The sequence below is a fragment of the Symphalangus syndactylus genome, chromosome 1 (genome assembly GCF_028878055.3).
Source record: "Symphalangus syndactylus isolate Jambi chromosome 1, NHGRI_mSymSyn1-v2.1_pri, whole genome shotgun sequence".
Lineage (NCBI taxonomy): Eukaryota > Metazoa > Chordata > Mammalia > Primates > Hylobatidae > Symphalangus > Symphalangus syndactylus.
Window position 1 is genome coordinate 93,775,565 of NC_072423.2, and position 66,964 is coordinate 93,842,528.

Below are 66,964 nucleotides of genomic sequence, written 5' to 3' on the forward strand. Positions count from 1 at the left end.
ATAAATGTTCCTGTGCAGTGCCAGAATGTCTGTGGTGCAGGCTCCTAGAAGCAGGATGGCAGGCTCCTACCTGTAGACATTTCTTTTTTTTTTTTTTTTTGAGACGGAGTCTTACTCTGTCGCCCAGGCTGGAGTGCAGTGGCACAATCTCGGCTCACTGCAACCTCCGCCTCCTCGGTTCAAGCAATTCTCTGCCTCAGCCTCCCGAGTAGCTGGGATTACAGGTGCTGCCACCACGCCCAGCTAATTTTTTGTATTCTTAGTAGAGACGGGGTTTCACCATGTTGGCCAGGCTGGTCTTGAACTCCTGACCTCGTGATCCACCCGCCTCGGCCTCCCAAAGTGCTGAGATTACAGGCGTGAGCCATGGCGCCCGGCCAGCATTTCCCATTTTGATCTTAGCTGTGTTTCAAAGCCTCTGGGTAGGCGCTATGCTCACTTTCTTCCTTTGTGTGTGTCTGATGGAGGGTAAATGGTGCTGACCGAAGGGTCCCACTCAGGCAGCCTATCTGTTCAGCCCTCCTCTGACCACAAGCCCCTTTCTGCAAGATGGGAAGCTCCAGCTTCTTCCAGACCTCTCTCTAGGCAAACTTCATGGAGACATGAAGACATTGTGCTTTACCATTTACTAGACCTGAGTTTGAATCGCACTCATGCTTCTGAAACACTCGAGATTCCATTATCATAGCTACGAAAAGAATAAAAACCTCTCAGGGTTGCAGGGAAGATGAAGCTGAACACATGGAGTGCGTTGCAAACAGTTACACAGGAGTTAGCCATTGTCTTCAGCTGGTGCTGACAGCTCTTTCCCAAGCATGAAAGAGGCTCTTCCGTGCTATCTATTCACACTTACTCTGCAGCCGGCTGGGGCCCGAATTAAGACAATAAGGCTCTCTCCTGAGTTTACAAAAGGTCTTGGTCCTTGACCTATTTCCTCACTTCCTCTGGACTTCTCGAGCGCTAAGGTAAAGAATGAAACTCTTGGACAAAGCCATTCATTAAACAACAAATATTTATTGAGCACCTACTACATGCCAGCCACCGTGCTAAGCACCATCTGGGCCTCAGTTTTTCCATCCGCAAAAGTAGGAACTGTGCTTCTCAACAGGGAAACGCTGGGCCTCTGGGTGGGGGCAGCCTTTGGGGCGGGACTACAATTCCGTCATTGGAACCCAGGGACGCCCCGCATGTTTCCGAACGGCCTCCAGGGGGCACCGCCGCCCTGAATTGAGAGCCGCCGGAGCTGGGTAGGGGGAGGCCCAACTTTCTGCTCTGTCAGAGGACGATGCCGAGGGCCCAGATGAGCAGGATTTGGACCGTGTTGCTGGGAACAGGGGCCTACACTGGCCCCAGGATGAGTTCGTCCGTACCTGGGGGCCCTGGGTTCTGACTCTCAGGTCAGACGCAGCAAGATGCAACTCAGGAACTTCAAGGTTTCCGCTCCAGCCGAGAGCCCCGGTCCGGCAGGGGAAAGGGTGAGGGAGTCGCCCTTGCTCCCCCAGCCTCAGCCCTCGGGAGGCGCAGCGTCAGGGCGGGCGGCAGCACAGAAACCCCCTGCGCCGCTAGAGGGACCCTCGCAGTAGCGGCGCGGGCGACCTCGCGGTCACGTGTGGTGAGGGCGGGACCAAACGAGCGTCCGGCCAATCGGCTGTGCCGTCGGCGAGCGTGATAGCCAATAGGAACCGGGAGCGGGGTCCCGGGACTGGGAAGAAACGGCGGCCGGGAGGGGGCTCCGGGGACCATGGGGCTCCTGACCATTCTGAAGAAGATGAAGCAGAAAGAGCGGGAGCTGCGACTGCTCATGCTGTATCCTCCCGGACGCCGGAGCCACGGGGGTAGCGGGGCCCCGCCGGGCGGGCGGTGCCGGGCGCCCCCTGTCGGGAGCGGAACACGGCGGCCGGGGCATCCCAACTGCCCCTGGCGTCACCACGCGGGCCCCACCAATCGCCCCGGCTGGTTGGGAGGAGCCGCACCCCTGGCCTGGGGCAGGGGCCAGCTCCGAAGGCCGCAGAAGCGGGCCTGCAGGCGCACTGGCGGGGTCGGACGGCCCGAGTGTCAGGGGCGGTGGGTCCCGGAGATGACTCGGACGCCACCACCTGGCGGCCTGGCCCAAGCGTGGGGCCGCTGCCCTCCCGGCTCTGATCTCCCCCGGGCCCGAGGGTTCCAGGCCCCGGCCCCGCCCTCGAGCTCCGAATCCCGGGGGCGTGCGGGGTGGCGGGTGGCGGGTGGCGGATGTGGGCTCCGCGGATCCTTTCGAGCGTGGATCCAACAGTCCGTCTCTTTGGTGGTACGCGGCCCGTGGTTGTCCCTGCGACTGAGGATGTGTGTGTGGGCCCTAGTGCCCCGTGCACCCTGTGCGCTGAGTCCAGTTAGGCGCCCGCACCTGTTCCCCCTGCTCTGTGCTAGGCCCCGCGGGGGAATGGCAGGGCAGATAAGACGCTTACGTGCACATATAACTTAATAATCACATCATGACTTTTATTTTTTGAGACAGGGTTTTGCTCTGTTGCCCTGGCTGGAGTGCAGTGGCGCAATCAAGGCTCACTGCAGCCTCCAGCTTCTAGGCTCCATTGATCCTCCCGCCTCAGCCTCCCAAAACTCTGGGAATATAGGCATGAGCCACGGAGTCCAGCCCATGTCTGTTTTATTTTATTTTATTTTATTTTATTTGAGACGGAGTTTCGTTCTTGTTGCCCAGGCTGGAGTGCAGTGGCGCAATCTCAGCTCACTGCAACCTCCGCCTCCCAGGTTCAAGCTATTCCCCTGCCTCAGCCTTCCAAGTAGCTGGGATTACAGGTGCCCGCCACCACACCCGGCTATTTTTTTTTTTTTATATTTTTAGTAGAGACGGGGTTTCACCTGTTGGTCAGGCTGGTCTCGAATTCCTGACCTCAAGTGATCCACCGGCCTTGGCCTCCCAAAGTGTTGGGATTACAGGCGTGAGCCACCGTGCCCGGCCCCATGTCTGTTTTAAAGAGCTCTGAGAAAAGCATACAGTTCACTCATTTGATAAATATTGAGTGCCTAATATGTGCTAGACATTGTCCTAGGGGCCAGGATAATAAAACAAAAAAATCTTACCTTCATGGAAATTCTGTAATGCGGGGGGGTAGAAAGATGGTAGCACAGGAAGTAAGTAAAATATGTAATAGAGGCTGGGTGCAGTGGCACACACATGCAAGCCTAGCACTTTGGGAGGCTGAGGTGGGAGGCTCGCTTGAGCCCAGGTGTTTGAGACCAGCCTGGGCAACATAGTGAGACCCCGTCTCTATTTATACATATATATATTCTCCATACATCTGTATATATATGGGTCATGCTTTGGACCATGCTTCTGGGGAACAGGGCCTTATACTGCTCCAGGATGAACTCCCACTACATATATATGTATGGAGAATAATGCAATTTAGGATGGTCAAAGAAGGCCACTGTATGATGGCAGGGCGCAGCGGCTCATGCCTGTAATCCCAGCACTTTGAAAGGCTGAGGCGGATGGATCACCTGAAGTCAGGAGTTTGAGACCAGCCTGGCCAACATGGTAAAATCCCGTCTCTACTGAAAATACAAAAATTAGCTGTGTGTGGTGGTGGACACCTTTAATCCCAGCTATCCGGGAGGCTGAGGCAAGAGAATTGCTAGAACCTGGGAGGCGGAGATTGCAGTGAGCTGAGATCGTGCCATTGCACTCCAGCCTGGGTGACAAGAGTGAAACTCTGTCTCAAAAAAAAAAAAAAAAGTGACAATTGAGTACATGAGGGAGGTGAGGGTTGAATCATACAGCAATTGGGGGGGAAACTTTAAAGCAATGGGAACAGCAAGTCAGAGGCCCTGGGAGGACTAACTGGCGTGTTCAGAGGACTGGCGAGGAAGGCAGTATGGCTGGAGTGGGGAGGAGCATTGACTGGGAACCACTTCACCTAGGGCCTTTTGGTTTTTAGTTTTCCCTTTCAGTGAGAAGTGCAGTGGAGAGAAGGAACTGGAGACCAGTTAGGCCACTGCAGTGATGCAGGCGAGATAAGATGGTGGCTTGGACCAGGATGGAAGTAGTGAGGTCATGGAAGTTTCTGGCCTGAGCAATTAGAAGGGTGAGGAACCATTTGCTGAGATGGAGAGGACTGGGGGCGGAGCAGGTTCAGGGTGGAGATGAGAACCCTGTGTGTGCCTGTGTGTCCCATTGACATGCCTCTGAGACAGCCCGGAAGTGTCAGGTAGGCAGCTGGATGCAGGCACTGAGGTCCAGTGTGTGGGAGGTACACATTTGGGTGTTATCAGGATAGAGATGGTATTTGAAGCTGTGATCCTGAATGAGGTCACCCAGGGATGAGCGTGGCCAGAGAAGAGAACCCGGTTGTACCAGGATGGAGTCAGGTGAGGAGGAGAACCAGGTGAAGGTGTGTCCCAGTACAAGGGCAGCACATGTGCTGGGGAGGAGGGTGAGCCACTCCATCAGATGCTGAGTGGGGAACAGAAGATGACTGAGCACTGTCCCAGCACTAGAGGGCCACAGGGAGGTCTTTGGGGACTGACCTTGGTAAGAGCAGTTCTGGCCACAGCAGCAGCAAAAGCCTGATGGGAGTGTGTACTTGAAAGAGCAAGAAGGCAGAAATGGGGGTGAGCACAAACAACTATTTTGAGATTTCCTGTAAAAGGAAAGATATAAATGAATAACTAGATGGGGCAGAGAGATCAAGGGCTTTGTTTGCTCTTTTTTTTTTTTTTTTTATGAGACGGGGTCTCGCTGAGTCGCCCAGGCTGGAGTACAGTGGTGTGATCTCGGCTCATTGCAACCTCTGCCTCCCGGGTTCAAGCAATTCTCCTGTCTCAGCCTCCCGAGTAGCTGGGACTATAGGCGCCTGCCACCACGCCTGGCTAATTTTTGTAGTTTTAGTAGAGGTGGGGTTTCACCTTGTTGGTCAGGCTGGTCTCGAACTCCTGACCTCAGGTGATCCACCCACCTCGGCCTCCCAAAGTGCTGGGATTACAGGTGTGAGCCACCGCGCCTGGCCTATTTGCTCTTTTTAAGGTGGGAGAAAGAACGGCACGCTCATCAGCCAGTGGGGATGATTGAGAGGGGAAGGAAACATGGATGATGGCTTGGGGGCAGGGGGTCATCAGTGGCCAGGTTCCAGGGGCTAAGGCTGGGCCTCAGGGGAAGTGCCCTCTTCACCCCTTTCCTGGGCCTGGGTCATTTGCCCCAGCTCCGATGAGCAGGGAAAGGTGGTCGAGTCCAGGACCTGCCCACCCCACCATGCCCAACTGAGCTTCAGTGTTGGGAGGATAGAGGAGGGTGGTTCCCTCCACAGGTAAGCACACCCATTAATTTGCACTGTGCAGTAGCAGGTCTGGAATATTCCAGAAACAAATGAGGGTGGCTGCCTCCAGATATTTGTTCTTACCTTAGTTCTTCAAAAAGCTTGCTCCTTGTATTTTGGGTCTCAGCTCCAGACACCTCAGAGAGGCCTTCCCCAGCACCCGAGCTGAAAGAGCCTCCTCTGATGGCCCTCTTGGAAAGCCTCTCTGTTGTATTGATGGTGCTAGCCAGGATCTGGCAAGGCCTTCTTTTCTCCTTTGTTTGTACTTTATTGACTGTCTTCCCACCAGAGTGTAAGCTTCCTAAGGGCAGGGGCTTTGTCCTCTAGCACCCAGAAGAGGGTCTGGCACATAGTAGGTGTTCAACAAATTAAGGAGCTTTTGGTCAGTAGAGATGATATTTATAATTTGATATTTTCATATTAATTGTGGGCCGATTATGGTCAGGCATGTGCTCAACTCAGTTTGATACATGGTGGGAAATAATGAGTCCCCTAAGGGGCTCTGCGACGATATCACCACCTGGCAGAGAACAGGGACTTCTCCTTAACCTGCTGTGCCCCAGTGGCCTGGACAATGCTGGAAAGACAACCATCCTGAAGAAGTTCAATGGGGAGGACATCGACACCATCTCCCCAACGCTGGGCTTCAACATTAAGACCCTGGAGCACCGAGGGTGAGCAGGGGCCCTATGGGTAGGCCAGCCCAGAGCAGGGCAGGGAAGGTGGGAGAGGGGCCCAGCTGACCCTCCTGTCATCCGCTCCTTGCCCAGATTCAAGCTGAACATCTGGGATGTGGGTGGCCAGAAGTCCCTGCGGTCCTACTGGCGGAACTACTTTGAGAGCACCGATGGCCTCATCTGGGTAGTGGACAGCGCGGACCGCCAGCGCATGCAGGACTGCCAGCGGGAGCTCCAGAGCCTGCTGGTGGAGGAGGTGGGCAGTTCCTACCCTTTGTGTACATGTATGGATGTGTGGCCGCCTTCTCAGCAGATGCCCAGAGGGGCCCGTGGCCCCAGAGAGAAACTAGAGGCAGGATCCCTTCCTTCACTGGGCCCCCACCATGGGAGGCCCATGGTGCCAGAGGCAGGACACATGCTGTGGACTGAGATTGAGTTAACGTCCCTGTGGTGTTACTACATCACTACCCTGAGCATCGGTTTCTGTGCCTTGAAATGGTGATGATGACACCCACATCACTGGGCTTTAGGGAGGATGACCCAAGGCCAGTATGAAGCTTTGAGAGGCCATGGAGCCTGTCTCAAGAGTCTGACTCTTCGCTGTGTGACCTCAGCCGGGGCTCGTGGCACGCACCTGTAATCATAGCTACTCTGGAGGCTCAGACAGGAGGATCAGTTGAGCCTAGGAGGTCGAGGCTGCAGTGAGCTGTGATCGTGCCACTGCACTCCAGCCTCCTGGGCAACAGAGCGAGACCCTGTCTCAAAAAAAAAAAAAAAAAGGAAGGGGCCGTGCGCGGTGGCTCACGCCTGTAATCCCAGCACTTTGGGAGGCCGAGGCGGGCGGATCACAAGGTCAGGAGATCAAGACCATCCTGGCTAACACGGTGAAACCCTGTGTCTACTAAAAATACAAAAAATTAGCCAGGCATGGTGGCGGGTGCCTGTAGTCCCAGCTACTCAGGAGGCTGAGGCAGGAGAATGGCGTGAACCTTGGGGGCAGAGCTTGCAGTGAGCCGAGATTGTGCCACTGCACTCCAGCCTGGGCAACAGAGTGAGACTCCGTCTCAAAAAAAAAAAAAAAAAAAAAAAAGGACACTTGCAACACTTGCAAAGATAGTACAGAAGTCAGAAGTCCCCCTATACCCTTTACCTTGCTTCCCCATCTTACCTAACCATGGCCTGTCCAAACTAATAAATCAACACTGGTGAATTACTATTATCTTAATTACAGATTTTATTTGAATTTCACCAGTTTTTCCACTGATATACTTTTTGTGTTCCAATGTTTGATTCAGGCTACAACATTGTATTTAGTTGAAAATGAGGACACTTGCGAGAGTGAAAGGGGGGATTCTGCAGGCGGAGTGGGGACTGTCCTGGGCACACCGCACACATCTCCTGTGTGGGTGGAGCAGGTCAAACCAGATCAGGGCCGTCAGATGCTGGTCAAGGCAGGTCAAGGCCCAAGGGTTAGACCTGTCCACCCACATCTCTCCCAATCACAGACACATATGTGGAAACAACTAGAATCAGAGGTGGACAGTGAGGCCTGTCGGGAGTGGAACGGTTAAAGGGCTGTGTGAACCCAGAAGAGGGAGAGGTCACATCCTCTGTGCATGTCTGGTCATCAGATTGGAGCAGTCTAGAACCACAGAGAGCTCAGGGATCATCTTATCCAACACTCCTCCCTGTTTATGGAAGAGGAAGCTGGAGCATGGGTACAGTGGTGTCCCCTGGGTGGTGGTTGGCTGGAACCAGAACCCTGGCCCAGGGCTGCTCCGCCCATGTGGGCCAGCCTTGATGGCTATGTCCACAAACTCACTCCTGGGCCTCTCCCACCACCACGGGGCCTCACCTTGATCTTCCAGGTCGATCCTTCACCCCAGATGCTCTGGGCCATTAGAGGAGGGGTCAGGCTGTCCTCTGAGTCCCCACCCCATCCCTCTATCTTCTCTCCCCCAGCGCCTGGCTGGAGCAACCCTCCTCATCTTTGCTAACAAGCAGGACCTGCCTGGAGCACTGTCCTCTAACGCCATCCGCGAGGTGAGTCCAGGCCCCGCGACAGGCTCACTGAGGGAAAGGGGCACACATTTATTTATTTTAAAAGCATTTATTAAAAATAACCAAAAAGGCTGGGTGCAGTGGCTCATGCCTGTAATGCCAGCACTTTGGGAGGCCAAGGCGAGTGGATCACCTGAGGTCAGGAGTTCGAGACCAGCCTGACCAACATGATGAAACCCCGTCTGTACTAAAAATACAAAAATTAGCCGGTGCAGTGGCGTGCGCCTGTAATCCCAGCTACTCAGGAGAGCTGAGACAGGAGAATCACTTGAACCCAGGAGGTGGAGGTTGCAGTGAGCCAAGATCGCGCCATTGTACTCCAGCCTGTGGGAAAAGAGTGAGACTTCGTCTCAAAAAAAAAAAAAGTAAAATAATAATAAGAAAAGCATTTATTAGCCCCTGCTAGGTGGCAGGACCTATGCAGGGCACTGGGGATCCAGTGATTAATAAGGCATGGGGTGGCCCACAGCCTGGGGAAGGCAGAGCTGCGCATGTGTTGTTCACAGGCTAACATAGCCAGCACATAGTCAGTGCTTTCAGTATGCTCTGCTCCTTGCATGGATTAACTCATTTCATTCTCACAACAACCTCATGAGGTGAGAACTATTATTTTACAGATGGTGAAGCAGGCTCACAGAGGTTAGGTAACTTGTCCCAGGTCACACAGCCACTAAATAGACAGGAAGCCTGTCTGACCCCAGAGCCCACATTTTAACCATGATTCTAGTGCTTAAGCACCACAGTGAGAAAGAGCAGGGTTAAAATCTTGGCTCTGCCGCTTATGAGCTATATTCCCCTAGGCAGGTTGCTTAACCTTTCTGAACTTTGGTTTCCTCCTTGGTGAAATGGTCAACACAGTCCCTGGCTCATGAGGGCTTGAGGAGAATGAGTGAGAGAGGATGTGTGGGGCTCCTAGCATGATGCCCGGATCCTGGCGGCTGCTCAGGAGCCCATGCTGCATTTACATCACTAAGGGGCAGCACTGGCGTGGTACTGGACAGAGCCCAGGTGCCCCTGGGGGCTGACAAACTCTCCCTGGGACCGGTGGGGCTTCCTGGATGGGATGACCTGGAGCAGGGCCTTGAGGGAGGCGTGGAGTTCCTCTGGGCTGGGGAGGGAAGGGGCTGACGGCAGGCAGGGTCTGCAGTCACTGGCCACCACCATCAGCACCTTTGTCCTCCCAGGCCCTGGAGCTGGACTCCATCCGCAGCCACCACTGGTGCATCCAGGGCTGCAGCGCCGTCACTGGGGAGAACCTGCTGCCGGGCATCGACTGGCTCCTGGATGACATTTCCAGCCGCATCTTCACAGCTGACTGAACCACTCCAGATGCCCCCCACTTAGCAGTCCAGGTCCCCCAACCTTCACTAAATAAACACTACCCATGGGGGGATGGGAGTCAGCCAGCCAAACTAACACTCCCCCTCCTCCACCCCAACCTGCTGCTGCTACTGCTGCCCGCTGCTGCTCTGCGGCCACCTGGCTCCCGTGGCGGGAGGGCTGTGCCCTGGCTGTCTCTCTGGCTCCTGACCTGGCCTTTGGCTACCATACCAAGAAGAGAGGGCTAGGCGGGGAGGAGCTGCTACTGCTGCTACCGAGGCTGTGGGCCTCATCCTTCACTCAGCTGTGAAATAAACCGCTCCTTGCCCTGATTCCTGGCTGAGTCATTTGTTGATTCAACAGCGTTAGAGACCACCTGGGACCCACAATCCAGCAGGGGACAGAAAGGAACAGATCATTGCAGTCGATGGTGAACTGTGGCTATGTCAAAGGGATGCAGAAAAAGTTAGAAGCATGGGACATGGTGCAACTGACTCCATCGGGAGGAGTCAAGGCAGGCTTCCTAAAGGAGGTCACATTAAAGCTGGGAGTAAAGCGTGAGTAGTTTTTTAGGTAGAAGAAGGGGAAGACAGTTCACCAGGGGAACTCCAACTCTCATAGGTATGAATTAGAAAAACGGACACAGCTCCAGACCAGGGCTCCAACTTTTTGCATGGAACATGGGCTGAAATTCAGCTCCCAATTCTCTGTTGCAGCCGGGAACCCATGTGCAGTGGACAACGTGAACAGCTATACAAGGCCAGCACAAGTTCAGGCAGAGGGGATCACAGGACAGGCATGAAGAGCAAGGGCTCCAGCCGGGCGTGGTGGCTCACGCCTGTAATCCCAGCACTTTGGGAGGCCGAGGTGGGCAGATCACGAGGTCAGGAGATCTAGACCATCCTGGTTAACACGGTGTAACCCCGTCTCTACTAAAAATACAAAAAGTTAGCCGGGTGTGGTTGTGGGCGCCTGTAGTCCCAGCTACTCGGGAGGCTGAGGCAGGAGAATGGCGTGAACCCCCGAAGGCGGAGCTGGCAGTGAGCTGAGATTGCGCCACTGCACTCTAGCCTGGGCAACAGAGCGACTCTGTCTCAGAAAAAAAAAAAGAGCAAACGCTCTTGGGAAATGGGGAGGTGCATAGAGTCATGTGTAGGAGGGAGTGCAGCCAGAGGGCGGGAGGGGGGCCACATCAGGCAGGGGTAGCTGAGGCTTTCCCTGAAGGCTACAGGAACTCGGAAGCAGTGCCAGGCTGGGAAAGGATAGGAAATGAGGCCACCCCAGGGGTCCAATCCAAGTGGCAAGACTGGCAGATGTTTTCATGGCACAGGGTCCTAACAGCTGCTTACTCTGCAGGATTCTGTGTGAAGGGGTGGCCTGTCCCTCCACACCTGTGGGTATATCTCGTCAGGTGGGACGAGAGACTGAGAAAAGAAATAGGACACAAAGTATAGAGAAAGAAAAGTGGGCCCAGGGGACCGGCACTCAGCATACCAAGGACCTGCACCGGGACCAGTCTCAGTTTCTTCAGTTTTTATTGATTATTATTTTCACTATCTCAGCAAGAAGAATGCGGTAGGAGAGCAGGGTGATAATAGGGAGAAGGTCAGCAAAAAGACATGTGAGCAAAAGAATTTGTGTCATAATTAAGTTCAAGGGGAGGTGCTATGCCTGGATGTGCACGTAGGCTAGATTTATGTTTCTCTTCGCCAAAACATCTCAGTGGAATAAAGAATAACAAGGCAGCATTGCTGCCAACATGTCTCGCCTCCCGCCATAGGGCAGTTTTTCTCCTATCTCAGAATTCAACAAATGTACAATCTGGTTTTATACCGAGACATTCAGTTCCCAGGGGCAGGCAGGAGACAGTGGCCTTCCTCTATCTCAACTGCAAGAGGCTTTCCTCTTTTACTAACCCACGTCAGCACAGACTTTTTACGGGTGTCGGGCTGGGGGACGGTCAGGTCTTTCTCATCCCACGAGGCCATATTTCAGACTATCACGTGGGGAGAAACCTTGGACAATATCCGGCTTTCCAGGGCAGAGGTCCCTGCAGCTTTCCGCAGTGCATTGTGCCCCTGGTTTATTGAGACTAGAGAATGGCGATGACTTTTACCAAGCATACTGCTTGTAAACATTTTGTTAACAAGGCACATCCTGCACAGCCCTAGATCCCTTAAACCTTGATTCCAAGGCCGGGCGCGGTGGCTCACGCCTGTAATCTCAGCACTTTGGGAGGCCGAGGCAGGCGGATCATGAGGTCAGGAGATGGAGACCATCCTGGCTAACACAGTGAAACCCCGTCTGTACTAAAAATACAAAAAATTAGCCAGGCGTGGTGGCGGGCGCCTGTAGTCCCAGCTACTCGGGAGGCTGAGGCAGGAGAATGGCGTGAACCCGGGAGGCGGAGCTTGCAGAGAGTCGAGATGGTGCCATTGCACTCCAGACTGGGCGACAGAGTGAGACTCCATCTCAAAAAAAAAAAAAAACAAAACAAAACACCTTCATTCCATACAACACATGTTTTTTTATTTTTTATTTATTTATTTTTTTTTGAGACGGAGTCTCGCTCTGTCACCCAGGCTGGAGCGCAGTGGCGCGACCTCAGCTCACTGCAAGCTCCGCCTCCCGGGTTCACGCCATTCTCCTGCCTCAGCCTCTCCGAGTAGCTGGGACTACAGGCGCCGCCACCACGCCCGGCTAATTTTTTTGTATTTTTAGTAGAGACGGGGTTTCACCGTGGTCTCGATCTCCTGATCTCGTGATCCGCCCGCCTCGGCCTCCCAAAGTGCTGGGATTACAAGCGTGAGCCACCGCACCCGGCCACAACACATGTTTTTGTGAGCTCAAGGTTGGGGCAAAGAGGTTGGGGCAAAGTGGCTGGGGCAAAGTTACAAATTAACAGCATCTCAGGAAAAAGCAATTGTTCAGGGTACAGGTCAAAATGAAATTTCTTATATCTTCCCTTTCTATATAGACACAGTAACAATCTGATCCCTCTTTCTCTTCCCTACACTGTTCTAAGTACTACCTATTTCATTCAGCAATGCAGTTAGAGACAGCCCTAAGCAGTGCTGCCTAGCAGGATCCTCTTTTATATGGGACACTAATGGGTGGCACTGGCGTGGCACTGTACAGAGAGCTCAGGTGCCCCGGGGAACAGATAAGCTCTCCCAGGGGCAAGGGGAGCCTTCCTGGATGGGCTGACCCTTGAGCAGGGAGGGAAGGGGCTGAGGGGAGGCAGGGTCTGTGGTCACTGGCCACCACCAGCACCTTTGTTCTCCCAGGCCCTGGAGCTGGACTGTCCGCAGCCATCACTTGTACATCAAGGGCTGCAACCCCATTGCTGGGGAGAACCCACTGCCTGGCATCGACTGGCTCCTGGATGACATTTCCTCCAGGAGGTTAAGTGCAATCTCTGCCTCCCGGGTTCAAACGACTCTCCTGCCCCATTTTCCCGAGTAGCTGGGATTATAGGTGCCCGTCACCACACCTGGCTAATTTTTGTATTTTTAGTAGAGATGGGGTTTCACCATGTTGGCCAGGCTGGTCTTGAACTCCTGACATCAAGTAATCCGCCCGACTTGGCCTCCCAAAGGGCTGGGATTACAGGCATGAGCCACTGCACCCGGCCCCCAACTAATTTTTAAATTTCTCATGAAATTAGGGGCGGCCTGTTGCCCAGGCTGGTCTCGAACTCCTGGCCTCAAGTGATCCTCCCACCTTGGCCTCCCAAAGTGCTGAGATTACAGGCATGAGCCCCATGCCATGCTTTGCTTCTTTCTGAAGACCAAGGCACCGCACCTGTACACCTGAATTCCAGAAACAAGAGTGGCTATTCACAATGCTTCCTCTGCACTAAATACTATGTATTGTATTTAAGCCTACCAACTTCATGCTGCATTTCAACAGATTTTTGCTTCAATTCTAACACTGACTGGAGCAAAGGTCTCGAAATCCATGCTGGGTTTGGGAACACCAGTCTCCACCTGGCCCACACTGACAGTACCAATACCACCAATTTTGTGGACGTCTGGAGGGGCAGAACCAAGAGCTTTTGAGTTGGTGGTAGGATGCAATCTAGAGCTTCTGAGCAGCATGGTTCCACAGCATCGCCATCTTTACAGGTGACTTTCCATCCCTTGAGCCAAGGCATGTGAGCTCTTGGCTCCCCCCATGTTGTCACCACTCCAACCAGATATTGGCACAAATACTACTATGTCAGGCTTGTAGCCAATTTCTTTCTTTTTTTTTTTTTTTTTTGAGACGGAGTCTCGCTCTGTCGTCCAGGCTGGAGTGCAGTGGCACGATCTCGGCTCACTGCAAGCTCTGCCTCCTGGGTTCACGCCATTCTCCTGCCTCAGCCTCCCAAGTAGCTGGGACTACAGGCGCCCACCACCACGCCCGGCTAATTTTTTGTATTTTTAGTAGAGACGGGGTTTCACCGTGTTTGCCAGGATGGTCTCAATCTCCTGACCTTGTGATCCACCCGCCTCGGCCTCCCAAAGTGTTGGGATTACAGGCGTGAGCCACTATGCCCGGCCTCCAATTTCTTTTTTTTTTTTTTTTTTTTTATTAATTTTTGCATACAAAAACAATAAACATTTTCTAAAAAATACAAACAAACAAAAAGATGCGTATCAAACATATTAGGAAGGTTGCACATGGGAAGTTGGGGAATAGAAATGGGGGGTGGGAGTTAAAATAAATGAGAGAGGGACTTTATATGGATCAGTGATAATAACTCAATCCTCTATTTGACAAAGAAGAGGGACAAGGAGGAGGAAGAAAAAGAAAGTGGGATAAAGGATCAGAAAGGGAAGAAAATAGAAAAAATTAGAGTATGACTCCAGGGTAGACCTGTTTTGTTGTCACTGAGTTGGTTGGTTGGTTTGTCTGTTGTATTCTTCATGTTTCGCCAAGTTGGCCAGACTGGTCTCGAACTCCTAGCCCGAAGTGATCAACCCGCCTCGCCCCCCAGAGTGCCGGGACCACAGGCGTGAGCCACCACGTCCAGCCCCCACATTGCTTCTGGCCTCCGTGGTAGACCTCCCAGACGGAGCGGCCAGGCAGAGGAGCTCCTCACTTCCCAGACGGAGCGGCCAGGCAGAGACGCTCCTCACTTCTTCCCAGACGATAGGTGGCCGGGCAGAGGCGCTCCTCACTTCCCAGATGGGGCAGCCGGGCAGAGGCGCTCCTCACTTCCCAGACGATGGGTGGCCGGGCAGAGGCGCTCCTCACCTCCCAGACGATGGGTGGCCGGGCAGAGGCGCTCCTCACCTCCCAGACGATGGGTGGCCGGGCAGAGGCGCTCCTCACTTCTTCCCGGACGGGGCGGCCGGGCAGAGGCGCTCCTCACTTCTTCCCGGACGGGGCGGCCGGGCAGAGGCGCTCCTCACTTCTTCCCGGACGGGGCGGCCGGGCAGAGGCGCTCCTCACTTCTTCCCGGACGGGGCGGCCGGGCAGAGGCGCTCCTCACTTCTTCCCGGACGGGGCCCGGCCTCCAATTTCTTAATGTAAGCGCTGATTTCGTTAATGATTTCCCCCATCTCTCCTCTTTTTTTTTTTTTTTTTTGAGACGGAGTCTCACTCTGTCCTCTGTCGCCCAGGCTGGAGTGCAGTGGCACGATCTCAGCTCACTGCAACCTCTGCCTCCCGGTTTCAAGCAATTCTCTGCCTCAGCCTCCCAAGTAGCTGGGATTACAGGTGCCCACCACCATGCCCAGCTAATTTTTGTATTTTTAGTAGAGATGGGGTTTCACCATCTTGGTCAGGCTGGTCTTGAACTCCTGACTTCGTAATCCACCCACCTCTGCCTCCCAAACTGCTGGGATTACAGGCGTGAGCCACCACGCCCGGCCCCCATCTCTCCTCTTTAGGGTGGCTCACTGGGATCCATTTTGTTAACACCAACAATTAATTTCACACCCAGCGTGTAAGCCAGAAGGGTGTGCTCACGCGTCTGCCCATTCTTGGAATTACCAGCTTCAAATTCACCAACACCAGCAGCAACAATCAGGACAGCACAATTAGCCTGATATGTGCCTGTAATCAGGTTTTTTATAAAGTCTCTGCGTCCTAGGCCATTGATGATGGTCACATAGTACTTGCTGGTCTCAATTGCCAGCAGGGAGGTATCAGTGGTGATACCACTCTCATGTTCAACTTTCAGCTTACCCAAGACCCAGGTATGCTTGAAGGCGCCCTTTCCCATCTCAGCAGCTTCCTCAAAATTGTCGATGGTTCTTTTGTGGATCCCACCACACTTGTAGATCAGATGGCCAGTAGTGCTGGACTTGCCCAAATCAGATGACGATGTTGAGCTGAGTCTTTTCCTTCCCCTGCTCCCTTTCTTTTGATATGGAGTCTCACTCTGTTGCCCAGGCTGGAGTGCAGTGGTGTGATTGCAGCTCACTGCAGCCTCAACCTCCTGGGCTGAAGCCATCAGCCAGCTCAGCCTCTGGAGTAGCTGGAATTACAGGCATGCGCCACCACGCCCAGCTAATTTCTGTATTTTTAGTAGAAACGGGGTTTCACCATGTTGGCCAGGCTGGTCTTGAACTCCTGACCTCAAGTGATCCGCCTGCCTCCACTGCCCAAAATGCTGAGATTACAGGCTGAACCACCGCGCCAAACCCCCATTTTGGCTTTGATTTAACGGTGGTTTTCACGACACCTGTGTTCTGGCAGCAAACCCATTGCAAAAAAGCTCCACTGCCCTACACAGATTCTATTATAAACGTCTCCATTCTACAAATGAGAAACTGAGGCTGAGTAGTTAAGGGAAACTCCTACAGCTAGTAAGAGTCGTGACTCAGAGCCCATGACACCATCCTGCTTCTCCAGCGTTCTTTGCTTCCTCTACGTTCCAGAAAACATGAATTAGGGAATCCTGTGGAGGGAGACAGGGAAATAATTTGACGTTGTCCTGCACATACTGGACACAATAAGAGTTGGGTGGATGAATGAAAGGAGGGATTTGGGAAGCAGGGGAGAAGTCGTTTGGAGGTCTGTGACAAGGGTTTACGCTTGGATAGGGTGGGCTTGATCACCCAGCAGAAATGAGACGAGTGATCTCAGCCTCCCCAACCTATCTTTCGAATGACCTGGGTTTACGCTTCACCACAGAGAAGGAACTTTTCAGACGCTCCCTTGGCCGCGCACCCGGGATCGGAACAGCGCTGTCACTTGCGAGAAAATCCCTAGGCCAGAGGAAGAAGAGCGCAGGCCCGGGCGAGGCGGCGGGCGGAGGCCGGACCGGAGGGGTGGGGACGGCGAGGAGGTGGAAGCCGGCGCTGCGCTCCGCTCAGGCTCGGTTTCATGTCCCGCCAGGCGAAGGATGACTTCCTGCGGCACTACACAGTGTCGGACCCCAGGACGCACCCCAAGGGCTACACCGAGTACAAAGTAACCGCGCAGGTGAGGTGGGGTCCCAGTGCGTACTTTACCCTTTTAACTAGTGGGGCGCCGAGTTTTACCTTAAGGAAAGGCGGTGCAGCCACTGCTCCATTTTTAGACGAGAGAAATGGGTTTCCCCTTTAAGGGGAGGGTTGCAGTACGAGGCTTCGTTATATCTTTAACTACCAGGGGGCGGGGCCCTGGGGGGTGGGCGCTGTCTTTTTTAAAAGGGCGTTGACGGCCGTTCCCGGACAGGCAAGGCGTGTATGCCCACGCCCGGCGTGTAGTGTCTGGGCATCAGGCTGTGAATTTCTCTAAATTAACATGAAAACTCTGGTTTAATCCAAATATTAGTACTCCATTCTCGTAGAGTAAGTTTTGTTTATTGGTTTGTTTGATGTTACATAAACTCCCTTTAACGAATTTAACCATTTTTAATTTTTCAAAAAGTAATACTGGTCAATGGTCGAAAAAAATCTATGCAGTTCAGAAGGACTTAAGGAGTAAGTCGCCATATCAAGGTCACAGCAGGAAGATAGGCTAGAGTTGATATATGAAGCGATAACAACATCATAAGCACAATTTATAGAGAGACATGGAGGAAACCATGAAAATAATTAAAAATAAAACAGTAAAACAGGACACCTGTAGAATGACATACAAGAACTGGTAACAAGGAAGGTCCCCAGGGAGAGGAACTGTGTCACTGGGGACAGGAGTTGGGGGAAGATTTTTACTGTAAATTTTTTGTACTTTTAGAATTTTCAACTAGGCGACTATTAAGCTCGTGCATTAGTTAACTATAAAAGCAAAGCAGGCACATAAGGACACTTCCAAAGTGATCTAAGTGCAGAATCTTAGCTATTTAAAATATGCTTTCCCCAAATCGTTTATGTCTTTTCCATGCCTAAAAATAATGCAAATAAGGCCGGGCTCAGTGGCTCATGCCTGTAAATCCCAGCACTTTGGGAGGCTGAGGCAGCAGATTGTTTGAGCTCAGGAGTTCAAGACGAGCCTGGGCAACATAGTGAGACCCCGGCTCAATATTAAAATACACACACACACACACACACACACAACTTTAAAAAAAGAGAAAAAAAAGCAAATAAATAGATTGTCCCTGGGAAGATAGACTGGAGGTGGGGTTGGGGTGGGAAGGATGTGGCAAGGAACTGTAACCTTTTATTATAAGTCTTCCCAGTGGCGGCCGGGCGTGGTGGCTCACACCTGTAATCCCAGCACTTTGGGAGGCGGAGGCGAGCAGATCACGAGGTCAGGAGATCGAGACCATCCTGGCTAACATGGTGAAACCCCATCTCTACTAAAAATACAAAAAATTAGCCGGGCATGGCAGCGTGCGCCTGTAGTCCCAGCTACTGAGGAGGCTGAGGCAGAAGAATGGAGAGAACCCGGGAGGCGGAGCTTGCAGTGAGCCGAGATTGTGCCACTGCACTCCAGCCTGGGAGACAGAGCGAGACTCCATCTCAAAAATATAAATAAATAAATAAATAAATACAAATAAGTCTTCCCAGTGGTTTTTTTGTGTCGTTGTTTTGTTTTTGAGACACAGTCTCACTGTCGCCCAGGCTGGAGTGAAGTGACTCGATCTCAGCTCACTGCAAACTTCCATCCCCCGGGTTCAGATTCTCCCACCTCAACCTCCCAGGTAGCTGGGACTACAGGCACGCGTCACCATGCCCAGCTAATATGCGTATTTTTTGGCAGAGATGAGGTTTCACCTTGTTAGCCAGGCTGGTCTGGAACTCCTGACCTCAAGTGATCCACTGGCCTCAGCCTCCCAAAGTGCTGGGATTACAGGTGTGAGCCACCACGCCCGGCCTCCCGTTGGCTTTTTAAACCAAGCAACATGCATTACTTTGACATGTTTTTATGCATATTATATAATATAATGTATTATTTATAATAAATATGTATAAAGTATAAAGCACATAATATATAAATATATATATGTATATATTTTTTGAGATGGAGTCTTGCTCTGTCGCCCAGGCTGGAGTACAGTGGCGCGATCTCGGCTCACTGCAGCCTCCACCTCCTGTGTTCATGCAGTTCTGCTTCAGCTTCCTGAGTAGCTGGGATTATAGGCGTGTGCCACCACACCCCGCTACTTTTTGTGTTTTTAGTAGAGACAGGCTTTCACTGTGTTGGCCAGGCTGGTCTCGAACTCCTGACCTCAAGTTATCCTCCCACCTCGGCCTCCCCAAGTGCTGGAATTACAGCTGTGAGCCACCGTGCCCGGCCTATATTTTTATTTTATTTTATTTTATTTTATTTGCAACAGGGTCTTGCTCTGTCACCTAGGCTGGTGTGCAGTGGCATGATTCATGTCTTACTGCAGCCTCAAGTTCCTGGATTCAATCCATCCTCCTGCCTCAGCCTCCTGAGTAACTGGGACTACAGGCATGTGCCACCATGCCTAGCTTAATTTTTAAATTTTTTGTAGAGGCCAGGCGCAGTGGCTCACGCCTGTAATCCTAGCACTTTGGGAGGCCGAGGCAGGCAGATCACGAGGTCAAGAGATCGAGACCATTCTGGTCAACATGGTGAAACCCCGTCTCTATTAAAAGTACAAAAATTAGCTGGGCATGGTGGTGGTCGCTTGTAGTCCCAGCTGCTCGCGAGGCTGAGGCAGGAGAATTGCCTGAACCCGGGAGGCAGAGGTTGCAGTGAGCCGAGATCGCGCCAATGCACTCCAGCCTGGTGACAGAGTGAGACTCCATCTCAAAAAAAAAAAAAAAAAAAATTTTTTTTTTTTTTGTAGAGACAGAGTTTTGCCATGTTGCCCAGGCTGCTCTCAAACTCCTAGCCTCAAGCAATCCTCCCATTTTGGCCTTCCAAAGTGTTAGGATTACAGGCCACCATGACCCACCATACCTGGCCTATAATTTTTTTTTTTTTTTTTTGAGATGGAGTCTCACTGTGTTGCCAGGCTAGAGTGCAGTGGCGTGATCTCAGCTCACTGCAACCTCTGCCTCCCAGGTTCAAATGATTCTCCTGCCTCAGCCTCCCGAGTAGCTGGGACTACAGGTGCCTGCCACCATGCCTGGCTAATTTTTGTGTTTTTAGTAGAGACAGGATTTCATCATGTTGGCCAGGCTGGTCTTGAACTCCTGACGTCAAGTGATTCGCCCACCTTGGCCTCCCAAAGTTCTGGGATTACAGGCGTGAGCCACCACACCTGGCCACTCAATGGTTTTTAAATAGTTTCTTTTACCAGAATATTTTACGCAAGTCTCTTGTCAAAAGCCAAGTCCAGGGTTTTAGTCCCAGCCATCTTTCTTACTTAGTGTGTGATCTTCTATGGCCACACCTCTCAGAGCCTCCATCTCCTCATCTCTTAAGTGGGCATGTTAATTATGTCTGCCTCGGTGGGATCTAAGATAAGAAATAGATGCTTTTATTTATTTATTTAGTGTATGAGAGACAGGGTCTCTCTCCAGGCTGGAGTGCAGTGGTGCAATCTCAGTTCACTGCAACCTCTGCTTCCCATACTCAAGTGATCCTCCCACCTCAGCCTTCTAAGTAGCTGGACTACAGGTGTGCCATGCCACCACACCCAGCTAATTTTTTGTATTTATTCCAGATACTGGCAACTATGTTGCCCAGGCTGGCCTCAAACTCCCGGAGTCAAGTGATCTGCCCACCTGGGCCCCCTAAAGTGCTGGCATTACAGGTGTGAGCCACCGTGCCTGGCATAGGAGATGTTATTAAACTGTCAAGTACCCCAAACCATAGGACATTATTTTAAAATTATTATGAACATAACATGATGAAAACTGAATCTTGTTTTCACCTCAGACCCAAGTCTGCCCTTCCAGGGACTTCAGCTCCAGTGATGGTTTCTTCTGTGTCCAGGGCGCTGAAGCGCAGGACCTTCTCCCTCAGGGAAGGAGGTTCCTGAGGCAGAACCTCCCTTCTTTGGAGACTTGGGGTTCTTTGGTTTCAGAAGGAGATGGAGGGACTTGGCCTGTTCAAGGAACCGGGATAAAAATTGGGCTGATGGCCGGGTGCTCACGCCTGTAATCCCAGCACTTTGGGAGGCTGAGGCAGGCGGATCACTTGAGGTCACGAGTTCCAGACCAGCTCGACCAACATGGTGAAACCCCATCTCTACTAAAAATACAAACATTAGCAGCCGTGGTGGTGCATGTCTATAGTCCCAGCTTCTTGGGAGGCTGAGGTAGGAGAATCGCTTGAACCCCGAAGGCAGAGGTGGTAGTGAGCTGAGAGTGCGCCACTGCACTCCAGCCTGGGCAACAGAGCGAGACTTCATCTCAAAAAAAGTTGGGCTGAAGTTGGAGCAGTCCAAATGGGCGTTTAGGGGTCCTCCTATTTGATAGATGGAGAAACTGAGATACATAGTAGGAAAAGTTGCTAAAGTTACACGCGAAGGCTTAAAGCCAGGGTGCCTTGCCGCCAGAGGCCAATGGCCAAAGGCCACTGCCCCGTGAAGGGGACTAGGAGGCACCTGGGGCATTACAGGGTGAGAGGGTGTCAGATGGCGGTCTCTGGTCTCAACCAGCTCTTGCCTTTCTCTCTCAGTTCATCTCAAAGAAGGACCCAGAAGATGTCAAAGAGGTGAGGCTCCTGGGAGGAAGAGGGACTGTTCTGCAGTTCCAGATCTGGAAACTGTCAAGGGGCAGCTGGTAACTCTGCTTGGACATCGGCCCTCCTTCCTCCCTGTCCCCGGGCGAGGGGCTGCTGCAGCTGCATCCTGATCCTCACACCCCCTGGGGGCAGGCTGGGCATGGGGGCGGCTGCCTCCCACCATTGCTGGTTCTGGGCAAGTCTCATGTCCCTCGTAGGTGGTGGTCTGGAAGCGGTACAGCGACTTCCGCAAGCTGCATGGAGACCTGGCCTACACCCACCGCAACCTCTTCCGCCGCCTTGAGGAGTTCCCTGCTTTCCCCCGGGCCCAGGTGTTTGGTGAGTGTTAGATTGGGGCACTCAGGCCAAAGATGGAGGGAGCATTGGGCAAAAGGGGACCTCCGCCAGTGGGGGCTGGATAGAGAGGGCCTGAAACCCTGGGCAGAGACATGTTTGGAAAGGCCCTTAGAGATGACCTCATTTGACAGATGGCAAAACTGAGGCTCAGAGCAGCCTAACCCTTACTGCGTATTGCACCTTTTAACATTCCTGTTGGGCCGGGTGTGGTGGCTCACGCCTGTAATCCTAGCACTTTGGGAGGCTGAGGCAAAACTCCATCTCAAAAAAAAAAAAAAAAAAAAAAAAAAAAATCTGTCTTTATTAGCTCCATTTCATTTTCCTTTTTCTTTTTTGTTGTTGTTGACAGCCTCACTTTGTCACCCAGGCTGGAGTACAGTGGCGTTATCTTGGCTCACTGCACCCTCCACCTTCCAGGTTCAAGGGATTCTCCTGCATCAGTCTCCCCAGTAGCTGGGATTACAGGTGTGCACCACCACGCCTGGCTAATTTTTGTATTTTTAGTAGAGACAGTTTCATCACATTGGCCAGGCTGGTCTTGAACTCCTGACCTCAGCTGACCTGCCCGCCTCGGCCTCCCAAAGTTCTGGGATTACAGGCGTGAGACACTGCACCCGGCCCATCTCAATACTTAGTATATTGATTACATGTTGCAATGAGAATATTTGGGATATATTGGGTTAAATAAAATACTAAAATTAACTTGTGGCTAGGTGTGGTGGCTCACACCTGTAATCCCAGCACTTTGGGAGGCCGAGGCAAGTGAATCACAGGACCAGGAGTTTGAGACCAGCCTGGCCAACGTGGTGAAACCCCATCTCTACTAAAAATAGAAATAATTAGCCGAGTGTAGTGGCAGGTGCTTGTAATCTCAGCTACTCAGGAGGCTGAGGCAGGAGAATCGCTTGAACCTGGGAGGCAGAGGTTGCAGTGAGCCAAGATTGTGCCATTGCACTCCAGCCCGGGCGACAGAGTGAGACCTTGTCTCAAAAAAAAAAAAAAAAAAAAAAAAAAAAAAAAAAAAAAAAAAAATTGTTTCTTTTTTCCTTTTATTTAATGTAGCTGCTAGAAAATTTAAAATTGCATATGTAGCTCGTATCTGTATTAGACAGTGCTGACCAGTTGCTTGGGTCTGCATACTCATGTGAGATGTTCTTTTTTGTTGTTGGTTTTTGTTTTTGTTTTTTGAGACTGAGTCTCACTCTGTCTCCCAGGCTGGAGTCCAGTGGCATGATATCAGCTCACTGCAAACTCTGCCTCCCAGGTTTGAGTGATTCTCCTGCCTCAGCCTCCCAAATAGCCAAGTAGCCTCCCAAGTAGTGTGCGCCACCACACCTAATTTTTTTTATTTTTAGTAGAGATAGGGTTTCACCATGTTGGCCAGGCTGGTCTCGAACTCCTAACCTCAAGTGATCCACCTGCCTCGGCCTCCCAAAATGCTGGGATTATAGGTGTAAGACACCGCGCCTGGCCGAGATGTTCTTTTGAAGCAAGGTAAAGGATTGCTGCTGTCAGGTTATGCCAGGCCAGTGGGGAAGTACCACAGACTGGCCGCACAGTAACTGGACCAGAGCTGGCCTGCTCTGCAAAATACCTAGGACAGAGCAGTGAAACTGTGGCTCGCACCTGTAATCTTAGCACTTTGGGAAGCCAAGGCAAGGTAATCACTTGAGCTCAGGAGTTCAAGACCAGCCTGGGCAACATGATAAAACCCCATCTCTACAAAAAATACAAAAATTAGCCAGGCATGATGGTGTACACCTATAGTCCCAGCTACTTAGGAGGCTGAGGTGGGAGGGCAGCTTGATCCCAGGAGGCAGAGGTTGCAGAGAGCTGAGATCATGCCACTGCACACCAGCCTGGGTAACAGAGCCAGGCCTTGTCTCAAAAAATAAAGAGGGGGGCTCCTTGCTTTGTGACCCTGGGCAAGTCACTTTCCCTCTCTGAGCCTTACTTTTCTCCTCATTAGATCAAAGCCATCAGAAATACTTCTGTTTCTTGTTAACTGCCTAGCTCCCCCTGTGTAGGATATGATATTCACAAGAGCAGAGACTGGTTCCTCCCCTGTTCACCTTCCGAGTCTAGCATATAGTAGGTGCTCAGTAAACATCTGGCAAATGAATGAATAGGGAAATTGATCCCTCCTGGAAGCCCCTACCTCACCCCAGGAGGAGCCAGGGAAGATTGCTGGGAGAATGGGTAGGAGGGCAGTGAGTTGCTCAGAGCATCTCAGGCAGGACCAGGAAAAGTGGCCTTGGGGCAGAAGCCCCTGTGAGTCACCGCCACTCTCCCCTATTCCTTGTTCTGGGGGCTGTAGGCCGGTTTGAAGCCTCAGTGATCGAGGAGCGGCGAAAGGGGGCAGAGGACCTGCTTCGCTTCACTGTGCACATACCTGCGCTCAACAACAGCCCCCAGCTCAAAGAGTTCTTCCGGGTATGTGCACCTTCCACCTTCCCAGAACTTGGGCCACTTACCCACCCACCAGATTGCACCCCATGACTCCCCATGTCTGATCTTTCTGTCCTGCAGGGTGGGGAGGTGACCCGACCCTTGGAGGTGTCCAGGGACCTGCACATCCTGCCACCCCCTCTGATCCCCACCCCGCCCCCTGATGACCCCCGGCTACCCCAACTGCTCCCTGCAGAAAGGAGGGGCCTCGAGGAATTGGAGGTGCCAGGTACATCGGGGTGGGAGGAGGGAACCAGGGCTGGAGGGTGCAGAGTGGGGAGGGGGGCCACGCTCCCTCCTCAGTGATCTTACTGAGAAATGTGTGTGTGTCCCAGGTCTATCACTTACTGGCTGAGGAACTTTGGGCAGGTCCTTTTCCTTCTCTGTGCTACAGTTTCTTAATCTGTAAAATGGGCACAAACCCTAATAACAGGCTTGTCTATGCCCATGGTTGCTGCAAGGGTTTAAGGAGAGAGTAATTCCATTTTGAAAGCTGAGAAATAAACGCAGGTATTCATGACCCCAATGATCTCTTCCTCAGTGGACCCCCCACCATCCAGCCCTGCCCAGGAGGCCCTGGATCTCCTCTTTCACTGTGAGAGCACCGAGGAGGCGTCCGGTTCCCCTGCCCGAGGCTCCCTCACTGAGGCTGAGCTTGCCCTCTTCGACCCCTTCTCCAAGGAAGGTAATGAGCTGGGACAGCAGGGAAGGAGCCAGGGCAGGACATCCTTGGGACAGGGAGGAGGGCAGAGCCCCACTAGCCTGCTCAGTGCCTGCACAGATCGGGGATGTCCCCTCAGCAGTGCTGCCCTGTGGGCCAATAGCAGCTTCAATGAGAATTAGAAGCCCCGTGCCAGGGCACGTGGTGTGGTGTGCTGGATGCACCTGTGCAACAAGTAGCCACGAGGAAGGAGAGGAGGCACTTCCCACGTTGGGGCCATCTCACTGAGAAGGCTTTGGAAAGAGCTGGGTCACACTGCTCTGGGACATTTTAGTTCCTTCCCTGCAAGCTCGTGGTGGGATTTCCTGACTGGCCAGGGTCTGGCTGCAGATCCTGAAGGCAAGAGGCCTGATGGTCAATGGGAGTGAGTTCTCAGCTCAAAGAGCAGCTGCAAAGGCAAATCCCTCTGGGGGCCTGGAGCCACTGGCATTTGGGGATGCTGGAGGTAGAAGGGCCCCCCCGATGGAGGTCAGGGTTCTGGGCACCTTCTTGCTGTGAGATCCTGGGCCTCGACAGTCCCAAGCTCTGAGACACTGGAGTTTTTCATTCGAAAATTCGCCAAGGCCTGGCACATTAGCTCACACCTGTAATCTCAACACTTGGGAAGGCTGAGGCAGGAAGATCGCTTGAGCCCAGGAATTCAAGACCAGCCTGGGCAATATAGCGAGAGCCCATGTCTGTTATTCTTTTTCTTTTTTTGAGACGGAGTCTCACTCTGTCGCCCAGTCTGGAGTACAGTGGCACAATCTCTGCTCACTGCAACCTCCCAGGTTCAAGTGATTCTCCTACCTCAGCCTCCCGAGTAGCTGGGACTACAGTTGCGCACCACGGTGCCTGGCTAATTTTGTATTTTTAGTTGAGGTGGGATTTCTCCATGTTGGTCAGGCTGGTCTCAAACTCCCGACCTCAGGTGATGTGCCCGCCTCAGCCTCTGAAAGTGCTGGGATTACGGATGTGAGCCACCATGCTCGGCCCTTTTTTTTTTTTTTTTTTTGAAATCGAGTCTTGCTCTGGATTGCCCAGGCTGGAGTACAGTGGCACGATCTCGGCTCACTCCCACCTCCGCCTCCCGGATTCAAGCGATTCTTCTGCCTCAGCCTCCTGAGTAGCTGGGACTACAGGCGCGCGCCACCACGCCTGGCTAATTTTTGTAGTTTGAGTAGAGACAGGGTCTCATCATTTTGGTCAGGCTGGTCTCAAACTCCTGACCTTCAAGTGATCCACCCACCTCGGCCTCCCAGAGTGCTGAGATTACAGGCGTGAGCCAAAGTGCCCTGCCTCTTTCACTTTTCTTGTTCTGCTTCCTCCCATTCCTGCTCCTGCCTCTCCAGGGTTGGGGAGTGGGAAGAAGGAATGGGAAGGAAAGGCAGTGTTGGTGTCACAGGGCTGTTATGCCTGGCCTCTGGGTGGCAGGCATCCAAGTGCTCTGTCCTTGTGCCAACTGAGTCCCTGCTGGGCAGCTAGCTGCCTGGGCAGGAGCTTTTCTATTTTCTCTTTTTTTTCCTTTCCTTTTTTTTTTTTTTTTTTTTGAGACAGAGTCTGGCTCTGTCACCAGGCTAGAGGGCAGTGGTGCGATCATGGCTCACTGCAGCCTCCACCTCCTAGGCTCAACCGATCCTTCCGCCTCAGCCTCCCGAATAGCTGGGACAGGACCACAGGCATGCACCATCATACTCAGCTAAGTTTTTGATTTTTTGTAGAGATGAGATCTCACTATGTTGCCCAGGCTGGTCTCAAGCTCCTGGACTCAAGTAGCCCTCCCACCTTGGCCTTCCAAAGTGCTAGATTATAGGCATGAGCAACTGTGTCCAGCCAGGATCTTTTTAAGACCCTTCACAGACAGCTCCAGTGAGACCTTCACTCAGCCCATGGGAAAAGTCCCCAAAGCCTGGAACTGCAGTGTGCTTGGACACTGCCTTATTTCCCTGCCCTGCCGTGGTGGGGACCTCCAACAAGCCTCTCACCACCAGAATTCTCGAAGCAAGGAGCGGGCACCTGTGTCTCCCTTCTTCACAGCAAACTCCTGAACTCGAGTGTGCAGGTGTCCCAGGCACTTTTCTGCTCTCTGCTCCCTGAGCAATACATGGAAGGCTGTAGGCCCAGCCAGGAGGTGCCTTCTCCCTCCTGCAGGAGGCCCGGACTTCTCAGGGCTCTCATGGAACTCCTCACAGGGATGGGGTTAGAGAGGTGCCCACCTTTTCCCTCTCCAGGATGGTAGGATATCATGATGCTCCCTGCCCCCGCACCTTCCCCTCAGAGGCCTTTTCACCAAAGGTGCACCAGATTTCCAGCCACCTCATGTGCAAGCTGCAGGGAGGATGTCCGACCCCCTTTTAGCCAGTCCAGGGGGATATAATGAGCCTTTCCCTGGGAAATGTGAGGACACCTGTCACTCACTGTCTTTACATTTGGGGGCCTCAGCTGAAACTGCAAGGCTTCAGAAAACCCCTAAGATTGTCTAAGTCTCCTATTCTAAGATTATTCCAAGTCTTGGAGCATTTCTACCCTCAGCCTGGTGGTGTTGGCCTAGCATCCTTCAGGGAAACTTTCTGGAGGGGATTTTTGGATTTCTAGGTCAACTGGAGTCAAGAGGGAAATAGGACCAGTGACCCAGAGCTTACAAACTAGAGTATGTAACCTAAAGAAATAATTAGGAAGGTAAGGCTGTTTTTACAGAAGCACATGAACCCTATCGATCAAATAGATCATGGCTAGTTTTTGATCCACAGATGACTTCTGGATTGCTCTGGCATTGGTCTCCTCTACTGGGGACAAGCTGATACCCTGAGGGACAAAAGAGGTCTTGGGGTTGGGCAGACGGCCTGGGAAAGGAAGGGCCAGTCTGGTCTGAGTCCTCCCTTTCTAATTGCAGAAGGCACAGCCCCCAGCCCCACCCATGTGGCTGAGCTGGCAACGATGGGGGTGGAGTCGGCAAGGCTGGACCAGGAACCCTGGGAGCCAGGAGGGCAGGAGGAGGAAGAGGACGGGGAAGGAGGGCCCACCCCTGCCTACCTAAGCCAGGCCACAGAACTCATCACCCAGGCCCTGCGGGATGAGAAGGCAGGCGCTTACGCTGCCGCGCTCCAGGGCTACCGAGACGGTGTGCACGTCTTGCTTCAGGGAGTTCCCAGTGAGTAGGGACTGAGGGTGGAGGGTCAGGCTTGGGTCCCAGGTGGAGCAGTGATGAAGGGAGCAAAAAAACAAGCAATTCACAGATCAGGAGCCCTTTTACTCCTCACTGACCAGCTGTGTAACCTGGGCAGATTTTTGTTTCTGTTTTTTTTTTTTTTTTTTCCTCTTGTGGCCTCAGTTTTCTTTTTTCTTTCTTTTTTTTTTTTTTTTTTTTTTTTTTTTTTTTTGAGACACAGTCTTCACAGTCTTGCTCTTGTCGCAGGCTGGAGTGCACAATCTCGGCGCACTGCGACCTCCGTCCCCCGGGTTCAAGTGATTCTCCTGTCTCAGCCTCCCGAGTAGCTGGGATTACAGGTGCCCACCACCATGCCTGGCTAATTTTTGAATTTTTATTTATTTATTTATTTATTTATTTATTTATTTTTTTCAGACGGAGTCTCGCTCTGTCGCCCAGGCTGGAGTGCAGTGGCGCGATCTCGGCTCACTGCAACCTCCGCCTCCCAGGTTCGAGCAATTCTCCTGCCTCAGCCTCCTGAGTAGCTGGGATTACAGGCACATGCCACCATGCCCAGCTAATTTTTGTATTTTTAGTAGAGACGGGGTTTCACCATGTTGGGTCAGGCTAGTCTCGAACCCCTGACCTCGTGATCCACCTGCCTCAGCCTCCCAAAGCACTGGGATTACAGGTGTGAGCCACCACGCCCGGCATGGCCTCAGTTTTCTTATTTGTAGAATGGGGAGAATGGATGCTGGGCCCCAGAGAGGAGGGAAAAGCACATGGTGATGCTCTGTGAATTGTAAAGCACCAGACCAGGGGTTCTGACCAGACCAGTGGTGCCCAAGTGCCTCAGCTGAGCATTCTCTCTCCACAGGTGACCCGTTGCCTGCCCGCCAGGAAGGTGTGAAGAAGAAGGCAGCTGAGTACCTGAAGCGGGCAGAGGAGATCCTGCGCCTGCACCTGTCTCAACTCCCACCCTAACAGGGAGTGTGCCCTTCCCTGGGACTCTCGCTCCTGCACTGCCAGCCCCTTCTCCTCTCCCCAGGGCTTGGCCCTACCTTCTGGTCTTGTAATTACAGGGGCCATTTCTGTAGGTAACTGGACCAAGAATAAGAAAAATAATGAATTCTCAGCTCCCTGATTACGCCTGCCACCTTGGAATCAAGGACTCATGCTTCTGACCCTGCCTGTCTTTTTGTTTTTTTTTTTGAGTTGGAGTCTCGCTGTGTCGCCCAGGCTGGAGTGCAGTGGTGCGATCGTGGCTCACTGCAACCTCCGCCTCCCAGGTTCAAGCAATTCTCCTGTCTCAGCCTCCCCAGTAGCTGGGATTGCAGGCACACGCCACCACGCCCAGCTAATATTTTGTATTTTTAGTAGGGACCGGGTTACACCATGTTGGCCAGGCTGGTCTCGAACTCCTGACCTCAAGTGATCCACCCGCCTCAGCCTCCCAAAGTGCTGAGATTACAGGAATGAGTCACTACGCCCGGCCCATGTCTGTCTGTCTTGATGTGTGAGCAGCAGCTGTGGTCATTAAACCATTAGTTTACCCGTCTAGAACTGGGGTCTGCAAACTCCCACCTGCAGCCAAATCTGGCCCATCTCCTTTTTAATGTAAGGCCTGTGAGAGTGGTTTTTACATCTTTTTAATGATTAAAAAAATCAAAATAATATTCTGTGACAATGACAGGTGAAATTTATATGTGACAAGTGAAAATTATATGAAATTTAAGAGTCTATAAATAAAATTTGTTGGAACACAACCAGGCTAATTCATTTACTATTGTGATGGCTGCTTTCGCGCTACACTGGCAGTTGAACAGTTGGAGAGTTGAGTCTTTGCCGCCTGCAAATCCCAAAACATTTACAACCTGGCCCTTTGCAGAAAACATTTGCTGGCCCCTGAGCTAGAAAATAGGGAGCACAGTCTCCAGGGAAATAGAGGACAAGCCGATGGAGCCGGTTTATTGGGTGGAAGGGACAAAGGAGAGGAACCCAAAGCCAGGGTACCTGTCTCCGAGGCCCCAAAGCCAAATCCTGATTGCTCAGCGGGCTGGAAGGCGTGGCCTCAGCCCCGCCCCGCCCCGCCTCACCACAAAGCGGTTGGTTGCGGCAGGGACTACACCGGTGTATCATGGGAGCGGCCCGGGCTACACGTTAAAAACAGTAAGGGGAGCGCGCGAAGCAGAATTTGGCGCTCGATGGGGCCCGTTAGCCGCCCCAGAGCGCGCGGAGCCGCAGAGGCGTAGCTGGACTACAACGCAGTGCATCTCGGGAGGCCAACTCGACTGGACCGGGTGAGAGGACAGAGATGGCTCGATGGGCGGCCCGAAGGCCGGGGATCATGGCGGACAGGCGGGCCCAGCCAGATTCAGCCCCGCCCCGCCGCTCCCCACCCCCGGCCGGCCTCGCGTGCCTTCCCGCAGCACCGCCGTCCCCGGGATGCTGAGCGCCCACCGTCTCCCCGCAGCCCCCTCATGCCCGGCTGCGAGCTGCCCGTGGGCACCTGCCCGGACATGTGCCCGGCCGCCGAGCGCGCCCAGCGCGAAAGGGAGCGCCGCCTGCACCGCTTGGAGGTGGTGCCGGGGTGCCGCCAGGACCCGCCCCGCGCCGACCCGCAGCGCGCGGTAAAGGAGTACAGCCGACCCGCTGCCGGCAAGCCCCGGCCCCCGCCCAGCCAGTTGCGTCCGCCCTCCGTGCTGCTGGCCACCGTGCGCTACCTGGCCGGTGAGGTGGCGGAGAGCGCCGACGTCGCCCGCGCCGAGGTGGCCAGCTTCGTGGCAGACCGCTTGCGAGCTGTGCGCCTGGACCTGGCCCTGCAGGGCGCGGGCGACGCCGAGGCAGCGGTGGTGCTGGAGGCGGCGCTGGCCACGCTGCTGGCCGTGGTGGCGCGGCTTGGGCCCGACGCGGCGCGGGGACCCGCGGACCCGGTGCTGCTGCAGGCCCAGGTGCAGGAGGGCTTCGGCTCGCTGCGGCGCTGCTACGCGCGGGGCGCCGGGGCGCACCCCCGCCAGCCTGCCTTCCAAGGCCTCTTTCTGCTCTATAACCTGGGTGAGTTGGGATCCTGGCGGCTGGGCAGAGCGTAGGGACAGGAGCCCACCATGACAGTGGAGGTAGGGAAAGGAAGGATTAGCTTTAACATCTCACCATTAGCCCCCTCCCAGGACAGCACAAGATCCACCGAGCCCCGACGTGGGACCTCGGGCCCATCTCTGGGTCTTAGTTGTCTCAGGAATAAAAGTGGAGGGGGCAAGGGTGGAACGGGAGAGTTGGTCTAGTGATTTTCAAACTTTTTTTTTTTTTTTTTGAGTCTCGCTCTGTCGCCCAGGCTGGAGTGCAGTGGCGCGATCTCGGCTCACTGCAACCTCCGCCTCCCTGGTTCAAGCAATTCTCCTGTCTCAGCCTCCTGAGTAGCTGGGATCACAGGAGCGCGCCACCACACCCGGCTAATTTTTGTATTTAGTAGAGACGGGGGTTTCACCATGTTGGTCAGGCTGGTCTCGAACTCCTGACCTCGTAATCTGCCCACCTTGGCCTCACAAAGTGCTGGGATTACAGGCGTGAGCCACCGCGCCCGGCTGATTTTCAAACTTTTTTAAACCTCCCCGCCCAGTCAGGGTTACACAGCAAACAAGAACACATATGCCCACGAATATACCTGAGACAGAAGTTTAAGGCATTGGAGATACTTTCTATGGGTGATGCATTCTAATAAACTCGATTATTTGTTTCTTTCTTTGTTTTTGAGACAGGGTCTAGCTCTGTCACCCAGGCTGGAGTGCACTGGCATGATCTTGGCTCACTGCAACCTCCGCCTTCCGGGTTCAGGCTATTCGCCTGCCTCAGCCTGCCGAAGAGCTGGGACTACAGGCGCGCGCCACCACGCCCGGCTAGTTTTTGGATATTTAGTAGAGACAGGCCAACACCATGTTGGCCATGCTGGTCTCGAACTCCTGACCTCAAATGATCAGCTCACCTCTGCCTCCCAAAGTGCTGGGATTGCAGGCCTGAGCCACTGCACCCGGCCTGTTTGTGTTTTTTGAGACAAGGTCTCACTCTGTTGCCCAGGCTGGAGTACAGTGGCTTGATTATAGTTCACTGCAGCCTCAACCTCGTGGGCTCAAGGGATCCTTCTGCCTCAGCCTTCCGAGTAGCTGGGACCACAGATGTGTGCAATCACACCCGGCTAACTTAAAAAAAATTTTTTTGTAGAGATGGGGTCTCGCATGTTGCCACTGGAATTCCTGGGCTCAAGTGATCCTCCTGCCCAACCCTCCCAAGTAGCCGGGTGCCCGTCATCATGGCCGGTTAATGGTTTATTTTTGTCCACACTGCTCCTGTGAAGAAGGCATGGTAATTATCCCTGGTCTAGTGGAGGAAGAAATCGAAGCCCAGGGTGGTGAGGTGACTTGCCTGTTGACACAGCAGTGGTTAACAGTAGCAGTGGCAGGACCATGATTTTCTTTTCTTCTAATTTTCTAAAATTTATTTTTATATAGGGATTGGAGTCTTGCCATGTTGACCAGGCTGGTCTCAAACTCCTGGGCTTAAGTGATCCTACCGCGTTGGCCTCCCAAAGTGCTGGGATTACAGGCATGAGCCACTGTGCCCAAAAAATCTCTGTTCTGGCTGGGCCCCTTCTACTGAAAATGCAGAAATTAGCTGGGTGTGGTGGCGCATACCCGTAATCCCAGCTACTCAGGAGGCTGATGCAGGAGAATCACTTGAACCTGGGAGGTAGTGGAGATTGCAGTGAGCCGAGAGCCACTATACTTCAGCCTAGGTGACAAAGCAAGTCTGTCTCAAAAAAAAATAAAGGCCCTGCCCTATACAATTTTAATAAAATGCTGTTGACTTCACAACCTACTTATTGGTCAGAAGCCCCAGTTTACAAATGAGGCCCAAGGTTCCAGTGTCTGTGACTCTTCTGGAAGGGAAGCAGGGGCAGTCTCCTGAAGGAAGGGGCCTTCCCAGGTGGTCAGGGGAAAGTGGGGCAGAGTTGGCTCCCAAAACTGTGGGTGCAGGGAAGCCAGGGTAGTGGGAAATCCAAGTCAGAAAACTTGGACTGGGGTCAGGCTCAACTACATACCCACCTTAGGACATTCTCAGGCGAATCATTAAATTATCTGGGCCAGCTTCCAAAATCCGTAAACCCTGCCCACTTTAGTGTTGTAAGTTAAGATCTGGACTGCAGGAAGTCAAGATCCTGAGGCAACTCTGATTCAAATATGGGTCAGGGAAGGAGCCAAAGGCTGGCCCTTAGAGGGGAGAGGGAAGTTGGGCTAGGCCTAGAGAAGGGGCGTGGTCGAGGAGAGAGGAAGAACAGGGTGTTGGGAGCCGAGATTGGCCTGATCCTGTAAGGACCAGGCGTCCTCATTCTGGCTTCCCGCTCTCACAGGCTCCGTGGAAGCCCTGCGGGAGGTTCTACAGCTGCCTGCTGCCCTGCGCACCTGCCCGCCCCTCCGCAAGGCCTTGGCGGTAGATGCTGCCTTCCGAGAGGGCAATGCTGCCCGCCTGTTCCGTCTGCTCCAGACCCTGCCCTACCTGCCAAGTTGTGCTGTGCAGTGCCATGTGGGCCATGCCCGCCGGGAAGCCCTGGCCCGCCTCGCTTGTGCCTTTAGCACCCCCAAGGGCCAGACCTTGCCTCTGGGCTTCATGGTCAACCTCCTGGCCCTGGATGGACTCAGGGAAGCACAGGACCTGTGCCAGGCCCACGGGCTGCCCTTGGACGGAGAGGAGAGAGTTGTGTTCCTGAGGGGTCGCTACGTGGAGGAAGGGCTACCACCTGCCAGTACGTGCAAGGTGTTAGTGGAGAGCAAACTTCAAGGACGTACCCTGGAGGAGGTGGTCATGGCAGAGGAGGAAGATTAGGGCGCGGACAGACCCGGGTCCCCAGCCTGAGGAGGGAGCGTGAGCCTCCCAGAGCCCCAGGACTGGGCCAGAGCACTTAAGTTTCTTTTTCCATGGTTCCCAGATAATAAAAGGAACTTGTTTTGTTGGTACCAGTCACTAGATGTGATTTATTTGAGGGGCTGTTGTTGGGAGATAGGATACACAGCATGCAGGGAGAGGAACGCAGACTAGGCAAGGCCTAAGGCACCCCATGCCTCACTTTCACCACTGGTCCTTGGCCTTGATGACCTGAGTTGGCATCTGAGGTTGGCATTATGCATCCCATCTCCACCCACCCGCCACCAAGGGCAGTTGGTGGTTTTGCCATCCCATCCCTGTCCCCTGCTGCCCACCCTCTGCCACCTAAGCACCAGGATGAGGGTGAGTTGCATTAGGGCTTGCCACTCCCCTCAGGGACCCCAAGCTGTTGCCAGAGAAGCTTAAGAGGGTCCTGTGGTAGTGCCCTCTCCTGGCACCAAGGAAGACCAGGACATCTCAGGAAAGCAGGCAGGAGAGGGTTGGGGTAAAGGGAGGGCTGAAGAAAGAGGGCTGGGGTCAGAGGTCAGCCACAGGCCTCAGGGTGGCTGCCGCACCCTCCAGGGCTGTCACCACAATGCTGAGCTGTCTCTGGACCTCAGCCCAAGCTTCAGATCCAGAAGCTGTGTCCCTGGCCCTGGAGCAGGCATTGGATAGGCCCGGGAATGTCGCTACGGAGCCCGTGCGAGGTGCCCAGAGCACATGGCTGACGAGAAATGGGACAGGATCAGGGTCAGTCAGGAGCCAGGAAGGAGAAGCCTGGGCCTAGAACTGGCTCAGCTCCTGTATGCAGCGAGGCAGAAAAGCACCCCCCTCCACCTGTCTCTGAAGGCCAAGGGACTCTTAGAGCAGTGGCAGTGGGGGGACGAAATGTGGGTTCCAGTCCTAGCTCCCAGAGGGACCCTCAAGCAACTTTCCTCCCCTCCCTGAGCCTTACATTCCCATCTTCTTCAGGGGCTGGGTTGCACTCTAAAGGGCAGAGAAACTGACCACCTCGTCTCAGGTGGGGGGCCATTGCCCGGCCCCACCTGGAGGCACCTCCCAGGACTCTGGGACCGACTCACCTGTAGTAGCGTTCCTCTGGGAAGGCTCTAGGGTTCAGAAAGGTCCGTTCCAAGAGCATCAACTGGTCATTGAGCATCCGGACCTGCAGGGGGCTGGTGGAGGCAGGACCTGCCAGTCACCCTGGAGCCAGCAGCCCAGCTATCAGCCTGGTATCCTGCCCTGGATGCTGCCCTCCCAGCCCCTGCCGGCTGCCCTTGCTCACTCAGGGCTGCCCTTCTGCAGTGTTGATATGCGTTGGCCCAAGGCTGCAGCGTCTGCTTCAAACTTCTCCACTGCAGTCACCAGAGGCCCTGTGAGGAACGAGCAGTGGCTTAGTCCTGGGGGTGCAGGGCTCCCCATGCCTCAGGGTCAGGGCTGTGCATACCCAGACTGATGCTCTGCTGCTCCAGCAGGGCCCCGAGGTCTTGCTGGGCTGCCTGCAGGAAGCTGCGGAGTGTCTCACTGTAGTCACTGACTTTGAGGGGCAGGAAGAAGCTGTCACTGAGCCGGAGAATCACACTCCCTGCTGTCCGGGCCACAGCCTGATGGCTGCTGAAGCCTGCAGCAAGGTGACAAGGCCAGAGCTCAGTCTTCAGCCTCTCCTGTTCTGGTCTCAGGATGCCCCTTGTCTCCCTCCTCACCTGGGTCCAAAAACTTGTCCATATAGTCAAAGGTGTCAAAGGCTGTGTGGTAGGTGGGGTAGATCCTGGCTGAAGTCTTGCTCTGGGGGAACAAAGCCCAGAGGTGACAGGCTTGGGATGGGAAGTGGGAGAAGGTGTACCTCCAGTGAGCTGCAAAATGTGGGCATTATCTCCATTGAATCTTGGCCATGTCTATGAGGTGGCTTCTAGAATTCCAACAGAAAAGGAAACTGAAGCTCAGAGAGGTTAACCTGCTGATATCACGTAGCTAATTAGTGGAAGAGCTGGGTCTGGTGCCAGTTTCCAGTTTCACAGGAAGGAGAAGAACCTGGGGCTTTGGGGTCAGATAGAGAGATTCAAATCCCAGCTCTACTACCGAGAATCACTGTGGCTGTGAGGTGGAGAACGTACTTTTTGGAGCATCAAACAGGGAGGTGCCAGCTGGGCACTCTGCACCCCTTGTCTTGTTTTACCTTCATGCCAACGCTCACGCCAATGGTCTGAGTTAATCAATGCTGAGATTAACCTTTCCCTCCCGACATTTTAAGATCTTTGGAAACAGAATGCTTCTTACAGGCAATGTCATCTTACAACTGGTTGGAAGCGGTGGTTGTTTTTCCTTTCCTGAATATTGCATAACATAATGGCACATCTTATAATCAGTAGTATCTTACATTTGATAAAATAACATAGATGAGCATAAAGAGGTGCTTGAAAAGGTTAAACTTGGCAGAGGCTGGGCACCAAGGCTCACACCTGTAATCCCAGCACTTTAGGAGGCTGAGGCGGGAGGATGGTTTGAGTCCAGGAGTTCAAGACCAGCCTGGCAACAAAGCAAGACTCCGTCTATATAAAACGTGTGTGTGTGTGTGTGTGTGTGTGTGTGTATTTTTTTAAGAAACTTGGCAGAGGTAGCAATGAGTAAAGGAGCAGGGTTCAGTCTGTATGAGAACAGCGCCAAGGAGAGGAGGGGACGCATGCAGCAAGGTACCGAGGCAGGGACGGAGGGGCACCTGCTCACCCGGTCATAGGTATAGGCGATGTCCATGGAGGAGATGCCCAGGAAGTGAATGAAGGATGCATAGTCGCTGCCAGCACCCAGAGAACCCAAGCTGCGGGAAGGAAGGGGGCCGTGATAAAGAGCGCTGGGCCGGACCGCCTCGCTCCGGGCCCCCTTCTGTCCCTGGGCTCACCTGGGGACCAGGCCGTACACCGGGCTGCTGCGGTTGAAGTACCGGATCCAGTTGTCGTAGATGCTCAGGTCGCCAGGGCCTGGTGAGCGGATCTGGCCGGAAGGAGAATTTAGTCTCAGTGCGGGGTCCTCCCCAGCCCCAACAACAGGGCGGGTCCTCCACCGGTCTCCTGCCCACCCACGGTCCAGTCCTTACGAGGCTCGCCCCAGCCTCAGTCCAGCCCCAGCAGATCTAGATAGTACCACTCCCCAGCTCCGCCCACCCATGTGGCCCCGCCAGCCGCACACGGCCCGCCCACCGCACTGCCCCGCCCCCGCTAGTTCAGCCGCGCCCGGCCTGCCCCCTTCCACCTCTTTGGTTGCAGAGAAGACGACACTCTGGACAGGGGGCGTCCCCTGCACCCTAAGGGTAGCGTTGGCTGTGGGAGGAGGGGAGAAAGACTATTTGGGCCCCAGCCCCTTCTTTTACCCACCCCGTCGTCCGGCCGTCTCCTCCCCTTTCCTGCCTCGCCACTCCCATACCAAACACCGAGATGTCCACGTTGATGTAGGCCACCGTGCGCTCCTGCAGCTTGTTGAAGAACTCCTGCGGGTGCGAGGGGCGACGTCAGCCCCGCGCCGTTCTGCCCTGGGAACCCCTTTCGATCCCCTACCCTCTAGGGCCACTCACTTCTGTGAATTCCGTGGAGCCAATGAGCCCAAACTCCTCAGCCCCCCAGCTCGCAAACACGATTGATCTGCGTGGACGCCAGGTGCCTGGGAATGGGGAATAGAGGGTTGGAGGACAGGGTCCTCCTCATCCTAGGGTGCCTTAGGAGAAAGGCTGCTGACGTGAGGAGTAGGGGAGAGCGGGAAAAGGCGGGGCAGCTCGTGACAGGAGGTCCTGGCACCTTGCAGCCAGGCCTTCCAGGAGGCTCCCGCACCAAACACTGACCCCAACTCCAAGCCCCTTGAAGGGTCGGGTGGTCCTTTCTACCAAAATGCCCACTGCCCCTCTCTCTGTGGGCATGCTCTGGGAAGACTTCCGACCCTACACCCTCAACCCCCGCCTCCAGGCCAAACTCCATAGCCATCTTCACTTGGTGATGACACATGAACGTTTCCTGTTAGGGCGTTATCCACATTGAACCAATCCCTACAACAATGCCTTGAGGGAGATACTATTATTATTTCCATTTCACAGTTGAAGAAACTGAGAGAAGCTAAATGACTTTCCCAGGGTCACACAGCTGGTAGGCAGCAGAGCCAGTTTCAAATCCAGATATTTGGCTCCACACTGTGGGTATAGGGACTGGAGGTGGAAGCCAGGTTGCAGGATGCTCCATCTCCCGGGTTCAGGCAGGAGAATTGCTTGAGCCTGGGAGGTAGAGGTTGCAGTGAGCTGAGATCGTGCCACTGCATCCAGCCTGGGGGACCGAGTCTCACTCTGTGGCCCAGGTTGGAGTGCAGTGGTGTGATCTCGGCTCCCCGCACCCTCAACTTCCTGGGGTCCAGCGATCCTCTCACCTCAACCTCCCAAGTAGCTGGGACCACAGGCACACACCACCACGCCTGGCTGATTACTGTATTTTTGGTAGAGATTGGGTTTCTCCATGTTGCCCAGGCCAGTCTTGAACTCCTGAGCTCAAGCGATCCACCCACTTCAGCCTCCCAAAGTGCTGGGATTACAGGTGTGAGCTACCGCAACCAGCAAATGCAGAATTTTTCAGTGTGATATGATTACATGCTTGCAATTACACATTTTTACACTTTTTTCTGCCAAAAATATATAATCTAAATCAAATGAGACAAACCCAAATTGAGGGTTATTTGACAAAATAATAGGATAATAATAGCAGGATCATGAAAGACAAAGAACAGCTAAACAATTATTATAGATTAAAGGAAACTAGTAACCAGATCACTAGCGTGATCCTGGATTGGAGCTTGGGCCAAAAAATTATTTTGCTATCAAGGTCATTATCACTGGGCACAGTGGCTCACACCTGTAATCCCAACACTTTGGGAGGCTGAGGCGAGGAGGATCACTTAAGCCCAAGAGTTCAAGACCAGCCTGAGTAACAGCAAGACCTTGTCTCTACAAAAAGTAGAAAAGTAGCAGGGCTTGGTGGCGCACACACCTGTAGTCTCAGCTAATCAGGAAGCTGAGGCAGGAAGATCGCTTGAGCCCAGGAGGTCGAGGGTGCAGTGAGCTGGTTGCACCACTGCACTCCAGGCTGGGCAACAGAGTGAGACCCTGTCTCAAAAAATATTTTTTTCTCTTTTTTGAGACGGAGTCTCACTCTCATCAACCAGGCTGGAGTGCAGTGGCGCAATCAGCTCACTGCAACCTCTGCCTCCCAGGTTCAAACCATTCTCCTGCCTCAGCCTCCCGAGTAGCTGGGATTACAGGCGCCCACAACCACGTCCAGCTAATTTTTGTATTTTCAGTAGAGATGGGGTTTTACCATGTTGGCCAGGCTGGTGTCGAACTCCTGACCTCAGGTGATCCACCCACCCTGGCCTTCCAAAGTGCTGGGATTACAGGCATGAGCTACCACGCCTGGCTGGAAGTATTTAAAAGTTGTGGGGGCTGGCGCAGTGACTCACGCCTGTAATCCCCGCACTTTGGGAGGCTGAGGCAGGCGGATCACGAGGTCAGGAGATCGAGACCATCCTGGCTAACACGGTGAAACCCCATCTCTACTAAAAATACAAAAAATTAGCTGGGCATGGTGACGGTCGCCTGTAGTCCCAGCTACTCGGGAGGCTGAGGCAGGAGAATGGCGCAAACCTGGGAGGCGGAGCTTGCAGTGAGCCGAGATCGCGCCACTGCACTCCAGCCTGGGTGACAGAGCAAGACTCTGTCTAAAAAAAAAAAAAAAGTTGTGGAAAATTGGCCGGGCACATTGGCTCACACCTGTAATCCCAGCACTTTGGAAGGCTGGGGCGGGTGGATCACCTGAGGTCAGGAGTTCGACATCAGCCTGGCCAACACGGTAAAACCCCATCTCTACTGAAAATACAAAAATTAGCCAGGCGCGGTGGTGCAAGCCTGTAATCCCAACTACTCGGGAGGCTGAGGCAGGAGAATGGCTTGAACCTGGGGGGCAGAGGTTGCAGTGAGCCGGATTGCGCCACTGCACTCCAGCCTGGGTCACAGAGTAAGACTGTGTCTCAAAATAACAATAATAATAATACTTCAGACAAAAACATATATAGTTATAAATAGCCAAGGCTTTTTTCCCCTATTTTTTGTAGAGACAGGGGTCTCAGTATGTTCCCCAGACTGGTCTTAAACTCTTGGGCTCAAGCGATCCTCCTGCCTCTACCTCCCAACGTGCTGGGATTATTGGCATGAGTCACCGTGCCTGGCCCATATATTATATAGAGATAGAAAGCAAACGTGGTGAAACATTAATATTAGGAGTGTCTGTATAAGAGGCTTCTTTGTACTATTTTTACATCTCTGTAAGTCTGAAATTATTTCAACATAGAACACTTCGACAAACAAAAAAATACGGGAATTTCTGCGCTACCCATAAGGGTAAAGTCGAAAGCAGCTTGCCCACTCCCTCTACCCCTGGCTTCTGAGCTGATCTCAGCAACACCTGTGGTTTCACAAACTATTTTGCTACCAACTCCCCAAGTCATCTCTCAAGTCTCTCTCTCCTTTCTTTCTTTTTCTTTTCTTTTCTTTCTTTCTTTCTTTCTTTCTTTCTTTCTTTCTTTCCTTTTTTTTTTTTTTTTTTTTTTTTGAGACAGGGTCTTTTTCTGTTGCCCAGGCTGGAGTGCAGTAGCGTGATCATGGCTTACTGCAGCCTCAACCTCCCAGGCTCAAGCATTCCTCCCACACAGCCTCCGAAGTAGCTGGGACCACAGGTGCATGCCACCACGCCTGGCTATTTTTTTATGTTTATTTTTTGTAGAGACAAGGCCTCACTATGTTGCCCAGGTTGGTCTCGAACTCCTGGGCTCAAGCAATCCGCCCACCTCGGCCTCCCAAAGTGCTGGGATAACCAGCATGAACCACTGTGGCCAGACTTCAGGTCTCATTTCTGAACTGTGACATCATATCATACAAGGGGGGATGGAGTTTCGCAGCAGTGGCGTGTTTGTGTGCAATTACAGTTGAGTGGGTATCGGTTCAAATGCCATGCTTAGCACTCCGGGATATTATATGTAAGGGAAGATGAAGAAGTTCTGGAGCCGATGGCAGTGATGGTTGCACAACTTTAGAAACATACTTAATGCCACTGAATCAAATACTTACAAATGTAAAACTGGTCAATTTTGTTATGTATATTTTACCATGAATTTTTAAAACTAACGAAAGAGGGCCTGGCATGGGAGCTCAATGCCTGTGAATCACTTGAGTCCTGGAGTTCAAGACCAGCTTAGGCAACATGGTGAGACCCCGTCTCACTATAAAAATAAATAACTAATCAATATGGGAAGACCCAGATTCACGTCTTCCTTCTAGATCTGTCCTAGATCCGCCCAGTTCTGTTTTTCTTAAATGGCACTAATGTTGAGTCGCTCAGACCAGAGCCCTCGACTGTCCTCCCTCTTGCCCCTGGAGCCAGCAGACCCGGGCCCAGCAGCCTGTCCCTGTCCCACTGCCCTCCATCTGGGTCCAAGCCCCACAGCATCTCCAGCCTTGGAATGACAAGCGTCTACTTGGGCCCCCTACATGGTGTGCCCTTCCCCTGCTCCTCGCTTTTTTTTTAGACGGAGTTTTGCTCCATTCCCCAGGCTGGAGTGCAGTGGCACGATCTCAGCTCACTGCAACCTCCGCCTCCCAGGTTCAAGTGATTGTTCTGCCTCAGCCTCCCGAGTAGCAGGGACTACAGGCGCACACCACCACGCCCTGCTAATTTTTGTATTTTTAGTAGAGACGGGGTTTCGCCATGTTGGCCAGCTGGTCTCGAACTCCTGACCTCGTGATCTGCCTGCCTCGGCCTCCCAGAGTGCAGGGATTACAGGCATGAGCCACCATGCCTGGCCAGGAGCCGTTTAACATGGGGACTCTATCATGTCCCTCTCCTGTGTGAAATCCTTCACCAGCTTCCCATAACCCTTGGACTGAACTCCAAACTCCTCAGCCTGGCCTGGCCCTGCCTGCTCTGCCACCTCGCCCAGCCCTGCCCACCTCCTTTCCAGCTGCCATCTCCTTGCCCTCCTCCCCTTCCCTGAAGCACTGAAACGTTGAAGTGCTGCCTCCGCTGAGAGACTTGTCCCAACCTGGCCTGGCACATCAAAGGCACATGAGATATTAGAGACATCAGAGTTAACGATCGGCTGCCATCCCCGACCCAGCTGAGCTAAAGTTCCCAGAGGGCAGAGCCTGGGCTCTGCCTGCTTCACAGCAGCATCGGGCCTCGCTCCATCGGGGCACACGGGAGGCACTTGGAAGCTGCACATGAATCAACCCACAGTCTATTCCCTGTACCACACTGGGCTGCTATGGGCCAAGGCTGGTGTCATGCATTTCTGCCCCCAGGGCCCTCAGGCATGGCACAAGGAGCACTGCAGTGTGAGGGAGAGGAGGTGGAACAGGAAGAAGACCTCCGGGGGCGAGGGTCCCTGGTCCAGGGGAGGGGGCCGTCTCACCCTTCTTCAGCAGAGTCCCCAGGACACGGGAGAGCTCCAGGAGGACGGCGGTGCCGCTGCTGGGGTCCACAGCCCCGTGCACCCAGCTGTCTCGGTGGTTCCCATACAGCACATAGCGATCTGGCCAGAGGTAAAGGGGCAGAGAACCAGAGGAGAGGGAGAGGTAGGTAGGGGGAGCTGGGCTGGGTGGTGGCAAGGGCAGGGCTGGTTGAAGACACAGTGGCAGCGGCATCCAGAGCAGAGCAGGGGCCTGGGGCGCAGTCAGCAAGAGGAGGGCTCACCAGGCTCCACGGCCCCACGGATGATGCCCAGGACATTGGAAGAGTTCCTCAGCTCCAGGCGGTTGTAGACGCTCACATTCACCTGGCTGGGGAGGGTGAAAGGTGTGAGAAGACTCTTGGCCTTGCCCACTGCCCCCCACCCAATGCAGGAGACACTGAGGCCTGGAGCTGGAAAGTGACATGGCAAGGTCATTCATTGGCCCTGAAGTACCAAGAGAGGCAGCAAGGCTGGAGCCAGGCTCTCCTGCCCACTCGCTGGGTAGGTACTTATTGGGTACTTAGTCCCTGACTAGGCTCTGGGCAATGACGGCGACAGATGTGGACCTGGTGCTTGTGGGGCCTCCCTCTCCTGAGTGAGACAGACCACAAGGACAGGAACAGCTGAGTGAAGGGGCCTGGGAGGAGAGGGCACCTGGAGGCCAGGGGGTGCTGCAGAGAGTGAGGTTGGTGCAGGTCGGGAGTGGCAGGGGCCCTGATTTGGGAAGGAGCTTGGCATCTTCAAGAGAGAGAGTCGTGGGGTGCAGACGTCGAGATGAGGTGGGAGGGGCAGGGGAATCCCCGCAGGAAACAGCAGCAGCTGTTTCACGGGCTTCCCCACAAACAAGACAGATATTTTGGGGTCAGGAGAGGGTCTGGGAGAGAGAAGAAAGGGAAAAAGGTCAGGCTTTGAAGTGGAAAGAGGGAACATAATCACAAGGGAAGGGGAGAGGCGAGTTGTGGGAGAGCGCAACTGAGGGAGAACTGGTCTGGCTGCATCTCACCTGTCTGCTGGGAAGTCTCCGTCAGGCCGGAAGCCAGGACCCAACCTGTAGCCACAGCCCAGTGCTCCCTGCCAGGCGGCTGGGGCCAAAGTTCCGTTGAGGTTACTGGGGAGGAGGAAGAGGCCCTTCAGGGTAAATGTGAGTGTGGGGCTTGAAGTCTGGAGGCCACTGGGGGCTGGGCAGGACACCCCAGGGCACAAACTCACCAGAGCAGGTCTCTTGCATCCTGGAAGCCAATGGGCTGTGTAGGAATTGGGGGAAATCCAGAGACATTGGCAAGGTCCAGGCGGAAGGAAGAGGGGACGGCTGGAAGGTAGGGAGTCAGAGGGTCCCCAAAATACTCGTAGTAGGAGCCTCGCTCCACTCCTGAGGGGGGCAGGTACCAGGAGTTGGGAAAGGTTTCGTTGGGTGAGCTCAGCCCATCGTTGATGTCGGCAGGGTCTGTGTACACCAGCACCCCGGCTACCCCGTGCTTGGCAGCGTTCACAGCCTGCAGCGAGCAGAAGAGACTGTGTGTAAGGGAGGGACTGGGACCAGATATGTCCTGTTCCTCTTCCTCCTTCCTTGACTGTGGAAGCCAGGATAGACCAATCTTCCCATGGGCAAGATGATGTTTGCACAAGTCATTTATGGCAGTGCCTCTTGCAACAGTAAAGGCCAGTTCGGCACAGCCAAGCAAGTGCCTATCAGTGGAGTCTGGTTGAATAACAGGGACATCCTACGGTGGAATACCATGAAGCTGCATAAAATAACACGGTTGTGTATTCATGTCCACAGCAGCATTATCATCAATGGCCAAAAGGAGGAAATAGCCCAAGTGTCCATCAACAGATGAATGGCTAAACCAAATGTGGGCTGTAACATACAATGGAGGCCGGGTGTGGTGGCTCACGCCTGTAATCCCAACACTCTGGGAGGCCGAGGCAGGCAGATCACCTGAGGTCGGATCACCTGAGGTCAAGACCAGCGGGCAGATCACCTGAGGTCAAGACCAGCCTGGCCAACATGGCAAAACCTTGTCTCTACTAAAAATACAAAAATTAGCCAGGTGTGGTTGTACACACCTGTAGTCCCAGCTACTTGGGAGGCTGAGGCACGAGAATCACCTGAACCCGGGAGGCGGAGGTTGCAGTGAGCTGCACTCCAGCCTGAGTGACAGTGCAAGACTCTGTCTCAAAAAAACCCCAACAAACAAACAAAAACAATGGAATATTATTCAGCCTAAAAAGAAATAAAGTTCTGATACATCAATGAGCCTTGAAGATCTTATGTTAAGTGAAATAAGCCAGACATAAAAAGACAGATATCTTATACTTTCACTTATGCGAGGTACCTAGAATAGGCAAATTCATAGAGACAGAAAGTAGAATTGAGGTTACAGAAAGTAGAATAGGGGCTGGGGCAGGGACCTGGGGAGTTATTGTTAAATAAAGTTTCTGTTTGAAATGATGAAAAGGTTCTGGAAATGGGTAGTGGTGATGGTTAATTAATAATCTGTGTATTTCTACACTGCTTGTTCCCCTTTCTTTTTCTTTTCCTTTTTTCCTTTTCTTTTCTTCCTTCCTTTCTCCCCACCTTCCTTCTTTCTTTCTCTTTTCCCAGCTCTTATTATGGACACTTTTTTTTTTTAAGACAAAATCTTGCTCTTGTCCCCCAGGCTGGAGTGCAATGGCGTGATCTCGGCTCACTGCAACCTCTGCCTCCTGGGTTCAAGTGATTCTCCTGCCTCAACCTCCCGAGTAGCTGGGATTACAGGCGCCCACCACCCTGAGCGGCTAATTTTTGTATTTTCAGTAGAGACAGGGTTTCACCATGTTGGCCAGGCTGGTCTCGAACTCCTGACCTCAGGTAATCTGCCTGCCTTGGCCTCCCAAAGTGCTGGGATTACAGGCATGAGCCACAGCGCCCAGCCCACTTTTTAAAAAATTGTGGTAAAATACACATAACATAAACTTAGCATGTGGAGTGTGCAGTTCAGTGGCATTCAGTACATCCATATTGTGCAACATCACCAGCATTCATCTCTAGAACTCTTCATCTGACAAATCCGAAACTCAGTCCTCATTAAATACCAACTCTCCCTTCCCCTCTCTCGTTCTACTCTTTTTATATTAATGTTTTGTTTGTTTGTTTTGTTTTGTTTAGAGATGGAGTCTCGCTCTGTCACCCAGGCTAGAGTGCAGTGGCACAATCTTGGCTCACTGCAACCTCCACCTCCCGGGTTCAAGCAATTCTCCTGCCTCAGCCTCCTGAGTAGCTAGGACTACAGGTGCACACCGCCAGGCCCAGCTAATTTTTTTTTTTTTGTATTTTAGTAGAGATGGGGTTTCACTGTGTTGCCCAGGCTGGTCTCGAACTCCTGAGCTCAGGCAATCCGCCTGCCTTGGCCCCCCAAAGTGCTAGGATTACAAGCGTGAGCCAATACGCCCACGCTCAGCCTTTTTTTTTTTTTTTTAATCGGAGTCTTGCTGTCTCCCAGGCTGGAGAGTGCAGTGGTGCAATCTCAGCTCACTACCATCTCTGCCTCCCAGGTTCAAGCAGTTCATCTGCCTGAGCCTCCCCAGTAGCTGGGATTACAGGCATGCACCACCATGCGTGGCTAATTTTGTATTTTGAGTAGAGATGCAGTTTCACCATGTTGGCCAGGCTGGTCTTGATCTCCTGACCTCAGGTGATCTGCCCACTTTGGCCTCCCAAAGTGCTGGGATTACAGGCGTGAGCCACTGCGCCCGGCCCCTAGTCAGAATTTTTGACGGAAAAGAAATGGCAGGGAGAGGGCCAACAGGAGGGACTTAAGTTGAATATTCAGAACTACTTCACAGGAGGACTTAGACTTCCAGAATACCAAACCTGAAAATTGTACTCAACCCCTTTATTTCCTACAGCTCAGAGAGGGTCAGGGAGGCATCCGAGGCCACACAGCCCATTGGTGGGACAATCTGAAAACACCTCGCCTTTCCTGCCCCACCCCGGGGCTTGGTTCCCCACTCAACACTGCCTCTTCTCCTTCCCCTTCCCCTCACTTCCTCCAGTCCACTGCCCGGCCCCTTCCTCACCGAGGCCTCCTGCACTGGGGGGCTGCCACTCACCTTGGCCCCACGCCCTACACCCCCATAGCGAGTCAGGGCGATGGTGCCTTCGAGTTTGATGCCCTGAGTCTGTAGCTCCATAAAGTCTTCTTCCGCGCCCCGGTTGGCATAGACGAGGAGGCCCTAGTCCCAAGAGGGGGTGATCCTTAGAGCTGGGCCCAGCAAAGTGCAGGTGGGGAAAGGGGGGTGGAAGGCTGCATGGCAGGAGGGAGAATTTAGATTCTGTTCCCCCACCTCACCCAGAGCTTGTAAGCTCCCCAAGGACAGTCACCCCTGGTTTCCTCCATGTCTGGGTGCCCTGTAACAGGCCTGGCCTTGAGCAGAGCCACTAGTGTTTGTTGAATGACTGATGGAGGAAAGGAGCAGCGATGGAGTGTCCAGGTGAGTAAATTCGGGAGGGGGTGCTGTGCCCCAGTTGAGGCACGTTCCCTGGGTCAGGGTGGGGAGAACCCTGGGTGGAACCAAGGGAGCTAGGCCAGGGCAGTAGGGGGGGTTCTGGGCCCACCTGTGGGGTTCCAGAAGGAGCATAGGCGGCATAGGGTTGTACCACATCTGGCCCCCCTTGCTCCCCGGTCACGTTCTCCTCAGTCCGGTGGCAGGAGTGGATGATGTCCCCAGTGGGGCCCACTGTTGGAGGGGGTGGCAGTGTCATGGCTGGGCCCAGCAGCTCCCCATCTGGGCATTCCCAAGGTTGGGCAGGACCTCACCGATGTCCACGACGTTGGGCTGCTCCTGGCTAGGGAAGGACAGCAGCACCTCGTACGTGGAGGCCTCGGCCGAGTCCAGGCCTGACTCTGGGTCCTTCCAGCGCTGCAGCAGCAGCTGCACGAGGTCCTCATCCCGAGGGCTGGAGGCCACGTGTGGCTCCCTGGAGAGTTCTCTGCAGGGTGGGCAGAGGGAGGGGCAGGGCCAGCATCAGGGAGAGGGCCTCTGGCAAACGGAGGAGCAGATGGCCCCACCTCTCACCTGAGGTTTTCCCGGATCCTTTGGGCATCCAGCTGCCCCATGACGGTTTCCAGGATCTCCAGGTCCAGGTCCTGGGGGGCCGGTGAGTTGGCTTTTTTGGGGATGGCGAAGTGGCCCAGGATGATCCCCAGCCCCAAGAGGGCAGCAGCCCCCAGCCCCAGCCCCAACACCTTCGTCCACTGCATCCTGCGGACTCTTGGCCAGCTGGGATGGGACTGGTCTATAGGTTATTCCCTATGCAGGGGGTGTCGTGCCTGGTTAAACATTACCCCATGGGTGGCACTGCCCTTTGACCCCCAGCTGGCAGGGAGAGTGAGGGCACATGCTGCAGTGAGAGCCAGGAGCCATCCACATCCACCACATCCTGCACAATTTACCTGGAATGGCCCTCCAAGGGCAGCAAGGTCACCCAGGGACACTGAGGCCGAGAGGGAAAGGTCTCATCCAGGGTATCCCAGGAAAACAGAGGCCAAGCCAGCGCTGGAACTCAGAGCTCCTGTGTTCACAGCAGGGCCGTGCCCACTGCCCACCTTCACTGCCTCTGCCTCCCTCCAAGGCAGCTGATCTGCAGCATACCCAACCCTGCCTGCCTGAGCAGATTTTGAGTTGAGATCCCCCTTGTTGCTGGACGTAAGCTGTGTGACCTTGGGCAATTCACTCAGCTTCTCTATGCTCTATGCCTGTTTTCTTTTCTTTTCTTTTTTTTTTTTTTTAGACTGTGTCTTCCACTGTCACCCAGGCTGGAGTCCAGTGGCGCGATCTCAGCTCACTGCAACCTCCGCCTCCTGGGCTCAAGTGATTTTCCAGCATCAGCCTCCTGAGTAGCTGGGATTACGGGTGTGCACCACCACGTCCAGCTAATTTTTGTATTTTTAGTAGAGACAGGGTTTCACCATGTTGGCCAGGCTGGTCTCAAACTCCTGATCTCAGGTGATCCACCCACCTCGGCCTCCCAAAGTGCTGGGATGACAGGAGTGAGCCACCACGCTACGGTGTCATTTTCATTAAACAATATGGCATCAGTAGAAATAGCTAGTGCAGTGTCTGACATGTAGTGGGAGCTCATTAATTTTAACTACTCATCCCTCATCTGACCCTGGAAAACATAAGGCCTAGAGCTAAAGGAAAAAGGAGGACCCAGAAGAATTCTCTGCATCTATCCTGAAGGGAGCCCAGTGATACGAGGAGTGGGAGTCCTGGGAAGGGAGGCTGTCCCAGAGAACGCAGCAGGGGAAGCCCATGCCTCCCTGGCGAGGTGACTTCCTCTTCTATTCCCTGGCTCTGCCTGGACTCCGTCATCCACCCTCCTACTTACCCATCCACCCATCCCTCCATTCACCTATTCATTCCTTCCTTTATACATGCAAGCACTGTTCATTCTGCGCTATACTAGAGCCACGCAAGGCCGTGGGGAAGCAAAGTCCAGCAGGCGAGGCAGACAGGCTTTGGGTTCAGCCATGTGGTAAGTGCCCTGTAAAGGGAGGACCACCATGCTCCCAGTGAGAGAGTGAGGAGTTCTGTCTAGGAGGGAACATCTGAGGGGGTCCTCCAAGGCTGAAAAGGTGTTCCAGCACGTGCAAGGGCTGAGAGGGAAGTGAGACCCCAGGTATACCATACACATACTGAGCCTCTTCCAGACCTCACGGAGAGCCAGGCGGGGCTGGGGGGGTCCCTAGGGACTTGAGCTGGGACTTCTCCCACCCTCCCATGGCCTATCCTGCCTTGACTCTGCCTTGCAGTTTGCAGCCCATGGATGGGCTCAAAGATGCCTGCAGAGGGGCTGGATCAGAGCAGAGTGTGTGTGTGTGTGTGTGTGTGCACGTGCATGTGTGTGTGTGAGATTTCACAGACCCCTCTCAGAGCAGCCTCCTTCCTGCTCACAACCCCATTTTGCCGGCACCACCATCTCTTGTGCTGCTGGTGAGGAGGGTCAGCATGGGAGGACTAGGGGTGGCTGGGAAGGGATGTCATGTGATCAGTGACTTCAGGGAGGTGCAACAGGAAGCCACAGTTCTTGGCAACGTGATTATCGACGCCCAGAATATGACCTTGGATCTTATCAGAAGCCCATCAGTGCAGGGAGCATACTCCTTCCTTATGAGGACACAGGACAGTCACCACCAGGTGGGGAGTGGGACGCCAAGGTCAGCTGATTAGTTGAGGGACTGAGGCAGCAGCCCCATGGTCCTACCCCACCCACTCCTGGAAGGATTTAACCCCCCGATCATGTGAAGTCACAAACAGGACGCCTGGACAAGAGTGTGTGACATCTGAGTGATGACACCTGGGAGTGTGGTTTGTGTTGGAGAGTGTGTAAACAGCTGTGTGTGTGACACCCAAGAGATCCACTCAGGCTGTTGGAATCCACTGGTGTCTACATGGCTGTAGGCACCAGACATTAACTTGGTCAATTTTCTTTCTTCCATCTTTGCTGGGTGGGTGGTATGGCCCCTCCCAGAACATTCTGGATTGTGGGAGTTCCTGGAAATAAGGTAGTTAGAGCACACGAACACCTTTCATTTTCCTGCCTTATTCTCCCAATGGCTCCGGCTCCAAGGGATCTTCAATCCTCCAGGACCAGCAATGCACTGCTGCTGGCTCCCTCCCCACTCTCCACCTGCCCCACACACTCTCTTGTCCCACCCTCCTTCACCTCCCACGTGTACTCACCTTGCCCAGTTTGAGGCCCTGGAAGCCCTCTCAACCCCCAATCCTCTCTGCTTTGGTCACATCCACTGGGAAAACCCCATTCTGGTTACATCTGACTCAATCTCTGCTTCTTCTGTGCCTGCACCCTTGCCCCTGGATGTGCCTGCAGAGTCATGTGGCCTCCTGGATGCCATGTTGTGAGGACACTCAAGCAGCCCTGTGGACAGGCCTCACGGTGAGGCACTAAAGCCTCCTGCCAACACTCAGCACTAACTTGCCAGCCCTGTGAATAAGCCAACTTGGAAATGGGTCCTCCAGCACCAGCCAAGCCGTCAGAATGCGGCAGCCCCTGCTAGAATCTTTTTTTTTTTCTTTTTCTTTTTCTTTTCTTTTCTTTTTTTTTCTTTTTTTTTTTTTTTGAGACGGAGTCTGGCTCTGTCACCCAGGCTGGAGTGCAGTGGTGCGATCTCGGCTCACTGCAAGCTCTGCTTCCCGGGTTCATGCCATTCTCCTGCCTCAACCTCTCCCTGGTAGCTGCGACTACAGGTGCCCGCCACCACGCCCGGCTAATTTTTTGTATTTTTAGTAGAGACGGGGTTTCACTGTGGTCTTGATCTCCTGACCTCGTGATCCTCCCGCCTCAGCCTCCCAAAGTGCTGGGATTATAAGCATAAGCCACTGCGCCCGGCCTGCTGGAATCTTGACAGCAGCCTCACGAGAGTCCCTCAGCCAGTACCACCCAACCAAGCCACTTTCAAATTCTTAACCTGTGGACACTGTGAGATAATACATGTTTATGGTTTTGGGCTACTAGGTTTTGGAGTGATTTGTAACACAGCAAAATAGAGAACCAATACAAATGACCAAATAAAGACCAGAAACCCACAAGTGTATGTCTCCAATCTAACCTATCCCGTTAACTCTTATATTTCCAGCTGCCTAATTTTTTTTTTTTTTTTTTTTTTTTGAGACAGAGTTTCGCTTTTGTTGCCCCGGCTGGAGCGCAATGGCGCGATCTCGGCTCACCACAACCTCTGCCTCCCAGGTTCAAGTGATTCTCCTGCCTCAGCCTCCTGAGTAGCTGGGATTACAGGCATGTGCCACCATGCCCAGCTAATTTTGGGTTTTTAGTAAAGATGGGGTTTCTCCATGTTGGTCAGGCTGGTCTCGAACTCCCAACCTCAGGTGATCCGCCCGCCTCGGCCTCCCAAAGTGCTGGGATTACAGGCATGAGCCACCATGCCCAGCCTACAGAGGCCTCTTAACTGGCCTCTCTGATTGTATTCTTGTCCCCTCTAGTTTTTTTCTCTACATAGCAGTCAGACTCATCTTTGTGAAACCCAGGTCGGCCATGTCACGACCGTGCTCACAGCCCTCCAAGTCTCCCTTTACACTCAGAGTAACAGTCATGACAGTGGCCATAGAGCCCTTCATGTCTCAGACCTGGTCCCCTCCCTGTCCTCCTCACTCACGGCTCCTGTAGCTCTGGCCTGCTGCTGTCCCCTGAGCCTACCAGGCACATTCCTGACTCAGTGCCTTCGTGTTGGCAGCTCCCGCTCCCTAGAACCCTGCTCCCCAGCTGTCCACAGGGCTCCTTCCCTCGGGTCCTTTGTGTCTTTGCTCAAATGTCACTTCTCAATGAGATCTTCCCTGACCACTCTATCTAAAATTGCATTCCTGGCTGGGTGCAGTGGCTCATACCTATAATCCCACACTTTGGGAGACTGAGGTAGGAAGATTGCTTGAGTCCGGGAGTTCAAGACCAGCCTGGGCAACATAGTGAGAATCCATGTTTAAAAATACATAAATAAAATAAAATTGCATTCCTCCCCCTCCCTCAGGCTTCCTCTTCCTCTGTGGCTTCATTTTTCTCCATTGCATCTATCCTCATGTTACTTGTTCATTATTTCTTGCCGCCCCTCCCAGAGCGTAAGTTCTACCAGGGCAGGCATCTTTGTTTTATTCACTGCTGAAGCCCCAGGGTCCAGAGCAGTGCTTGGCACCTATGAGGCACTCAACGAGTATTTGTAGATTGGAGGCAAAGCTGACCTACGCCAGCACAGCAACTCAACACTCCTGCTCCGGCTGTCTTCTGTCCAAGGGGTGTTCAGAGCAATAAGAGATGTAAAAGGTGGGCACGAGACCCCTGGGAAGCAGACCCCCTCTGGGCAAGCCCTACCAGATTGCCAAGGCAGCCATGCATAGGACACCTGCGTAACAGGTGCAGGTGCCCTCACAAGATGGGGACGGGATCTAACAGACCTCCAGTGCCGGGTGCTCCCAAAGGATGACGTTGCAGGATGGAGGAAGGCCCTGCCAGGCTGCAGGGTCTGGCCACCCCCTTGGGCAGGAATACCAGGCCCTTTAGTGGGGAAGGGAGCCTGCTGAGAGCACTAGTACTCAGAGCTGCTCCCACTGGGCCTGCAAAGCCAGTTTGGGGGCCGGGGTAGATCCGCTGGAGATCAGATAACAGTTGCCAACACATGGAATGCACCAAGTCCACACTAAATCATTCATCCTCCGAGGTGGACACAGTGGAACTCCATGTTACAGATAAAGACGTGTGTCCAGGCACTCAGTCAAGTTTACACCAAACAGCAAGGGGTGGAGCTGAGAGTAGAATGCAGCACCTGCACATTCACAAAGCTATCCCACGTGACGTCACTAGGCAGGAGAGAGGCATCCCATTCTGCCCCTCACTAGATAAATGGTGCCAGCCAGACAGAGGAGGCTGATTTGCTAACCCAGGCCCAGTGCCTTGATGACAGAGGCCCAGGAGATGTGGGCACAGCTTGTGACTCACATGGTAGCCTCCTTTGACTGGGAGAAATGTGTGTGAATGAAAGGACCCGGTAAAACCCTGGGGCCCACACAGCTTTGCTGTGGGACCTTCCTTGACAGGAACCTCTGGGCTGGGCTGGGACTGCTTGGATGCAGTGTCAACAGGAGTGGCTACAGGGACTGACCTCAGGACAGCCAGTGCAGGGGCCCTAAGCTGCAGAACCACGGCCAGGATGCATTAGAATCTATAAGCACTTCTGTGGTTTGGAGCTGGTTGGGGGGGGGGACTCTGTTAATAGACTCCATTTCCTGCAGCCAAGCAGTATTCATGTAACCTTATTCGAGCGCTGTCCCAGGCTGAGACATAGTTAAATAAAAGCATAATTAGTCTCTCTCTGGGTCCTTTTAAAGGAAACATCAAATGGGACCATGCTGATGACTGCATCTTATTGACAGAAGTCCTTAAATGGGTAATTGATTTAGCTGTTGATCCAACTATCATCAACCTCAGTACCCTATGATGGCGAGACAGCTATTTGTACAGCAGGGCCCCTGGTCAAGGACAGGTCAGGAAGTAGGTGTTTGGGGAGGTCTGGGATCCCTACAGCCATCAGGTGAGGAGGGTGGAGTCTCAGAAGGGGTGGGCTGCTAAGTCAGAGATGTTAGTCCGGGAGCGGTGGCTAATGCCTGTAATCCCAGCACATTGGCAGGCTGAGGCGGGAGGATTCTTTGAGCCCAGGAGTTTGAGACCAGCCTGAGTAATATAGCAAGACCCTGTCTCTATTTATAAAAATAAAATGTAAAAATATGAAGAAAAGAGAGGTTAGCTCAGCTCAATTCAGCCTGAAGCTGGGGCAGAATCAAACCATCACTAATCAAGCACTTCATCAGTTACTTTGCCCAGGCCTGATCCCTAGGAGTCTGGTGTAAGTCAAACCAGGCCTGGGGAGGAGCCACAAACCTGAATTTCCATCCTCTTGGCTGTTGTCTCCCTACAGTGAACATAAGGCAAAATGATCATCCCCAGCCCGTTCCGTGACACATGAGGATTAACGAAGGAATTCTGCTTGGTGGATCTTTTACCATCAATTAGGCCTGGATGCTGTAAAGTTAGAGGTTACTTTACAGAAAACTGATTAAGATGCAAATGATTTCTGCCCAGTGAATAATACAAGCCTCAGGGTTATGGGAGTTTTTATTTTACATTTTAAAATTCCTTTTTTTTTTTTTTGAGACAGTGTCTCCCTCTGTCATCCAGGCTGGAGTGCAGTGGTGCCACCTTGGTGCACTGAAACCTCAGCCTCCCAGATTCAAGTGATTCTTATGCCTCAGCCTCCCAAGTAGCTGGGATTACAGGCACGCGCCACCACATCTGGCTACTTTTTGTATTTTTAGTAGAGACCGGGTTTTTCCATGTTGGCCACACTGGTCTCAAACTCCTGACCTCAGGTGATCTGCCCACCTCGGGCTCCCAAAGTGCTGGGATTACAGGTGTGAGCCACTGTGCCCAGCCCGGGTTATGGCATTTTAAAAATAAATGCCCTTTAGAATATTAACCAATTTTGTATGTAATTTAGCAATCTTCTATCAGGATTCCTTCCTTTCTCCCCCTTGACTATATATGTGTCAGTTTTTTGTATTATTTTTTGCAACCCCATTGGTGGAGGGGGGTTGGGGGCTCCCAGGAGGCCCTGAGCCAGAGGGCTCCTGGGTTGGGGGTGAAACTCAAAATCCATATGTATCTCCAGGCCTGAGGGGTGTAGGATGCGGGCCCTTGGAGAGTTGCCACCACCTCTCTCTGCCCCCCAACCCCATGACTTACGAAGGGGAAGGGACTTTTCCAAGGTCACCAGATGGTTAGTGGCTCTTCCCCTATCCCTCCTCCACCCATACCCCCGTATTCTTCTGCACTTTGGAGTTAGAGCAGGTATCCGGATCCTCCGGGGAGGGACTGCGGCCCCTTTCTGGCCCCACCCCAGTGCTTATCTTGGGAACATCGCCCTTGAGCTCTCATCTCCAGGCTGACAACAACCAGGCCTGGAACCTTCTGTGAGGGGCGGGGGGAGGGCAGGGCCATGTCTGGGAGGGGTAGATCCAGAATGGGTGAACTGAGGGAGTCGGGGTGATGTCAGAGGGTGGCTAAGGGGCTGAGCTCAGTGTGGACATGGTGACCTCCTGCTCCCCACATGAGCCCAGGGCCCACAGACACTTGGTGGAGCTGAAGCTTAGCTTCCAAGTTTATTTCCGGGATCTAGAGAGGAACTGGCTGATGGAGCGGCCTCCCGAGGAGGTGTCCGACTTCTGGCCTGGGGCCCGGCCAGGCCTGACCCTTGTCTCTGTGGTCGTGGGGCAGGTCAGGCAGCATGAAGAGGAGACCTGCCTTCGGGGGGTTTGGGTCACTGCAGGCAGAGACAGCTTGAGTGAGCAGCGTGGGGCAGCCACCTCTTCCCTCCCGGCCGCCATGGCTGCCCGCACACCTGAGCAGAGCCACCTCCAGCAGGGCCTGGCTTTCCTCCTGCAGGGCCTTCACTTCATCCTGGATGGCCTGGGCCTCCTCCTGGATGGCCTGGGCTCCCTCCTTCAGGCTCTTATACAACAAGGTGGGCTGGACAAAGGGTTGCAGGGCCCGAGGTGGGTAGCCAGCCGTGCAGGACAACCGGAGGCCCCTCTAGGAGAGCTGGGCTGGGAGGCAGGGAGGAGGCAAGACAAAGAAAGGGGGTCCTGGCTCAGGGTCTTACCAGGTTCTGCAGCTTCTCCCCCAGGGCCAGGTTGTGCACTTGGGTGGTGTTCAGTGACTCCCGAAGCCTAGGGTTGAAAAACAGACCCCTCCCACCTCAGCCCGGCTTTTGTTCCAGGCAGCACTCCCCACCCCACCCCCCAACCTCCTGCATCAGCCACCTGATCCTATAGCCACCTGGGACCAGTGTTTCACTAAGAGCCCAGTCTTCCTGTCCCGGCAAAACCACAGGTGGGATGAGAATTGTTCTCCCTGAGTGACTGGTAGCAGGGGACCGAGAGAGAGACTAATTATGCTTTTTGTCTTCCTTTGCAAGAGCAGGGCAGGCTGCTTCTGTGGGTGGGCTAGAAACCCTCTGCGGCTCCTCTTGGAAGGGGTGGGTGGTAGAGGGCTAGCCGCTCCTTTGGGCTGTAGGCAGGGTTGCAACAGGATTCTCTGTGGCTCCAGGCCAGCGACAGGGTCAATGCTGGAACCAGCCCTGCCTAGGCGCTCCAGGTCAGCTGTGTATGAATGGGAGAGCTGATCACTCAGGTCTATGGCCTGGAAGCCTCCGTCATGCCCTGCCCCCACCTCAAGACCTTTGCTGACAGATGGGGCTCTGACCCCAGCATTACCTGAGAGGGGTGAGCGGCCATGGGATTGTGTGGACCCCAGCTCCAGAGCCCGACATCCAGAGAGCAAGCCCCTCCCCCAGACTGAACACTCCTCAAGTTCTTGGACAATTAAAGGTGGGGGTTCCTGAATGCCTGTTCACCAGGCACGTGGGCCCTGACCTGAAAGCCAGGCCTGGCCTTGGTTGGGGGAAGCCCTGTCACCCTACCCGCTCCCATCTGCCCGCCCAGCTCACCTCATGCAGTCATTCTGCAACTGCCTGATCTCCTTTGAGATCCGCTGGGGGCCCCAGTCTTCCTGATCGAGGAACTGGTACTCCTGGATCTCCGAGTCCCTGGAGCAAGTGGGTAGTGAAGGTCAGGCCAGAGGGTCTAGGGGATGAGGGAGGTGGGTGGGTGGTGTGGGGGTGCCCAGCCAAAGGCCCCGGCTCCAGCAGGCCTCTCTGGGCCTCCTCTCTGCACGGGCCAGGGCTGAGTCCTGGCCCAGCTTTGAATGTTTCCGGGTATGCAGTGAGGAGAAACACCATCCACCTCCCCCAGTTTTGCGCGCGCCAGCATGTCCTGCACGTGCTCTCTCTCTCTCTGTCTCTCTCTCTCTCTCTCTCTCATGCAGCCTTACGATTCAGGGTCTTTTGGCTCAGTGGGCTCAGAGGTGTTCAGGAGTGTAAACAGGAACGTGACGGTGGGTTCCAGTTGTTCTGAGGAAGGTGGCTTTGCAGAGAAAGTGCCAAGGTGACTGGAGAGGGTCAAGGCTGGTCGCCCAAGAGCCTGGGTCCTCCCACAGCCCCCATCCTTGCCATCTCCCTGTCTTTCAGGGTCCCCATTGTCTGTATCCCCCACCCTGTAGAGAAAGCCTAGTAGGAGGTGTGAATGGGACCTGTCCAGGAGGCCCTCCAGCGCTGAACTCCCCTGCACCCATTCCTCAGCCCTGAACCCAGGAGCTGGGCCTGGACACCCTGACAGCTGGAGGCTGGGTGTGACGACGGGGGTCCAGGCCTCCATTCAGATACAGGAAGAATTTCTCCAGCTCTCCTGTCTCCTCTGCCCGCTGCCTTGGGAGGCCCTGGGGTTTCCCGTCACCTCCAAGTTTCGCTCCTCGGAAGCCTGAGGGCCCTTGGGTTCCTGCTCCTCAACAGGCCGCACCACTAGCTTGTTGGCCAGCTTGGAGTGGGCTCTTTGTCTGCCCCTAAGAGACTGAGAGAGACAGAAGCCTGCTAGTCACCCACATCTACCATCCTCCCCATGCTCTTTCTAGCCTGGTCTGGTTTTTGGGGGGCAGCTTCCAGCCTGGCAAGTGTCTATCACCAGCTCTGTCCAGCAAGCCAGACCCCCTCAAAGTGAAAGTTGTCAGATTTAGTAAATACAATATAGGCTTCCCAGTGAAATCTGAATTTCAGCTGAAAATGGATACTTTTTCAGTATCTGTCTCACACAATGTTTGGGATATACTTACACTAAAAAACGATTGGCTGTTCATTTGAAATTCAAATTTAACTAGGTGTCCTGTATTTTATCTAGCAGTCCTACCAAACTACATGCTAAAAATATTTTGAGGCTGAGTGCAGTGGCTCACGCCTGTAATCCCAGCACTTTCAGAGGCTAAGATGGGAGGATCGCTTGAGCCCAGGAGTTAGAGACCAACCTGGGCAACATAGCAAGACCCCATCTCTGCAAAAAATTAAAAAATTGGCTGGGCATGGTGGCGTGTGCCTGTAGTCTCAGCTACTTGGGAGGCTGAGCCTGGGAGGTTGAGGCTACACTCAGGTGTGTTTGCATCACTGCACTCAAGCCTGGGCTTCAGAGCGAGACTCTCAAAAAAAAAAAAAAATGCTGAAGTTAATAGTATTCTGGCTATTTTTCACCCTGGTAGTTTTCAGAATCTTGTGCATCTACTGGCCAAGTAACCACAGACATGGTCCTTCTATTTTTTTTTTTTTTTTTTTTTTTGAGGTGGAGTCTCGCCCTGTCGCCTAGGCTGGCGTGCAGTGGCGCCATCTCGGCTCACTGCAAGCTCCACCTCCCGGGTTCACGCCATTCTCCTGCCTCAGCCTCCTGAGTAGCTGGGACTACAGGTGCCCACCACGACGCCGGCTAATTTTTTGTATTTTTAGTAGAGACAGGGTTTCACTGTGTTAGCCAGGATGGTCTCCATGTCCTGACCTCGTGATCCACCCGCCTCGGCCTCCCAGAGTGCTGGGATTACAGGCGTGAGCCACTGTGCCCGGTGACATGGTCCTTCTTCACACTGAGTCCACCTGTGCCTCTAGATCCCCATGGACTTGTGGCAGGGGGCTTGTGGCATGGGCTTGTGGCTGTGTTACATTGTACCCTTCTAGGCAGCCTAAAATTACACATTTCCTGACCACGTGACATAAACCGACAGCTCTGCAGAGGGCTCCGTAACCCTGGAAAGTCCCTGAGCTCCAGCGTGGTATGGCTGCTGGAGAATAGGCAGCTCTGTCACCAGGGGAACCTGGCTGCGTATAACAAGATCCACAGAACGATGGAGAGTCGTGCCTCTGAGAACCTCACTTTGGAAACGGCTTAAAGAAACAACTCTAAATAAAAGTAATTCACATGGACGACCACAGTAGCTGATTTGCCCCATGAAGAAAAACTGGAAGGGGCCTAAAAGGCCCAAATATAAGAAGTGATAAGGAAACAAAGACTTCTTCACATGGTAGGATACAATTCACTCATGCGCTTGCTTACTGGTCCCTGTAAGCATTGCCTGTGGCATAGGCCTTGGGAACATATAGATGGACACAACCTGGTTCTGCCCAGAAGTTCCCGGAGGATGAGGGAGGCCTCAGGTGTGCAGCTGACCACAGTGCGGGGGGATGAGCCACACAGAGGTTTGTACAGAGAGCCCTGGCTGCAAGAGGAGGGAGCCATGCACTCTGCTTTGGAGCTCCAGAAAGACTGCACACAGGATGTGCCGCCGGATCTCAAACAAGGACGCAGGGGAAACCAGAAGAGGGAACGGTGTAAGCAAGAGCCGTGGGGTCCTGCGAAGGGCCTATGACAGGGCCTGGGCTGTAGCACACAGGGGATGAGGAGGCATGGAGATCTTTGTGTGTCTGTTATGTGGGCTGTTTGGCCATAGTTCAGAGGGTGGGTGGAAGGAATAGACACTGGGGGCAGGATGCCAAGGGCCTTGGATGTGAAAAAGAGAGGCAAGCCACCAACTGCTGCATGTGACAAGTGTCTAAACTGTGTTAATCCTGGAGAAGGTGTGCGTGAGACCCTGTCACACCACAAAAGTGGGTCTTAACGGTGGTATGAGCTGGGTACCAGCGTACCCATGTAGGGTTGCCAAATAAAACACAGAATGCCAGGTTAAATTTGGATCTCAAATAAACGATGAATTTTTTTTGAGACTTTATTATTTACTTTCAAGACAGGGTCTCACTTTGTCGCCCGGGCTGGAGTGCAGTGGCACCCTCATGGCTCACTGCAGCCTCGACTTCCCAGGCTCAGATGATTCTCCCACCTCAGCCTCCTGAGTAGCTACAACTGCAGGCCTGGCACCACACCCAGCTAATTTGTGTATTTTTTGTAGAGACAAGGTTTCACCATGTTGCCCAGACTGGTCTCGAACTCCTGGGCTCAAGCAATCCTCCTGCCTTGGCCTCCCAAAGTGCTGGGATTATAGGCATAAGCCACTGTACCCAGCCAGGTTGAGAATTTCTTCTCCAAAATGCCTATCTAGAAGTGTTTTGGATTTCAGATTTCTTAGGATTTGGGAATATTAGCATTATCTGAAAACCCAGAATCCAAAATGCTACAGTGAATGTCAGGGCAGTGCTCACAGTTTCAGATGTTGGATTTTTTTTTTTTTTTGAGACAGAGTCTCGCTCTGTCGCCCAGGCTGGAGTGCAGTGGTGCAATCTCGGCTCACTGCAAGCTCCGCCTCCTGGGTTCACGCCATTCTCCTGCCTCAGCCTCCAGAGTAGCTGGGACTACAGGTGCCCGCCACCACGCCCAGGTAACTTTTTGTATTTTTTAGTAGAGACGGGGTTTCACCGTGTTAGCCAGGATGGTCTCAATCTCCTGATCTCATGATCTGCCTGCCTCGGCCCCCCAAAGTGCTGAGATTACAGGTGTGAGCCACTGCGCCCAGCCAGGATTTTGGATTTTCAACCCACATAGGCATACCCCATATGTGGCATGGAACATACTTGTACTAGAAAACTATCTATTATTTCTCTGATTTGGGAAACGCTTTTTTTTTTGAGACAGTCTCACTCTGTTGCCCAGGCTGGAGTGTAGTGGCGTGATCTCGGCTCACTGCAACCTCTGCCTTCTGGGTTCAAGCGATTCTCCTGCCTCAGCCTCCTGAGTAGCTAATTTTTGTATTTTTAGTAGAGACGGGGTTTCACCATGTTGGTCAGGCTGGTCTCGAACTCCTGACCTTGTGATCCGCCCACCTCGGCCTCCCAAAGTGCTGGGATTGCAGGCAGGGGCACTCTTACTCTTAAAAAATTGTGTTGTTTATCTAAGATTCAGGCTTAAGTGGGCATCTTGTATTTTTTGCTAAATCTAGCAACTCTAACACTATGGCCACATGTTGGTGCCCACCAGAGGACACTGGGAAGCTCCATGGTTACCAGTTGGTACGTGAGGAGGATGAGCAGATAGACAGACAGACAGGACTGGGGTCCTCTCAGGGTCCCACCAGCCAAGCACAGACGGATCCTTAATTCAGACTTGGACAGAAGATAGCTCAGGACTCGGATTTCAGTCCTGCTCTGCTGCTTATAGGTGGGGCAGCTGCAGGAACTCGGGCTCAGCTTCCTAGCCTGTGAAATGGGTATTCAACTACGCAAATATTGATTGAGCCCTAACTTTTTAAAGGGCCTTCCCTGAATGTTGAGAGGGTACAAAAATGAATCTCCTCCTTTGAGGGGTTAATCACAGGCTGGGTAAAATGCTACTAGCCATCAGTGATGAGGAACTCTGCTGGCTGCTTTGCAGATGACATCAACCTTGAAAACAACCTCCCGACCAACTCCGTTAGAGAGATGGAATTGGCTTCACTTTTCAGAAGAGAAAACCATGGCTCGAGAAGAGTCTCAGATGTGGGTGGGCTGATCCCCAAGCAGGTGGCTGTCAGGGAGCCTGCCAACCTGTCAGCCACACTGTGGAGAGGGGAAGGCAGCCTGGTCTAGGCCCATGTGTTGGGAGAACCACCAGGCCTGAGCCAAAGCCTCATCTGAAGGGGTGGTGAGCCACTGGGCTGAGGACCCAGGCGAGGAGGCAGGGGTCCGTAGGCTGTGTGGGGAACTGCCCTGTGGAGAGGGAGGGTGAAGTCCACTCTCCAAGAAATGGGGACAGGTGTGAGCCATGGGGCTGGCTTCAGACCTCACATGCACACTGGTGGGACTAGAATTTGTGCTGTGGGAGGCTCATGACTGAGGCGGGGTGCCAGGCGCCATCACTCCTGACTCCACCTGTGCCCCTCCTACCGGGCATTCAGAGGCTCTCTGAAGCCCCTGTCCCCAGCTCCCACTGGAGGGGCACACCTGCCCAGGCTGGTGGGAAACCACCACATCCACTTACTCCATGATGTGCCTGGACACTGGGGGGACAGAGACAAATAACGACCTTGCCTCCAGCCTGAGCTGGAGTTTACACAGCTACTGTGTAAACGTGTGTGCAGAGCAGACAGAAGGGAGCTTGAAGGTGCTAAGATGGAGGTCTATGTGGACTTCTGAGACTTAAAAAGGGAGGGAATGGTCAGTTCTACTTGAAAATTGTTCATTGAGCACTTACCATGCACTAAGTGCTTTACTTGTATTATCTCATTCTTTTTTTTTTTTTTTTTGAGACGGAGTTTCTCTCTTTCACCCAGGCTGGAGTGAAGTGGCATGATCTTGGCTCACTGCAACCTCCACCCGCCAGGGTTCAAGTGATTCTCCTGCCTCAGCCTCCTGAGTAGCTGGGATTACAGGTGCCCGCCACCATGCCCAGCTAATTTTTGCATTTTTAGTAGAGACAGGGTTTCACCATCTTGGCCAGGCTGGTCTTGAACTCCTGACCTCAAGCGATCCAACCACCTCGGCCTCCCAAAGTGCTGGGATTACAAGTGTGAGCCACCGCACCCGGCCGGCTATCTCATTTTTAAACACTGTGGCATAGGTATTATTATTGTCCTCATTTTATTGTTAAGGAAACTGAGGCACAGCAGTCTAATTATTATCATTTGCCTGGGGTCATACAGCTAGAAGCTGGCAGAGCCAGGATTCAAACCCGGTTGGATTGCAGAACCTGTGTTCTTTGCTTTCACCAGGGTGGGGCAGGTGGGGAGGAAAGGCTGAGCAGGGGTGACGCGTGAGCCAGACTTAATGATGCGGGGCTCCCCAGGTGACGCAGGAGTGGGGAAAGACACAAAAGGCAGAGGGCAAAGGTTCAGAGGCAGGGACCTCCAAGCAGCTCGCGGCCTGCAGTGGGTCTGTGGGCTGAAGCCTGGACACCAGCCTTGGCCTGGAGTCCTCACGAGCCCCACTAAGGTGTCAGGAGCCCCCTAGACCAGCCAGGGTTCTGGGGTGCAAACAGGAAACAATGCTGGCTGATTTGAGCAAAAAGGAGTTTATTGGGAGGATGCTGGGGAGTCACAGAACTCACGGGAAGAAGAGACTTCAAAGGGCAGGCACTGTAGGGCACCGACTGCCAGAACTAGGACAGGGGAGGGCCTGCAGACGGACAAACATGCATTCCCCATACCAGACACTGCTGGACAGGTGGTGCCTTCATCCCTCCTCACACCCATCATTCAAGGTGGAGAATCTGATCAGTTTAGGTCCTGGTTGCCGGGATCAGGGAGAGCAAGCATCTGGGATATTCACTCCCACCGAATGGCTGGGGTCCTGCAGACAGCGCATGCCTGGAGGCTGAGACGCTGCTGGGCAGCCAGACACCAGCGACCATCCATTCCACCGCTGCACAGAGCATGGGAAGTCAGCAGAGGTTTCTGTTTTGGCTGGAGTGCAGTGGCACAATATCGGCTCACCGCAACTTCCACCTCCTGGGTTCAAGCCATTCTCCTGCCTCAGCCAACCGAGTAGCTGGGATTACAGGTACCCGCCACCATGCCCAGCTAATTTTTCTATTGTTAGTAGAGATGGGGTTTCACCATGTTGGCCAGGCTGGTCTTGAACTCCTGAACTCAAGTGATCTACCAGCCTTGGCCTCCCAAAATGCTGGGATTACAGGTGTGAGCCACCGTGCCTGGCCCAATTTCCTCCTTTTTAAGGCTGAATAACATTCCACTGTATTGATAGGTCACACTTTATCCATTCAGCTGCTGGTAGACATTTGTGTTGTTTCCAGCTTTTTGGTTATTGTTGAATAATGCTGCTAGGAACATCAGTGTGCAAATCTATTCCAGTCCCTGCTTTCAACTTTCTTTGGTCTTATTGCACTCAGCTATGAAATTGTATTAAAAGGTTTTAAAGGCCAGGCATGGTGGCACGTGCCTGTAGTCTCAGCTACTTGCTAGGCAGCTGAGGTGGGAGGATTGCTTGAGTCTGGGAAGTGGAGATTGCAGTGAGCCCAGATCACAATATTGCAGTCCAGCCTGGGCGATGGAGCCAGATCCTGTCTCAAAAAAAAAAAAAAAAAAAAAAAAAAGACAGGGGTTTTGGCTGGGCGTGGTGGCTCACACCTGTAATCCCAGCACTTTGGGAGGCCGAGGAGGGTGGATCACCTGACGTCGGGAGTGCAAGACCAGCCTGACCAACGTGGAGAAACCCCGTCTACTAAAAATACAAAATTAGCTGGGAGTGGTGGCGCATACCTGTAATCCCAGCTACTCAGGAGGCTGAGGCAAGAGAATAGCTTGACCTCGGGAGGCAGAGGTTGTGGTGAGCCGAGATCGTGCCATTGCACTCCAGTCTGGGTGACAAGAATGAAACTCCATCTCAAAAAAAAAAAAGGGTTTTAAGGAGGGGAGAAATAGGCCCAGCGTGCCAGCCACGGTGATTCACGCCTATAACCCCAGCATTTTGGGAGGCCGAGTTGGGCAGATCATCTGAGGTCAGGAGTTCAAGACCAGCCTGGCTAACATAATGAAATCCCGTCTCTACTAAAAATAGAAAAATTAGCCGGGCATGGTGGCGGGCACCTGTAATCCTAGCTACTCGGGAGGCTGAGGCAGGAGAATCACTTGAACCCAGGAGGTGGAGGTTGCAGTGAGCCGAGATTGCACCACTGCACTCTAGCCTGGGCAACAAAAGCGAAACTCTGTCTCAAAAATAAAAATTAAAAAGGAGGGGAGAAACAGGATCATATTGTGTGTTTTAGGAAATGTGTTCTAGCTGCAGTGCAGAGAGTGTGGAGACACAGCCACCCAAGGGAATGACCCACAGGAGGCTAGTGCAATTGTCTAGTGGCTGTAGGGTGGGGGGATGTGGAGGGGGATGGGGCTGGCCACATGGGGTGAAGGAAGAAGGAGCTGGTCCTCGGATCCTGGCCAGTGTGACTGTGTCAGCTGGTGGCTCTGCTAATGGCACAGGGAACACAGGAGTAGGCAAGCTGCTGGATGAGCAGAGCTTCAGATGACTTCCTGAAAGGCAGTTCTAGATTCTGATTTGTAGCTCAGGACAGTTTTAGGTTGGAGATAAAGATGGACAAGTCTTGAGCAAGGAGGCAGTCCAGAGAGCGAGGCTACCCGGCAAGAGCAGGCAGGTGGGAAAGAGGGTCCAGGACTGAGTCCTGGTATCCGGACATTTCAGGAAAAGCCAAGAAAAAGGAGCTGGCAGTGCCATAGCCCCAAAGAGGGTGTCCTGGCAGAGGCCCGAGCTTAGTATGTTGGACATTAGGACATCACTGGTTACCTTTGTCTGAGCTGTTAAAGAGAGTGATGAGGGCATTGGGAATAAATTCAAAGGAAGTAAACAGCAACTTGGAACGTTCCTTCAAGCTTAAAAGGAGGGAGTAATGGTGGTAGCTAATGACAGATGCTGGTCGACTTTTGGTTGTCTTTTTTGTCTTTTGAGACAGGGTCTTTACTCTGTCGCCCAGACTGGAGTGCAACGGCGTCACCATGGCTCACTGTAGCCCCGACCTCCCAGGCTCAGGTGATCCTCCCACCTCAGCCTCCTGAGTAGCTGGACTACAGATATGTGCCACCATGCCCATTTATTTTTTTTTTTACATTTTTTATAGAGTCAGGGTCTCCCTATGTTGCCCAGGCTGGTCTTGAACTCCTGAGCTCAAGTGATCCTCCTGCCTCAGCTTCCCAAAGTCCTAGGATTACAGGTGTCAGCCACTGTGCCCAGCCTGGTTGTCATTTTTTAACAACAAAGCAAATAAAAGCCATTTAGGACTTGGAAGAAAAAGAGGAGGAAGGTTTCAGAGACAAGATAATTGGAACAAAAACCAAAGTGGAAAGGCTAGCATGGAAGAGGGGACCCATCTCCTCTGGGTGGGGGAAGGAGGTCAAAGTGGATTAAGTCTGTGGAGAACTTAATGGCTTTGATTTGTTTGGATGACTAGGAGGCAAGTACAAGTGTGGAGGATGGGATGGGAGGCTGGTCTGTGCCACCTGCCTGTAGGGGCCTAGCCTTACCTAAGGCCAAGTGGGAGAATTTCCAGGCATCAGCATCTTTGATCAGCTCCCCAGGGGTCCCACAGCACCTGCTGCTACACAGCGTCTAGTCTGGACCATGGAGTGAGCAACTCGGGCTCCTTCAAAGGAGCCTGAAAGGGAATGGGGAACGAGGGCTGGACTCGGGAGGGTGTTTGCTTCCCAGGCATCTTCCGTGGGCACTGGGGGAGCTCTTAGCACTCTCACCCCAGACCCAACTTTCTTCCTCCTGGAAGAGGAGCAGATTGGGGACTGGGCAGAAATAAACAAGACACGGGGCAGGACAGGCCAGGCACAGTGGCTCACGCCTGTAATCCCAGCACTTTGGGAGGCCGAGGAGGGCAGATCACTTGAGGTCAGAGTTCGGGACCAGCCTGGCTAACATGGTGAAACCTCATCTCTAATAAAAATATAAAAATTAGCCAGGCGTGGTGGTGGACACCTGTAACCCCAGCTACTTGGGAGGCTGAGGCAGGAGAATCGTTTGAACCTGGGAGGCAGAGGTTGCAGTGAGCTGAGATCACGCCACTGGACTCCAGCCTGGGTGACAGAGCAAGACTCCTACTCAAAGAAAAAAAAAGTGTGTGGGGCAGTGATCTACCATGGGGCGAATGGGGGGAAGCAGGGCTAGGAGCGCCTGGACAAAGGGACAACCCCAGTGATGCAGCCCACCGGAGGCCTGGCCTTACCTTCGGCTCTGCCTTTGACTCAGTAAAAGAAACACAGTCCATGAACAGGCAGAAACTCTTTAATCAGGCTTTTTTTCCAACTCTAAAACAAAATCCCATTTTTTCCTTAAATTTAGTTCCTCAGGAACAGAGAAGTTTGCAATGATGATCTCAACTCCGCATCATCTGGTGACCCCTGATTCTGCAGGACTAAGACATTTCCCAAGAGTTCTGCTGCATCAGCCAGTGAGGACAAGAGTTCTTCAGTGCGGTTCGGCTCAAGGACACCTAGGTTTCCCTGGCAAGGGGGCTTGCTTGCAGGTCTGACAAAGCACAGAGCATTGAGCAGATGGCCTGGGACTCCGAGGACTGGCAGAGGGTTTCATTAGGGCCTGCCTGGCCT

The 66,964-nt window shown here is 53.3% G+C and overlaps 6 protein-coding genes and 1 pseudogene across 11 annotated transcripts in view; 3 read left to right on the top strand and 4 right to left on the bottom strand.

Annotated features, from left to right (window-relative positions):
* Positions 1–1,005: 1,005 nt before the first annotated feature.
* ARL2 (ADP ribosylation factor like GTPase 2) lies at positions 1,006–9,702 on the top strand. Of its 3 annotated transcripts, XM_055249667.2 has the most exons (5): positions 1,006–1,806; positions 5,876–5,986; positions 6,083–6,245; positions 7,952–8,032; positions 9,235–9,702. In XM_055249667.2, exons 1-5 carry the CDS (start codon positions 1,742–1,744, stop codon positions 9,367–9,369), a joined length of 555 nt encoding a protein of 184 aa, XP_055105642.1. In that variant the 5' UTR covers positions 1,006–1,741; the 3' UTR covers positions 9,370–9,702. The 3 variants fall into 3 exon arrangements, with proteins under 3 accessions (XP_055105642.1, XP_055105729.1, XP_055105556.1); XM_055249754.2 differs by lacking the exon at positions 7,952–8,032; XM_055249581.2 differs by lacking the exons at positions 7,952–8,032; positions 9,235–9,702 and having other exon boundaries at positions 6,083–6,661.
* A 3,528-nt stretch (positions 9,703–13,230) lies between these two features.
* On the bottom strand, positions 13,231–16,692 carry LOC134736603 (putative elongation factor 1-alpha-like 3; annotated as a pseudogene).
* SNX15 (sorting nexin 15) lies at positions 16,561–29,795 on the top strand. 2 transcript variants are annotated; one of them, XM_055248368.2, is made up of 8 exons: positions 16,561–16,789; positions 21,332–21,367; positions 21,595–21,715; positions 24,051–24,166; positions 24,263–24,410; positions 24,723–24,866; positions 27,775–28,032; positions 28,907–29,795. In XM_055248368.2, exons 1-8 carry the CDS (start codon positions 16,691–16,693, stop codon positions 29,011–29,013), a joined length of 1,029 nt encoding a protein of 342 aa, XP_055104343.1. In that variant the 5' UTR covers positions 16,561–16,690; the 3' UTR covers positions 29,014–29,795. The 2 variants fall into 2 exon arrangements, with proteins under 2 accessions (XP_055104343.1, XP_055104423.1); XM_055248448.2 differs by lacking the exon at positions 27,775–28,032 and having other exon boundaries at positions 16,586–16,789.
* Positions 29,796–30,123: 328 nt separating this feature from the next.
* On the top strand, positions 30,124–34,034 carry SAC3D1 (SAC3 domain containing 1). 2 transcript variants are annotated; one of them, XM_055248238.2, is made up of 3 exons: positions 30,124–31,083; positions 32,245–32,385; positions 33,431–33,573. In XM_055248238.2, the coding sequence occupies exons 1-2, from the start codon at positions 30,510–30,512 to the stop codon at positions 32,373–32,375; spliced, it is 705 nt and encodes a 234-aa protein (XP_055104213.2). In that variant the 5' UTR covers positions 30,124–30,509; the 3' UTR covers positions 32,376–32,385; positions 33,431–33,573. The 2 variants fall into 2 exon arrangements, with proteins under 2 accessions (XP_055104213.2, XP_063499264.1); XM_063643194.1 differs by lacking the exon at positions 32,245–32,385 and having other exon boundaries at positions 30,129–31,083; positions 33,431–34,034.
* On the bottom strand, positions 34,035–47,743 carry NAALADL1 (N-acetylated alpha-linked acidic dipeptidase like 1). Its single transcript, XM_055247679.2, has 18 exons — positions 47,527–47,743; positions 47,268–47,440; positions 47,066–47,187; positions 46,561–46,683; positions 43,678–43,961; positions 43,472–43,576; positions 42,711–42,796; positions 42,430–42,549; positions 37,508–37,593; positions 37,360–37,423; positions 37,189–37,256; positions 36,839–36,930; positions 36,667–36,757; positions 35,646–35,727; positions 35,390–35,563; positions 35,228–35,315; positions 35,025–35,117; positions 34,035–34,666 (listed from the first exon to the last, which is right to left on the bottom strand). The coding sequence occupies exons 1-18, from the start codon at positions 47,709–47,711 to the stop codon at positions 34,480–34,482; spliced, it is 2,223 nt and encodes a 740-aa protein (XP_055103654.1). The 5' UTR covers positions 47,712–47,743; the 3' UTR covers positions 34,035–34,479.
* Positions 47,744–54,134: 6,391 nt separating this feature from the next.
* Positions 54,135–63,188, bottom strand: LOC134736604 (uncharacterized). The gene is made up of 9 exons (XM_063638845.1): positions 63,159–63,188; positions 62,932–62,982; positions 60,915–61,106; positions 57,385–57,498; positions 56,924–57,015; positions 56,541–56,639; positions 55,695–55,761; positions 55,434–55,561; positions 54,135–55,355 (listed from the first exon to the last, which is right to left on the bottom strand). Exons 1-9 carry the CDS (start codon positions 63,186–63,188, stop codon positions 55,208–55,210), a joined length of 921 nt encoding a protein of 306 aa, XP_063494915.1. The 3' UTR covers positions 54,135–55,207.
* A 3,435-nt stretch (positions 63,189–66,623) lies between these two features.
* The window catches only part of LOC129466552 (sororin), a 7,427-nt gene continuing 7,086 nt past the window's right edge, over positions 66,624–66,964 (bottom strand). For both annotated transcript variants that reach the window (XM_055250295.2, XM_063643285.1), the window contains one exon: positions 66,624–66,964. This exon is cut by the window's right edge. The gene's annotated coding sequence lies outside the window, so the exon portion shown is untranslated.

Bases quoted from the DNA above. Each gene is read 5' to 3' on its own strand.
- ARL2 (XM_055249581.2), top strand. From the start codon at position 1,742: ATGGGGCTCCTGACCATTCTGAAGAAGATGAAGCAGAAAGAGCGGGAG. The intron at 1,807-5,875 runs GTATCCTCCCGG...GCTGTGCCCCAG, and splicing joins GAGCTGCGACTGCTCATGCT to TGGCCTGGACAATGCTGGAA. The intron at 5,987-6,082 runs GTGAGCAGGGGC...CTCCTTGCCCAG, and splicing joins AAGACCCTGGAGCACCGAGG to ATTCAAGCTGAACATCTGGG.
- SAC3D1 (XM_063643194.1), top strand. From the start codon at position 30,510: ATGCCCGGCTGCGAGCTGCCCGTGGGCACCTGCCCGGACATGTGCCCG. The intron at 31,084-33,430 runs GTGAGTTGGGAT...CCGCTCTCACAG, and splicing joins CTTTCTGCTCTATAACCTGG to GCTCCGTGGAAGCCCTGCGG.
- SNX15 (XM_055248368.2), top strand. From the start codon at position 16,691: ATGTCCCGCCAGGCGAAGGATGACTTCCTGCGGCACTACACAGTGTCG. The intron at 21,716-24,050 runs GTGAGTGTTAGA...TGGGGGCTGTAG, and splicing joins CCCCCGGGCCCAGGTGTTTG to GCCGGTTTGAAGCCTCAGTG. The intron at 24,867-27,774 runs GTAATGAGCTGG...TTCTAATTGCAG, and splicing joins CGACCCCTTCTCCAAGGAAG to AAGGCACAGCCCCCAGCCCC.
- NAALADL1 (XM_055247679.2), bottom strand. From the start codon at position 47,711: ATGCAGTGGACGAAGGTGTTGGGGCTGGGGCTGGGGGCTGCTGCCCTC. The intron at 36,758-36,838 runs GTGAGCCCAGGG...TCCTTCCCGCAG, and splicing joins GTGTACGGCCTGGTCCCCAG to CTTGGGTTCTCTGGGTGCTG. The intron at 35,118-35,227 runs GTGAGCAAGGGC...TGCCTCCACCAG, and splicing joins CTGCAGAAGGGCAGCCCTGA to CCCCCTGCAGGTCCGGATGC.
- LOC134736604 (XM_063638845.1), bottom strand. From the start codon at position 63,188: ATGCGCTGTCTGCAGGACCCCAGCCATTCG. The intron at 61,107-62,931 runs GTGAGTTCTGTG...CCCATTTCACAG, and splicing joins CTTTGAAGTCTCTTCTTCCC to GCTAGGAAGCTGAGCCCGAG. The intron at 55,356-55,433 runs GTGTGCGGGCAG...CTCTGCCTGCAG, and splicing joins CTGGAGGTGGCTCTGCTCAG to TGACCCAAACCCCCCGAAGG.